The sequence below is a fragment of the Xiphophorus maculatus genome, chromosome 4, assembly GCF_002775205.1.
Source record: "Xiphophorus maculatus strain JP 163 A chromosome 4, X_maculatus-5.0-male, whole genome shotgun sequence".
Classification (NCBI taxonomy): Eukaryota; Metazoa; Chordata; class Actinopteri; order Cyprinodontiformes; family Poeciliidae; genus Xiphophorus; species Xiphophorus maculatus.
The window spans coordinates 884,333-937,277 of NC_036446.1; the positions used below are offsets into that span (position 1 = coordinate 884,333).

Consider the following 52,945-nt stretch of genomic DNA (forward strand, 5'->3'; position numbering starts at 1 on the left):
AATCCCATGTGTAACAGTGCTTTGGATGAAAACGTCAAATAAAGCCAAAAACAGCAATTACCTGATGTAAAAATATTCAAGGCTTTTATTTTGAAATTATTATTATGCTCCATTTTAAAGTTCCGAACTAATCCCATGTGTAACATTGCTTTGGATGAAAAAGTCATATACGGCCAAAAAGAGCAATTACTTCATGTAAAATATTCAAGGCTTTTATTTTGAAATTTTCAGTATGCTTCATTTTAAAGTTCTGAACTAATACCACGTGTAAGAGTGCTTTGGATGAAAAAGTCAAATAAAGCCAAAAAGAGCAATTACGTCATGTAAAAATATTCAAGGCTTTTATTTTGAAACTTTTGTTAAGCTTCATTTCAAAGGGCCAAACTAATACCACGTGTAACAGTGCTTTGGATGAAAAAGTCATACAAAGCCAAAAACAGCAATTGCATGATGTAAAAATATTCAAGGCTTTTATTTTGAAATTTTCAGTATGCTCCATTTTAAAGTTCCGAACGAATCCCATGTGTAACAGTGCTTTGGATAAAAAAGTCACATAAAGCCAAAAAGCGCAATTACCTGATGTAAAAATATGCAAGGCTTTTATTTTGAAATTATTATTATGCTCCATTTTAAAGTTCCGAACTAATCCCATGTGTAACAGTGCTTTGGATGAAAAAGTCACATAAAGCCAAAAAGCGCAATTACCTGATGTAAAAATATTCAAGGCTTTTATTTTGAAATTATTATTATGCTCCATTTTAAAGTTCCGAACAAATCCCATGTGTAACAGTGCTTTGGATGAAAAAGTCATATACGGCCAAAAAGAGCAATTACATGACGTAAAAATATTCAAGGCTTTTATTTTGAAATTTTCAGTATGCTTCATTTCAGAGGGCCAAACTATTCCATTGTGTAACAGTGCTTTGGATAAAAAAGTCACATAAAGCCAAAAAGCGCAATTACCTGATGTAAAAATATTCAAGGCTTTTATTTTGAAATTATTATTATGCTCCATTTTAAAGTTCCGAACTAATCCCATGTGTAACATTGCTTTGGATGAAAAAGTCATATACGGCCAATAAGAGCAATTACGTCATGTAAAATATTCAAGGCTTTTATTTTGAAATTATTATTATGCTCCATTTTAAAGTTCCAAACTAATCCCATGTGTAACATTGCTTTGGATGAAAAAGTCATATACGGCCAAAAAGAGCAATTACGTCATGTAAAATATTCAAGGCTTTTATTTTGAAATTTTCAGTATGCTTAATTTTAAAGTTCCAAACTAATCCCATGTGTAACAGTTACTGAGTTCAATCAGTTATATACAGCCCATAGCAGCAGGTAGTTCTAAAGGCCAGTTCTCAGTCCTGATCTGTTTCAACTGAGGATAGATAGAACTACAGCGATGCGTATCTGTAGTCCAAATCAGCAGCCAATAGCCTCTTGAGTTCCGTTGCTATGGTAAATAATGGTCTCAGCAGGTGTGAGCTCTGAGCGCTGAGCTCTCAAACACACAAGTGTGTTTGAGCAAACACATTTTACTGACAAAAAAGCATTGGAAACAAATCCTTCTTGTTCGGGAACCGTAATACATATTCGAAAAGCGTTTGCAGCGTATGACAGTTCAATGTGTCTTCTGCGATAGTCCCGAGATTCATATCTGTACCTCACTCAGAGCATTTACAGCGATGAGAGAAAGAAATGTTGTGCCCAGATCTTAAATTCTATTCAAATACATGGGAGAGAGCCTCAGACAGCCTCAGAAAATCCTGTCGCATGACTTTGCTCTGAAGCACCGTGACAGAAAACCGTACGGTCTAGATAAATTTCGAAAACATTTTACCGGAGCAGACAGGCGTATCAATGTCAGGACCGATTTTGATACTAATCGTGCGATATTTGTGGGCGTGATGGCGATTTCAAAAATGATTTGGGTTGAAAAAGTTGTCTTCATCTCTCACTCTAAGCAGCCAGAAACGCACTCTAACTTGAGCAAAAATGAGAAACTTTGGGTCGCTTAGAGGCAAATTGTGGACAAACCGTAACTGGTATCGACGAGCCGTCTTCACTTTCGAAGAGATCACAGACGTATCTACAAAATGAAATTTGAATGGCATTTCTAGGTGAATTTGTGACGACACAGCAAATCCTCAAAAATAGGGTATTTCTAGGATTTTTCCCATTGAGTTATAATGGGGTTTTTTTCGCAGTTTTTTGCGAATTATGTCGCCACGTTAAGCCCAAATCCCACCAAAAATAATAGCTCCAATGGCGTGAATTTTCTGCACGTTTTGATACCTCATTTGTAGGTGTGCACCCAGCGGTACGAGCCGCATTAACGGTTACGGAAGAAAAATAAAGAATTATAATAATATTAAAGAGACGCTTGTTGGGTGTAGAGTAATAGGTTCCTGCCATTGCTTTGCATGGCAGGCCCCAATAAAGAAACACTTTCTCCGACAATAACAATAGGTTCCTGCCATTGCTTTGCATGGCAGGCCCCAATAAATCTAAGAACTGATGTAACTCCTCCCGTCTGCAGATTCCAATCAATATTGTGATATTATTGATCCGTGGTGAGTGGCGGCCTTACATTGATGTGTTTTTGGCATTTCCTGAGAGTCGACGTCGGTGTGGGATCCCACAGAGTGGCTGTCCGAGCTCCTGTTCCCTTCTCCGAGTTTCTTCAGCCGGTTGAGCCGCTTGTCCGTCTCCCGCAGCCCGTACTTGCTGTTGATGACCGGAACCTCCGCCGGCAGCCCGGCTTTGGATTTGAAAGCACCGGTTCCCCGTCTGAACAGAACCCGGAACAGAAAGACGGTCAGCTCAAACTGTGACTGAAAATCATGAAGTTTAGGATTTAACCAGAATGTGTTTCTGTTCTGACTGCAGCCAGAACTTCAGAGGAGTTTTTAATCCAGGCCGTGTTTTAAGGTCCAGAAGGTGCTGCTCACCTTTCACACGTATAACATTCACAAAACTCATTGCTTTCCCCAAAGAAGCCGTCTCCATAGTAACAGGAGATCTCCTCCCCGGGCTCGATGTCCCTCAGGACCTTGACGCAGGCCGTGTCTCGGCCCGTCGACACAAACTGCAAACACAGAACCCATCAGGACCGCTTCCAACGGCCCGGCAGCCAATCAGGAGCGGCCAGCAGCCTACCTTACAGTTCGGCCGGCAGTCTGAGGAAGAGGAGCAGAGGAGGAAGAGGAGCAGAAGTTAGAGGGAGCAGCAGCAGCGAGGAGTTCGGGGGAGGAGGCTGGGCTTACCATGGTTGATGAAGGCGGCCGGGCCGAGCCACAGCTGGGCGCAGTTCTTCCTGGTGGAGTACATGACGCTGAAGTCGTTCTCTCCGTGGCGCAGCAGCATGTTCTCCTCGCTCTCCGACAGCTCGGCGATGCAGCCCACCAGGAACTCGATCTTATCGTTCCTCTTCCTACGAGACAGCAACAGAGGAGAGGCTCATCAACCAGGCCTCCGTTAGCGCCTCACGGAGACGGGCCGGCCTCACGGAGACGGGCCGGCCGCACGGAGACGGGCCGGCCTCACGGAGACGGGCCGGCCTCACGGAGACGGGCCGGCCTCACGGAGACGGGCCGGCCGCACGGAGACGGGCCGGCCGCACGGAGACGGGCCGGCCTCACGGCAACAGAACAATTTTTCCTTACAGCGCTGCAACAATTTACTGACCAAGGCCGCAATGACCCATCCATACAGCAACAGAGCGATTCATCAAAGCAGCAGCGTCATGGAAACGGCTGCAGTTTGACAAACCAAAAATAACCTTCAGAAGAACCAGTGGATCCCGTCCAGATCCAGTCCGGGTCCCCAGAAGAAGTAGCAGCAGGATGAGCTCACCATTCCTTCGTAGCCACGATTTTGGCTCCGTTCTGCTCCGATGAATAGCGATTACAGGGCAGAATCTCGAAGCCGCTGTCTGCCGTGAATATCCGCAGGTAGACGAACACCTGGAGGGAGCAGAGAGTTAGAGCCGGGAGGAAGAGGCCACGCGTGGAGCGAGAGGCGGAGCGAGAGGCGGAGCGCTGCGGCGGCGTTTACGTGCTGCTTGAAGAGCTTCTCCTGAGCCTTGGACTTGTGCAGGAACAGGTTCCGGCACCAGTCTCCCGTCGTCAGCGCCTTGTAGGCCCTCTCCATGTTGTCGTGTTTCTTAAAGCGCTCGATGATTTCCTTCAGCTCCTCCTGCCGTCCTTTGATTGGTCGGAATCTGGTAGGAAGAGTTTCAAAAGAGAGACGGAGATTTTAAAAAAACTTATAGTTTCATCTGAAATATTATGGTAATAAAAATAATAAATATATTAAAAATTCAAACCAATAAAAATCTAACAATAACGAGATAAAGATATTAAAATATGTAGAATATAAAAAATAGCAAATTACATAAAATATATGAACAAAAAATTACATTAAAAATTTTAATATAAAAATAGGAATATTAGAAAGAAAAAAAATTACAAATAAGAAATATTGATAAATTAAATTTTTTGAAATATAAGGATATTAAAACACATACTAAAGAATGTTAAATATCAAAAGTAAAAGAATTTAAAATGACAACCAATCTAAAATATATATATATAATAATTACAAATAAACAAAAAAAATACAAAAATAAATGAGGCACAAAATGATATATAAAATATTTTATAAATATAGAATAAAAATAGGAAGCAGAAAATACAAGTAATAAAAAGGATTGAAAAAATAAGATTCAAGCAGTTATGAAGAAAAAATTAAATATATCGTAAAAGTTAAAGACGATAAAATGGGTAAATGGACCTGGTGTTCATCTTGTGTGTCTGGAAGCCCAGGTAGGGGTCCAGGATGAGGCTGGTGGTCAGGTCATCGTTCTCACACAGCTCCTTGGCGGTCATCCCTGACGACGGCACGTAGCGCCGCTCCGCCTCCAGGCTGGCGCCATTACACCCTGCAGGAACCACAGAGCTGCGTTAGCCTCCGGATCGTACAGCCGGCGGCGCGCCCGGCTGCGCTCTGAACTCACTGCGGCTGCATCTGCGGCTGCGTGGGTGGCTCCTGCTGTGGCGCAGCGATGTCCGCTGCGGTTGCTGGGAGCGAGTCTGGCTCACCGGTTGATCGCTGCTGGTCAACTTGTTCCCGTGGCGTCTGCCATTTAATACCATGTTCTTGGATTCGCCCAGCCACTTCATGCCCACAAGCCCCCTGCTCCAGTTTCATTTAGTCGCTCAGATGAAGGTGCTCGAGTGGGGAAGACCGGCCTGGTTAGAAACCTACAAACAGAGCAGAAAACAGGTGAAAAACCAACAATCTGATTGGATGAGCAGTGAACAAACCTTCCCCAGGGAGAAAAACATATCAACCTTCTGCAACATTATTTACTCTTTACTGAATTATAATTTGAAAAAGATTTTTTTTCCATTTCTTGTAAATGAACATTTCCAAATATGTAAAAAAGTTACATTTGCTGACAAATTTATCAAGTGAAATATTCCAGGCTTCATGTTGGTTTGAAATGGCCCCACTGCGCCTCCTAGCGGTAACTCCAAATACTGCAGCCTCCCAGCAGAACTCAGTCCTCTGAAGTTGCTCCTTCAAATGAGCCCTGAGGGACTCCACCTGGAGGTCTCCGGCTCCAAGCCATCAGCAGCAGCAGAAGAACTGGTCAGAATGGTGAATGACTTACTGCTACTGCCCAAACTCCCCCCTGGACGAGGAATACGGACCCGATCGTACATGATCCATCACACTGCCTGCCAGTGTGATGGATCATAACACTGACATAACACTGACATGGGGCAGCAAACTGGGACCGGGTCCTGAATTGTTCCATCAGAACCAGCGGGAAGTTCTGCAGCAGAAACTTGGCTGGATCAGAGCAACATGGCCCAGCCTGGTCACCGGTTCTCCATGCATTTCAGTTAACAACAAACAAAGCAGCTTAATCAGAACAATAACTACACAAACAAAACAGCAGCTAATAGTCTGCCCTCATTTCATTTATTTTTATAGCTCTTTCACCTTGATATGCTTCAGAAATATCCTTAGACATGATTTGTCAGATTTCTGATTCTACACATGCTCAGCTTTGGGAAAAATTGCTCTATGATTTCATCCATTGGGTTATTTGAACGTTCAAACAAACCTGGAATTATGTATTCATGTTCATACAGTCATGTTCAATGACAATGAAAACTATTTTAGTGTATATTGATGCCAGGTGAAAATGTTGACATTTTCCATGGTCACAATGTTATGATAATTTTACGTGGTCTCGCAGCGCCCCTCAGTGGTAACCTCAAGCACTGCAGCAGCTGTCAGGTGAACGGTCCTTTTTACTGTACTTTACCATTTGAATCCCGATTTTCAAGATTTCAATGGCCGAATACTCAAAATTTTAGTATTTCAATCACGTATAAGGTAGAATTGTTGTTTAATCGGTCATCTAACCATTGAGTGCTTCGTGTTATTAGCTGTCAGGGCTAACGTTAGCACCAAACAAACAGCATTCCGATCAGGATAATGAGGCTGTGGGAACCCGGAAGGCCACGCCGACGGCTGAGGCCGACTATGTTGACATGCTGCGCTGGTTTCGAACCAGCAACCGTCAGAATCACAACCAAAAATGTAACCCTGGGGCAGGCTAAGCCGGGCCGGCGTGACAGCACAACACAGTCGCTACAATCCCATAAACAGCCCCATAATTCCCCGCTGAGCATCCCGGCTGCTCACCAAACCCACCCCGGTCCAGTCTGGGGACACCGGTTTAAAGAACCGTGGTAACCGCACTCTGCTAGCTACAACCTCAGCAGGATGCTAAGCGAGCTTAACCGAAGAAGATCTCGGTTAAGTTTTATTGTTTATTTCCAAACAATAAAGGGATACATATTTGATCCAGACTGGAAGCTGGGCTCTTCTGGGTGTTCGGAACCGAACAAAAACTGAGCTATGTCCCGGCGGAGCTCGACTGTTTCCGGACACCGACACTCACTGCTTTAGCTCCGGCTGCTCCGTTAGCGTTAGCTCTGCTGGCTAATTTTCTCCCTGCCAGGAAGGTTAACGGCAGCCTGAAGCCGAGAGGATCGAGCCTCCAGCGGTCGCAAGAGGCTGCGAGAGTCCCGGAACGATTATCCCTCACGAGAGCTTTCCACACGTTTAAATGCCCACGACACGAACAATACTCACAATATTACGGATTGAGAAACAAAACAGCGGTCCTGATCCAGATCCGTTACGAGACCCAGGAGGAAATATCACAGCAAACACATTATTGTTGTTTTTCTCTGGAAATTAACATTAAAATTCAAGATGGCGGCCTGGCACAGGCGAGAGGGAGCCGCATCACAGCCATCCGACAGAAAATAGATCCCTGAAATACGCCAGCAGTTCCGTCGGATCCACGCCGAAACGAGACACTGCGCGTGAATAGGCCCGAGTAAAACACGGGGAGTGGACACCGTGGAACACTTTTTCTCTTATCTGTCATATTGAAGGAAATTTAAATATGTTTAATTATGTTTCTATGTCCTGTCGGATGCACACACAAAAGTAGTGCTGCATAAACAAACATCTTTACGCACCAGAGTTCAGAGATGGTGAGTGTTCGGTTCCGACAGGAGAACCGCAGGCGAACCAGACCAGAACAAACGAAGTTCGGTCCAAAAACATTTATAGAGTTTCATATCTGCTTCGCGCTCACTTCCGCTGATAAGGGGACGCTTCGGGTCGGTACAGGAGCATTTCCTCCAGCAAGCCGCTAATCTGTTAATATTATTTGATTTCTAAAAAGTCATTATTTGATTTGGATCATTTTAATGCAATCTTATTAGTTGCCCGCACTTCAGTGTATTTCTTGCAACTTAATTTATTTCATATTGCTACTACTTTATCTTATTTTGTTGAACTATTTCTATTTGATTGATTATTACGTTCATATATATATATAGCTAACTTTAACCGCATTTTGTACTGGTATTTAATTTCATCACAGCAACTTCAGCAACATGTTTATTTCCTATTTGAAATACATTTTTATTTTATTTTTAAATTGTTAAGATTTTTTTTATTTCAACTACTTTACTATTGTGTCCTTCTTTTAGTTTATCAGCTTAAATTTAATTATTCATAGCGTATTTTAAATTTAGTTATTGTGATACTATACTGTATATATGATACTGGATTGGAAATACACTAACACTCAGGACAAACTGAAAATGTTGTTAATAATTTAGATTTATTTACACTTCGTTTAAAATTTAATAATGTCAAACTTCATAACAATCTTAGGAGAGCCTGCTAACACTGTAATTTTAAATGTGGGCAGAGTTGAGAAGGAAAAAATATCCTAATAGAATGATTTATTATGAAGTTAAGTCAGAGCCAGACTGAGGTTATACAGGAAACTGGGCAGAATTTGATTTGAAAGCCCCCTCTCAGTTAATTAGTAATATTATTATAACTCTTAGAGTTTTTATTCTGTGAAGAGATAGGATTTTCCAGGAGGCTGAAGTGAGCAGCTGATCAGACCGATCCGCTTTAGATATAAGCTAACTTCAGCAACATTGTGGATAACCAGAAACATGAGAGGAATCACTCTCTGTTAACAAGAAGAAATCTTCAACAGAACCAGAACGACTGTCTGCTGGGATCAGGAGAAGAACTGAGTTTCTTCAATGAAAAGAAAAACAGAGACAACTCAAAGTTGATAGTAACACTGCTTTCAACCAAAGGTAGCTCTTTAAAATCCTTCACTGCTAGGGTAATTGCCTGAGACTATTATGTTATTTTAAGGTTATTTTGCTATAAAAGAACCTGAATAAAATTCCTGAAAGTCATTTATGGCAGGAGTGTCCCAAGTGTGGCCCGTGGGCCTTTTGCGTTCCTCTGAAGTATTTTGGGCGGCCCAAATGAAGCAAGTCTGGCCTGCAAGTTTAGGTTGTAGATGCAGACAGAAATTTTTCAGCATATTTTACAGATGAACAACATATTGTTAAGAAAATGTTAGGCACAGAAATATAGATTCCCATTTATAACAAAGTTTTTGCATTTATCTAGAAACATAAGTACTTACCTACTTTTTATCAGTAGCAAATATTATTTAATATGTAAGAAAATAACCCAAAAAATGAAGAAACTGTGGGCTTTCTTCATGTTTTGTGTCTACAATCATTTACATGTCTGCGTTCTCCAAAAATCCAAATATAACATTTAAATTGCTCAGTTTATTATCAAGCAGTTAAAATACAAATAGGCACCAAAAGTTTGTTTAAAAAATGTTATTAATATTTTAACAACTTTTAACAACTCATGACAAAAAGTTTGGACAGCTCTGAGTTATGCCCTTTGTTTGTCAACTCAAGATTATCATCAGGCTTTCTCCCATCCCTACAACAAAGCTATAAAGATAAAGTTTTAATATTCTACTTGTTTAGTGAAGCATCTGAAAGTCGCTGCAGTGATATTTTCTGACATGTTCCAGCTGCAGATCAGAGGAACATAGAGGAGTCCAGGAACCTTGACGTTTATCCTGGAGCGATGCCCAGAATCGGCCCCAGGAACCTGAACTGTGTGGGCGCTAAGACTCCACAGCGGGATTTCAGTGATTTCACCGTGTTTTCAGGCATGTGGGCTGCATCATGTGTGAAGAAGCAGCTGCCATGGAAACCACCTAAATACCTTCTCCCCTGACAGACCTTTGACCTTCTCCTGTCTGATGAAGATGATGCTGGAAGCTGATCTCCAAAAAACATCATTGAACATTATGTTTAATATGAATTTAATCTGGGTTCAAGAAAAGCATTAAAAAGGAATAAATACTACAGTTAATAATCTTCACTCTATTTATAATAGCTTTAATCAGATTTACTACAGTTTAATTAAATGTTGACATATTTATTTAATATAACAAGTATTTTTGTGTTTTATTTAATCCAATCATTTTTATTTTAACATGTTTATTTTGTTGCAAATCTATTAAACTCAGTTTACTTTTAGTTATTTGATCGATGCTTTAATTTCTTTATCTTAACTTAATGTATTTAATTTTGTTTTAGTACATTATGATATAATTTTCTGTATTTTGATGGTGACTTCTTGTATCATAATATTTGTTATTCAATATAACATGGTGTAAAAAAATGTCTTTATGATTAACTGAATTTACAGAAAATATTTGAACTTTTTTAGTCTAACAAATTTTTATTATTTCTGTAACTTTTCAATCTTAGAATATTTTTAATTATGTGGGCAATACAGTTTCATTTATTTTTATGAAATTGTATTTTCAAATATTTATCAGGTTGATAAATATATTTAGGATTTGTTATTTACGTACATATTTTACTTTTGTATGTCATATTTATAAAAATGAATTTAAATTAATTTCATTACTGCAGTTCAACTTGAACATACTCTAAGTTATTGTTGTCAAATTAATTACATTTCATTCAATGTTATTTTAATGCATTTTTGTTTTCTAATTAGATAAAGTTTTCAGCAAGATCACTGAATAAAATTTTACTTTAGTGTATTTAATTTGATTTAAGTATAAATTAATTTAGTTTTATCTTATTGCCTGTTATATTTTACTTAAAATAATTTGCTTACTCAATTACTGTTTTATTTTAACAGGGAGTATGTAATTTTTTCCCCACCAACTTTAGTCATTTTTCTATTTTATGTAAAGTTTTTTTGCACCTGCGGAAATACGTCACGCTTACGTCAGCGGTCGAAGTTGAATCGTTGACGCAGGCGGGCTCGTGGTGGCTGGAGGATTCGCGGGAAACGTCTAAAATCAAACCTGCGGAGCGTGAAGGAGCGCGGCGGGGCTTTTCCTTGAACCGCACGCGGCTCCCGGTCAGAGAGCGGCGGCTACCGTGCGCGCGCTGGTACGTAGGGGCCTCGCGGCGGCGGCGAAGGGAGAAGGAGGGGGGACGGAGCGGAAGAAATGGCGGAGCGGCCAGAGGACCTGAACCTTCCCAACGCGGTGATCACCCGCATCATCAAGGAGGCGGTGAGTGGGAGCCGAGCACCGGGACCAGGAGGGGAGGTTTCCAGCAGGTCAGGCTGGCCTGACGGGAGAGCGGGTTTATTTCCAGAGCGGTCCCGGTTCTGGTCAGTTTTGGTTCGGGATGTTTCCTAACATGACCAGAACCAAAACTGTCTTCTCTACCAGAGAACCGAGAAGCTCCGCTGCTTGATTTCATCTCATGAAAATAAAAAACGGCCAACTTCTGTATAACCCAACAGGTTTTACCTGGGGTCAGAGGTCACAGATTCTGAGATAATTTCTCCAACAGTAAAAAGTAATGGATTTGAGTAGAAGTTAAAAAACTGTATTTATCTCAGAGACATATTAAATGCTGTCATAACTCATATCATTCAGTTATCTTCAGAGAGTCGTGATGTAAGGATCTCCAGTAGCAGTCAGCCACGAGTGTTTTAGGCTTCTGACTGAAGACTGCTGCCGACTAGCAGATCAATATCCACGTTGCTTGAACATTTGAGATGCTAACTAGCTGCTCCCAGTTGAAAAACACCTTGTTGCCATGATTACACCTCATAACTACAGTCTGAAAGGTAATAGAAATACTCAAAAAGGAGCTAAAGTAAATTCACAGCAAAAAGAAAGGATTCAACAAAAACAAAACAATCAGAACCAGTGGAGCAGTTTCAACAGGCTGCCACCAGTAGGCGCTGTTCTAGAAAGCTCGATTTAAGTGATTCGGGTTTAATTTGAACTCTGTTCTGACATCAGCCAAACTTCTGATCCGACCAGCGTCTATAAACAGCTGCTGACTGATACCAGACCCGGTGACGTGTAAACAGAACCAGTAAAAAATGGCGACTGTAACCAGGGCTAGCAGTGATTCTATCCACGGTGAATCTCTGTTTTTATTGTTTTGGACCCCAAACCAGTTCAGGTTTACGTGGTTCTGGACCGAAGACCAAAATAATGCCTGCTTTAAACTCATTTCCCAGTCTGGTGACAAAGTTTTTTTTCTGTTTCATTTGAATAATTAATTGATGGTAACTGGACGGGGACCAGTTAAAGCTCAGTGAGGATTTTCACGCTGACACATCAACGTGCGAATGTTTTTCCTGCTGATGGGAGTGAAAAGAGCAGTTGTGAGCCAGCTTGTGTTTCCTGACCAGACGTGTGTTTAGAGATAACTCCTCCGCACCGTTTGTTCCTCGCAGCTCCCAGATGGGGTGAACGTGTCCAAAGAGGCCCGGCGCGCCATCTCCCAGGCGGCCAGCGTCTTCGTGCTGTATGCAACCTCCTGGTGGGTTTTTAACACGCTGCAGGGACCGGCGCGGCGCTCGTCAAGCTAAGCGTTTCTCTCCTGGTTTCAGCGCCAATAACTTTGCCATGAAGGCCAAGAGGAAGACGCTTAACGCAGGAGACGTGCTGGCGGCCATGGAGGAGATGGAGTTCGAGCGATTCCTGGAGCCGCTGCGGGACGCTCTGGAAGGTAAGGACACGTCCACGCTGCGTCCACCTGCGTCCCGACGCGTCCTCTCTGCTCTGATTCAGACAGTGCCGACAAGAATGATGCACCAAAACACAGAAATACAAATACAACAAAAAAATGATTCAAACACAGGAAACAGAAGCAAAATGGAGATCACTGCAAACTTGACAAACAAAACAAAGTCCTCCAGGTCACTGAGTGGAGTCTGGGTCCGTAATAGCACCTACATAAATATGCTACACAAAAATTATGGAAGCACAGGAATGAAAACAAAAGGGAAAACACTGCAAATATAAAACACTGCAAACTAATTTCTCAAAATAGAATTCCTCCAGGCCACTAGAGGGAGTCTGGGTCAGTAATATTACCTTTGTAATTATGCTGCTACTCTATCATATTGCCAAATATATGAAGTAACGCATCTTTTCTGTGTTCCTCCAACTGTCTGGTCTCTTGCTGTTCGGCTCCCCCTACTGGTCTGGAGAACTTTGTTTTCAGTTTGCATCATTTTCCTCTTTTTTCCTGCAGTTGCTGCATTTAAATGTTTTGCATCACCCATGTGTTTGCTGCGCTTGTACATCCGTCCGCAACGGAAGTTGTTCCTTCCCCTCTACTGTCCATCCTGCTTTGCTTTCTTGTCCTTCCTTCACTGTCTCCGTCCTTTCCTAGTCTTTTCTTCTTTGTCCTTCAGCCGTCCACTTCCCTGCATGTCCCTCTGTCCTTCCTGTCTTCCATCCTTACCGTTTCCTCCTTTCCTCCTTGTTTTGTGTCCAATGTTTCTCTTCCTGTCCTGAGGTTTAGACATGAAGCGATGATGGACCTACTAACTAAGACTATGGTAGTGGCAGCAGCATGCTGTGGGAATGAGGTCTGACCCATCTGGTTTGTTTTCAGTGTACAAGAAAGACCAGAGGGGGAGGAAGGAGGTGAGCGAACAGAAACGCAGAGACAAGGAGAGGAAGGCCGACTCCGAGAACGAGAAGAGCAGAGAGGAAGAGGAGGAGGAAGAGGAGGAGCAGCAGCACATGGAGGAGGAGCCTGAGGAGGAAGCTGAGGAAGAGGAGGAGGACAACTGACCGTCCAACAGACCCGCTCGGTTCTGATCCGGTTCAGCCTCTTCAAGCATTTTAACAGGAAAGCTTCAGCTGGACAACTCCAGACCCTGGACTGGAATTACCCAGATCCCGGACTGGAGTCATTCTCCATTTTTTCCATATTGGTCAGGAATACAACGTTAAAGGATCCGGGCCGCCAAGCTGGAGCGGTTCTGATGTTCTCCATGCGGGTCGGAATCGTAGTTTTCATGTTTGTATTTTTGTAAACTTGTTTGAAATATTTCAATAAATGTTTTGTATAAAACTGAAACCAGGATGTTTTATTCCACTGCAGGCTTAAAATGCAGCAACCACAGAACCAGTTCTCCATAGAATAGTCAGGATTTTATTTTGAAAATTCATTTCAGATGTAAAATATCTCACCTAAATTTGGCTTTTATTTTGTGGAGAACGTTAACATTAATTTGAACATGTAGTTTTAAACTTTTAAGTGAAAAAAGTTAAGCTTTTATTCTGAAATTTTAAAAGGTCAAAGTAATCCTGTGTGTAACTGAACTGCTGTGCAACATGAAGGCTTTTATTTTAGAGTACATTTAGGTATTCATTTAACTTCAGTCCCAGTGTATGGAGGACTGATGCTGCCAAAATTGACGAGAAAATAAAAATAGCATAATTCACCTTCTTCCCCTCGTGATTAAATGTTAATATTTTATTTCCTTAATTCGTCTGTTTTGACAGCATCAGTCCTCCATATAAAGAGTCTACATTTAGGCATTCCTTATTGCTAGATATAAAAGCAGCTGCAGAGTTCAGACAGTTAACTGGCTCTTCCCAGAACACTGAGCAGCATCAAACTAGAAAGTTCAGTGGAAGGAGAAAGTACTGTAGAAACAGGGATGACAGAACCCTTGAATGTTGAACACCAAAGTGATTTATGTACCTCACTCTGATGCCTCAGTTTTTCCTTCCACTCAACTACAGTCACTCTGAACTCCCTGGTTTAGTAAGAGTCGTTCTCTTTTTTAAAACTTTAGCTAAGCACCAACAGGTTTTTACGAGTTTGATTTCTGCGTTTAGTCACTGAAATTGAAGTTCAATCTATGTTCAATTTATACTTCAGTCTTGGAGGCCCGGTTCAGAACCAGAACCAGGTTAACGGACCTTCTGAACATCACCGACAGAACCCAGCAGCTCGGTTTCAACACATTTTATTCCAGAACCGCCATCTTTACTCTGACGGACATTCCATTTTCCCACTGTTGATGTCATCGATGACATCATGAGGGGCGTGGCCATCGATGGTGCAGCCGACTGATTGAGCCGTGCCCAGGATCTCCTTGATGGTTCCTGAAGAAAAACAGAACCACGAGTCCCATCAGAGCCCGAACCATCCAGAACCGAACCAATCAGAACAGATTTCTGGTTTGTTCCGGGCTTTTCGGCACAGAGCGGTCCACGGCACGGGCCGCCCTGTTTCCTAAAGCCGGGTCGCTCTGAGCCTCCACTGGACTGAACTCGGCCACCGGGTCAGACTGGTCCAGTGGCGGGAGGCTGTGGGGGCGGGGCTAGAGCATGGGGGCGGGCCTCACCTGAGAGCTCTCTGGCGATGGAGCGCGGCCTCATGACCCGGGCGATGCCAACAATCTCATCGAACGTGACGCTGCCGCTGTGTTTGACTGGAAGAAGCAGAAACAGATTCAACATGGCGGCCCAACAGGAAGTCCCTTCCTCCCCAACAGGAAGTCACTTACTGTTCTTGACCTTCTTCCTGTCGCGAGGCGGCTCCTTCAGCGCTTTGATGATCAGAGCGGAAGCCGAGGGAACCACCTCGATCTGAAGAGAGACAGAACCCGATCAGAACCAGCAGGTTTAATAACTGGATCAGCACCAGATCAGAACAGTTTCAGATAAACGGGTCGTCCAGAACCTTCTCTGACTCTCAAGACCAATCAGAAAGTCCCAGTTGGACCAAGACGATTCTGAGACAAGAAAAACCCGACAGACTTTCTAAACAAAGAGTCGGATTACACAGAATGCCACCTAATCCCCCAAACCAGAACCGCTTCAGAACCTGGAGAGGTTCTGGACTCGGATTCATGCTCTCTGGAACTTTAGGATCTCGGCTCAAACCAATTCATTTAATGTTCTGGTATTGGCAGAGAAAAGGTTCTGGAGGGAAACCAGGCCGAGTTCTGTTGTGTTGGACGCACAGCGGCCTGCCGGTTCTGGATGGTCAGCTTCACGGTGATCCTCAGGCCCTTCCAGTCTCCGGTTGCCTTGGCGATGTCGTCACCAACTTTCTTTGGAGACTGAAGAGGAGAAGAAAAATGGACCGGGTTAAAACCCAATGGGTCAGGATGCGGTTCCAACAAAACCCGGTCCGGTTGGTGTTCCGGGCTTTTCGGCACAGAGCGGTCCACGACGCGGGCCGCCCTGTTTCCTAAAGCCGGGTTGCTCTCAGCCTCCACTGGACTGAACTCGGCCACCGGGTCGGACCGGTCCAGTGGCGGGAGGCTGGGTCGGGCTCAACGGTTCTGAGTTCTGATACTCACCAGACCCAAAGGTCCGATTTTAGGAGCCAGAGCAGAGGTGGCGCCGACTTCCCCTCCTGTGCACCTCATGTAGACTAAAAGACAGGAAACAGAATCGGGTTGAAACAAACGGTCCAGTACCGGGTCCAGCTGGTAGAGAACAGAGGCAGTTGCTATGGCAACCAGCTTAACTCAGACTAGGATGAGTAAACAATGCGCTTGGCATTAAAATGAAGGTTCTGAAGGACGGGAATCTGTTCAGCGATGATCCGTTTATTTTTACCCAGATTAATGCATCATATTCACTAGACCTCATATTGGAGACATCTTCTCTACAGACGGCCATGTTTGTTGATGGGTCACCGAGGGAAACATCTTGATAAATAAATTTAACCCCTCAGACCGAAACCTTCACTGATTAAACTGTTTCCTATTTTTGTTTCCATGGCAGAAACTTTAAATGTTGCATTTATTTTAAAATATGATTGAACAAAGTAATTTATCCCAACACCAGAACCTCTGGAGATTTGTAGTGAGGCAAAAATAGATATTAAAAATTAAACACCAATAGCCAAGTGAATTTTGGGTTTTTACATGATAAAGGATTCAAAGTCAGGTAAAAAAAAATTATTACTAAGTTTCAACCTTCTGAATGTTTCACATCCAAGAAACCTTAAAAACATTAAAGTCAACAACAAAGAGAGGAAGTTTTCAACCATTTTATCTCAGTTTGGTTTAGGCAAATAAACGATGTGGATAGTAGTTGGTTACATTTACTTGAGTCTCTTTTTGGTTAGAGAAAAAAGGAAAACGTAGTTCTACTTCACAGTACTTTTTACTTGAGTTACATTGTAAAGCATTGCTACTTCTTGCTTCAGTACAATTTCTAGATCCTTTACCCACTGCAGGTAACTTCCATGACTTATTGTTTTTTTCAGAAAAATGAACCTGAAAAAAACAAACCTACAGATTATGCAGAAGTGAGCGCTCTCGTTTCTAAACCAGCTTTGTTGTTCTGTTATTTTCTATTGAGACATTTGGAGACAAACTAAAACTGTAAACACTACATACAGTCACTGAGGTACCTTACCCTGTTCTAACATTTATTAAACATTACCTACTGTAATCATTAGTTTTACACAGAAAACATTTTATTGTGCTCGTTTCTGTCTGGAATTGATGTTTTTTATATGGCAGTGGATGATTATTTTATTTTTAATGGTTTCGTTCTATATAAAACTTTTATATAGAACTTTTTCTGTCAAATAAAACGCTTACAAACTTAATTAAAAAAACTATTAAATACCCCTTAAGAAAGTAAGTCAGCGCTCAAGCTAGCTGACAGCAATTAGCCTAGAGGCTAACATTAGCATTAGCTAGATGGTTACCCTGCACGTGGAGCGGTAGCTCGTCCTATAATTTTACATGACTACTGCCTCACATCCACCCAACACACTCTTTACTTCATCGCATGAAAACACACACACACACACTCACTCATCCTCCAGGCGTTCCAGCCCGGATCTGGTGTTCAGTCTTTACCGTTTTCAGCGCTCGGCCCGCGGGCCACCGGGCGCGCGGGTAGCCGGCTAACAGCGGCTCCATCTCTGCTGTGAGAACCACGTCAGCGTTTATTACCCAGAAAACATACCGATTTTGATTTCGTTGGGGTCGAATTTGGGCGGCATGTTGCAGTAGTGGAGGTTGAGCTCAGTTCAGCTTCGTTGGTGAGGGTGTCGGATGAACCCGGCTTCGGGACGACCGATAACTGTTGCACCTTCACCGCTAAAGGGGTAAAGAAAGGCCGAGAGGAGGCTGCGATGGAGTTTATAGCTCTACCAAATCCCGCGAGACTTCCAGCTACAGTGACGAGATTATGATCCTCCCTTGAGTTCTTCATGTTTTCCTTATTTTTTAACATTGCTCGTACACACATTTTAAAAGTATGAAAACTGTTTTTTGGCCTGGATGAAAAATGTAAAGATCTTTTGTTTAATTTCACACAATAGAAGGGCAACATTAGGTACATTGTTAATCACCACGTTTGTAAACATTTCAAAATTCAATCTTGTCAGTTGTGTAAGAAGTATAGAATAGAATAGGATAGAATAGAATAGAATAAAATTACTTTATTCATCCCAGCAGGGAAATTATTTCGCAGTTACAGCAGCATAGAGACAAAGACAAGACACACAACAACCACCACTGAGTAGCAATGTAGACAAAATAAAATAAGAATAAAATATGACATGCTTTCAATATAAAAAGCAGCTTAGAGCAGTCCTTGCAAAGATTCAAAAAGTGCAGATACAGTATTTATATGTAAATATATGTACAGCAGTGTGCCACAGTGCATTGCGCAAAATCGGACTGATTAGTGCAGAACAATGATTTAGCTTTTATTGTACAGTGAGATGGCATGTGGCAGGAAGGATTTCCTGTATCTGTCCCTACGACAGCGGAGCTGGAGCAGCCTATGTGAGAAGGTGCTCCGCTGTCTGTCCACTATGTGGTGGAGAGGCTGCTGTTTATTGTCCATCATAGACAGAACCTTCTTCAGTGTCCTCCTCTCCACCACAGTTTCCAGGGACTCCAGCCTTAGTCCCAGTACAGAGCCAGCTTTCCTGATGATTTTGTCCAGTCTATTAGAGTCGCTGGCTCTGATGCTGCTTCCCCAACACACAGCAGCAAAGAAGATGGCGCCGGCAACAACACTGTGATAAAAGGTCTCCAGCATCTTGCTGCACACATTGAAGGATCTCAGCTTCCTTAAAAAATAGAGTCTGCTCATCCCCTTCCTGCACACAGCGTCAGTGTTAGATGCCCAGTCCAGTCTGTTGCCGATTACAACTCCCAGGTATTTGTAATCCTCCACCTCCTCCACCACTTCCCCTTTGACCTTTAGTGGCCGTGAAGGTATCTTCTTCCTTCTGAAGTCAATCACCATCTCTCTGGTCTTACTAATGTTGAGCCTCAGGTGATTCTGCTCAGACCACTCCACAAAGCCGTCCACCAGTGTCCTGTACTCCCCCTCCCCTCCATCCCCTATACACCTTTGTTAGGAGGTATTCACCTCCTAACAAATTTCTTGTTTTTACTTTTTGTTCCACTTGTTCTAGATCATCAAACTAGTTAAATATCAGACAAAGAAAAATAGAAAATACAGTTTTCAAGTAATGATTTTATTAATCATGGGAAAAAATTTTACCCAAACCAATCTGAGTCTATCATGGATGATGGATGGATGATGGATGGATGGATGGATGGATGGATGGATGGATGATGGATGGATGGATGGATGGATGGATGGATGATGGATGGATGGATGGATGGATGGATGGATGGATGATGGATGGATGGATGGATGGATGATGGATGGTGGATGGATGGATGATGATGGATGGATGGATGGATGATGGATGGTGGATGGATGGATGGTGGATGGATGGATGGATGGATGATGGATGGCTGGATGGATGATGGATGGATGGATGATGATGGATGATGGATGGATGATGGATGGATGGATGAATGGATGGATGGATGGATGGATGATGGATGTTGGATGGATGGATGGATGGATGGATGATGGATGGATGGATGGATGGATGGATGGATGATGGATGGTGGATGGATGATGGATGGATGGTGGATGGATGATGGATGGATGGATGATGAATGGATGGATGGATGGATGGATGATGGATGGTGGATGGATGGATGGATGGATGATGGATGGCTGGATGGATGATGGATGGATGGATGGATGATGATGGATGATGGATGAATGGATGGATGGATGATGGATGGTGGATAGATGATGGATGGATGGTGGATGGATGATGGATGAATGGATGGATGGATGAATGGATGGATGGATGGATGGATGGATGGATGGATGATGGATAGATGGATGGATGATGAATGGATGATGGATGGATGGTGGATGATGGATGGATGATGAATGGATGATGGATGGATGGTGGATGATGGATGGATGATGGATGGATGATGAATGGATGATGGATGGATGAGTGTCCTGCTATCCAATAGGATTTAAACCAGTCGTCGTCAGAACCAGCCAGTCAGCAGCTCTTCCAGCCTGTTCATGTAGGCTGAGTTTCCTGGATGCTGATTGGTCGGTTTGTCTGGTTTCCAGCTGTTTCCTGCGCTGTGTGGGCCGCCTGCCTCCCCTGCAGCAGGTAGCGACCCGCCGGGTCGGTTCCGTCCCGCTCCGGGCCTCCCGTCCTCCCGTCCTGTTTGAGTCAGAGCCGCTACAGGAATAGCTCCAGAACAGGAGAGGGAGTAAGTGGGTGAGAAGCAGAGATCAGCGCTGTTTAATATGCATGATGAAAATGTGTGAGGACGGTCAGAATCTCACAACTCCTACTCTGTGTTTTCAGAAAGCCTCAGCTTTCAAATATCACAGCTGAATAATCTGTTTGGTGCAGATCTGTAAGCTGATTTCAGGGTTATGTGACCTTTGGTGAGGAAAGAGCTCAGCGCTAAGATTGGTAGGATTGGTTTCAGAAAGAAATGCTGATAAAAACCATAACGCAACAGCAAACAGGATGAACTGCTGTTTCATCTCTGCAGACAGAGAGAGAGAGAGACAGACAGATAGAGAGAGACAGACAGAGAGAGGGAGCTGCATGTTGGAGCAGACAGGAACTGGGCCGAACATTTTTAGCGTCTGACCTGCAGGGAGGATCCAAACTGGTTCAGCTCAGAAAACACGAGGAAATCTGATGATGGAGATGGAGAACCTGGAATGTGGTGGTTCATCATTGTTCCCAGTTCCCGGAGCAAACTGGATTTTCAGAGGAAAAATTTCAATAATCCAACAGCAAAGATTAAAAAGGGAACATGGGCCTGAAAAAAATCATAATACAAACCGTTAATCTGAAGATTTAGGAGAGTTTAAACGAGGCTTGTTAGGAAGAAAAGCCCGCAGCATCACAGATCCACCACCATACGTTATAGTTTCCACCCTGAGTCTCCACAGGTCTAGTCAAAGTCCCTGGAGAGCTCTGCATCTTTGATGGTATCAACCTGTTTCCCAAACAGCAGGTTGGCGTGTTGATGAAACCTCCTGGTTGTCATGGAAACGTCAAGACGTCGCTACAAAAGCTTCCAATAACACAAAAAAGTTTCTATTCTTAGTCACGTTTTTGTAAAAATAATTGCTAAAGAATCTGAAAAGATGCTAAAAGTCGCAACATTAGCAATGGAGGTTCCTTCATCCTTCAACCCAGAATGGGTTCAGAGGTCATCTGACCTCCCACCACCCGTAAGCCACGCCCCCAGCGTCTGCTGGCTCCGCCCACTTTAGTGGGCGTGTCATCCGACCCCCACCCCTCGTAAGCCACGCCCCCAGCGCCTGCTGGCTCCGCCCACTTTAGTGGGCATGTCAGAAAGAGATCAAGTGATCCAACTTAAATAGATTTCATTAACCAAATAAAGTTCATCCAAGTTAATTTATACATTTTTAAGTTGCTAACTAAATAAAAACTTCACTTAATTCCTTTGTGGCAAATTAAAATAACCTTTTTAAGTTGGTGCTCCATTCTTTTTTTTTTTAGTGTAGAAAGCATTTTTTCTACTTAAACCTTTTCAGGGCTTTATGATGAACTGATTAGGTAAAAACTGGAATCTGTACAGTAATAATATTTAACGTAAAATATTGAGGTGTGAGGAGAAGAACAGCGTGAACATCAGGATGTTTTCTGGTCTGAATCAGACAGAGCAGCAGGAGGATTTATAGATTTCATTTTGATCTGGATTATTTCAGATGAAGCCAGGTATCAGAATCCTGACATCATGTCTGGATTTAAACTGAGTTTTGCTTTATTCACTTATAAAGTTTTAGTTTTTTACAGTGCATTGAGTGAGTTTGACTGAACATAAAGCTGTTAGATAAAGAGCAGTATTCATCTGCAGATATGAATGTTTTTAAGATCATTATAAAAATAGACTAAAACGTTAAACAAGATCGTTTGCTGTGAGGATGAATGAAGTGAAGAATGAGCGATGAACACATGAATTAATCCAGTTTTACACACACAGATGCTGAATGACTCCAATCAGGATTTTATTTTACAGGATGGAGCAAAGATTAAAAATGGCCGACAGGAATCTGATTCAAAGATGGTTTGTCCTCCTGGACTGGAAGCTGTTAGCGGAGACGGAGAGGGTTGTGTGTGTGTGTGTGTGTGTGTGTGTGTGTGTGTGTGTGTGTGTGTGTGTGTGTGTGTGTGTGTGTGTGGGTGGAGGGGGATTGTTTCTCCTGATTGGAGAATCTGAGGAAAAAGGTCAAGTAGCAACAGAGAGGAAATCCAATCAGTCCTACAGACCTGAACAGATGAGCCGTCAGGCTGAGCGAGCCGCCGATCTGTCTCTGTGGGGACATTGGGGGACAAAGGGGACATTGGGGGATGGTCTGACTTATTATTTAATTCACTGAAACTTGAATTTTTTTTTTCTCTGTTTAAAAGTTTTTATCAGCCAAATGTTCACAGAACCAAAAATATTCAGACCTTTAAAACATTCAACGTGTCATTCTGAACCACTTCTTGTTGATCCTCGAGGTTTGCAGAGGACAACATGATGAGTTTATGTAGGACAGACGTGTCCAGCTGTGAAGGACAGGTGTCCCACAGGTGTTCCTGCACATTGTAATCAGTGTTGGGTCATCAACGTTCCTCTGCTGAGGCAGACAGCGCACTGAGGAGCTGATTGGTCCGTTTAAAGCTGCAGCGTCTCTGTCGGGGTCTCTGATTGGCCGAGTGATGAAGCTGATTTAAAGTGAAGACTGCGAGAAAAAATAACGATGAACGGAGAGGAAGAAAGGTTCTGGGGTTTTATCAGAACACATCTTCAGGTAGGAAGAGACACAGGAAGACAACTGGAGACACAGGAAGACACCTGGAGACACAGGAAGACACCTGGAGACAGATAACCTTGGACTCTGTCATAGCAAATCGACCTAGCATGTTTCTGGACCCGGTTGTCCATCAGTACCTTGAGGATCTGGAGGCCAGGCAGCTCTGCCCTGAAGCCCCAGGCTGGGATTCAAACCCAGAACCTTCTTGCTCCGAGGCGGCTGGGTTCCAGTGGGTTCCACCGGGTTCCAGTGGGTTCCACCGGGTTCCAGCCTCCACATGTCTCCTTCTAGTTGGTAAATTGCAGTCACATCATCAGATTCTTTAAGACCAGCGCTGTTTGTGACACACTGGTTCTTTCATTTCTCTCCAGGTGTCATCACCTGCATGAGTCCTGTTACTATGGTAACCTCCATGTCAAAGAAACACAGGCACTGGATTGTTTCCTTCTGCTGAATCTCAGCTTTAAGCCACACCCAGCAGGCGGCGAGTATTTCATGCTAATGAACGTCTGAAAGACGCCTGCTGCTGGGGTAGGACTGTCCCTTTAAATGCAGCTTCTGGTGGGAAGTTTCAAAGTTTCACCTGCAAACATTCAGCATTTCACTAGATGTGTCCGTGTGGCTCAGGTCACGAGGTCAGCATCTTTCTCCTGATTGGTCCGTTCAGTGTGAGGTCAGCATGTGGCTCAGCCTGCCTTTCTCCTCCGGCTGAGTTTCTGAAAGCTGTTTCTGTTCTGCTCTCCTCCATCGATCCTCACGCCGATCCGATTGGAGCCGAACAGATGCATGATGGGAAAGCTGCTCTGGGGCTGACAGAGATAAATGAGTCAGAAACAACAAGGACAGAATGTTCTGGAGCTTTTAGAGTTTGTTTGCTCTGCAGCCTCCAGACCAGACCAGAACCGAGGTTCTGATGGTCCACTGGGTCCGGCCAAGAATGAATGAATGAATGAATGAATGAATCCATCCATCCATCCATCCATCCATCCATCCATCCATCCATCCATCCATCCATCCATCCATCCATCCATTATAAAACATCGTCAGTTTTTAAGTCTTATCACAGACTCTCTGCTAGACTTTGACTAGGCCATTCATAAACATAATATAAGTAAAAGCTGTTGGTCTTCTGGTTTCTTTTCCATAAAAACAGATTCAAAGAGAGAATGACTCAGACTCAGCCATATCTTCCTAATGATTCTGTTTAAAGATGGCGGCACCGATGATGTACCCGGGCCTCCATGGTTCCGCTGGATCCTTCTGGATCCACTCCGGCTCTGGTTCTGGATCAGACTCTTATTGAACTGAATTCCCCTCTGTTGCCTGCAGCAGTAACGGAACACCTGAGCTGTTTAATGGGATTGCTGGGAGCGTTTCCGTGCTCTTTTCTTCTTGGATGAGAAACGGGACACCGAGAGGAAGCTCAACAAAGGCTGACCGGCTAATGAGGCCCGGCTCCAGCAGCCGTAATGAAGCCGCTTTCTGCCGCAGAGGGCCTGATAAGGCCGACAGTTAATTAATGCGTGTTAGAGAGCTGTTTGTGTTGCGTTCAGGGCCGTCCGTTGCCCCGCTGCACGTCTCCCCAGGCGAGCCTCAGCTTCCCAGGGAGTTTGGTTTAATTTCTGCTGTCAGAGCCGGTGAACCGCGGAAACCTTGAGCAGCGCTGCTCTGATAGAAACCTGTTAGGTCTCATCTGTAATCAGCCCAGCCTGCAGGATGAAAAGGCAGGACGTGCTGCGGGTCTGGAGGGTCCCATAAATATTTATCTACCATCTCCCAAGAGGTTCAAGCGGCCGCCGCCTTTTCTCCTCCCAGGATTATCATGTAATCCCTCATATTCAATCAGCCTGCAAGGTCAAAGGTCGTTTCATCCCAAGAGTGGATGAAGCGCTTTGTGTTTTAATGTGGAGTTAATGAGACTGAGGATGAGGAGCTGCTCATCTTCCTCCTCCAGACTGAACAGAACCCGACAGGAGGACACGGGAAGGTTATGGTAAAAAATGAGCAGCAATAAGGAAGACAAATAAATAAAGGTTTATTAAAAAGCAAACAAACATGTTTTACCATGTTATTCATTCATTTACAAATGTCTCAAAATGTTTAGTTGAAGCTAATTATTTAGTTGTCAAGCTAAATATGTAGCTAGAGAACAAAATATTCAGATTGTAGTTAGCTTGATGCTAACTAGTTAGCAAGCTGAATATGTAGATGAAGCTAAATATTTAGATTGAAACTAGTTAAGCTTCAAACTACATATTCAGTTTGCTAACTAAGCATTTACATATTTAGCTTGCTAACTAGTTAGCCTCAAACATTAGCTTCAATGTACAGCTAATAGTAAGTTTTTGCCTAGCTAATTAGCAAGCTAAATAAGTAGTATATAAGCTAAATATTTAGTTGGCATACTAAGATAGCAACTTAGCTGCTAAGGTAAACATTTGGCCTACAAGCTAAACCCCAACAAATCAAACATTTAAAGAGTAGCAGGAAGAATCTGATTCCCTGATTTAATCCTGCTGCTTGAATCACCAGCAACAGGAAGGAGCTTTGACAGGTTCTGCTTCCTGCTGCTCCGCACACAACAGAACCGCTCCAACCAGACCCGGGTCAGAACCGCCGGCCCGGAGGTTCTGAACGGATCATCTGTTCATGACGGAGTTAACATGTGAAATAATCCGCACAAATAGGGAACAGGAGAAAATAAACTTAAATGTTTTATGAATCGTGGTTAAAAACTGGATGAAATGTTTCACAAAGATTTCCTGAAATCTGCTGGAAGTGTCATAAATGTCATTTGAAATTAAAATTTGATTGTGTCCAAAATTCTGGGCAACAAAATTAATGCATTCTAAGGAAATAAAAACTTCTGGAGTCTGTTTAGCAGAATCACTGTGTTGGAAACAGCGCTGGGCTTACAGAACCGGACCGCTTTGCTCTTTTACAAACTGGAGAAAATACTGAGCTGCGTCCTGAGCGGCTGGAATCCCGGCTGGTTGTGGGTTTGAATCCCAGTCTGGGGTTTTTCTGCATGTTCTCCCTGGGTACTCCTGCTTCCTCTGAAGCTCAGATCTCACCTTCAGTCCGTCTGATATTTAATTAAATCTGCAGCGAAGCCGCCGCCTGGTTCTTGTAACGCAGCGACGCAGATCCGCCGTGACATCATGGAGGATCTGCAGACGGACACACGCAGTGTCTGCTTTCCATCCTCTGGTCGCTGATCCTGTCTGCTGGACGCCGACCTGCACCAGGCACAAGTCTTTCTGTTACAGTTATACAGAACATAAAGAAGAAAACTGCACTGAGCTTCAGCTTGATTTCTAGAAAAATGCTGGAATCCTTCACAGTTTGGCTGAATGCTGCAGTGCCTTGTTTGCTGCTGATTTCGGGACATGTGGATATTTTTTAATGTTATTTATACATTTATACAGACAGGAATATCTATTTCTGTCTTCATATACGGTGACATTCTATCTTTCTGTGGAAGATTAATTAGGAGGAACTAAAACCAGAAAATCCTTAAAGTCTGCAGAAACTTTTCACATGAAGCTAAATAATTATTTCAGATGAACAGAATCAGTCCGACTGATCATTGGATCATTTCGTGTCTTGGGCTTTTATATTTATCATTTTTTATGTTTTAATTTATTCAAAGCAGTGTGTTGGATATAAAATGAGACTTTGCTTTTTTCTGTCTACAACAGTAAAAATAATGTTGGTCATCCTGCTTCTCTTCTGATGAGCTGTTAACAGTTTTCATTCTGGGCGGTCACTGGGATTCTGGACTGGGAGGAAGTGGGAGAACCCAGAGAAAACTCATCCATTCACAGGGAGAACATGGAAGCTCAGAGTCACAACATGAATCTGTCAGTGGACGGACTGACTGGGAATCTTCTCAGTTCGGTTCGTTCTGATGTTTGGGGCAAGAATAAACGATTCTCATGATTTATTCCAGTCTGCAAAACGACAGTTTGGTGTTTTCATGCATGAGTCCGTCCCGGAAGCAAGAAGTTGCAGAAAGACAGGCGGTGGATCTGTTTTTTTAATGATTGATTTTGGGAAATGTAGGCTAATATAAATTCGGAATCGTAGTAAATAAAAATAATTTCTTTTGCCACAGAGCAACTGGCTGCCTTTACAGGTGAGTCCACCTCACTCCTGCCCCCTGCTGGCCGCTCCAGACCTGACAGCTCTTCTAACCGGATCATTTTTCTGTTCGGTTCGGTCCGAGCAGCAGGTCGGATCTCAGTCGGACCAACCTGGGGAAGTCTGTGCGTCTCCGGATCCATGTCCTGCTTTTAACAAACTTCTCCCGACCTCTGAGAGCGGAACCGCCTGTTAGACAGGAGGAAGAGGAGGAAGAGGAGGAAGGTCCTGCTGTCGGAACAAGATGAAAACAAAGCAGCAGGTTTCAGGACACCGCTGTTAGATAACAGCATTATTATTTCTGCGGGGGACAGGTGGACGCCGCGGGGACAGGTGGACGCCGCGGGGACAGGTGGACATCCCGAGGGACAGGTGGACGCCGCGGGGACAGGTGGACATCCGGAGGGACAGGTGGACACCGCGGGGACAGGTGGACATCCCGAGGGACAGGTGGACGCCGCGGGGACAAGTGGACATCCGGAGGGACAGGCTGGACTGAGGGACTCTAACTTCCTGATGCTCCACCTGAACCGCAGCGGCTTCGCCCTGAAAGGTGATTCGGCTTCACGTCTCGTCTCATTAACTTCTTTATTTTTATTTAATCGAAACCTGAGCGAACCAGCAGCTGCAGCTTCACATCAGGTCTGAAGCTCTGCCGAGGATCCAGAAGTTCTCAGAAACGCCTTCTGGTAGAAACTAAAGCTGGAGGTTAAAGTTCATCTGTTGGTGATGCTGCAGCTTCCGGCCGGTCAGTTGGAAATAATTTAATCTATAATATTATGTAATTCCAGCTTGTTACGGCGGTTTGATGGAGTAAAGCGACAGATTGAGTTTAGATCCCCAGAAGTCTGAGAGGCGCCACCTGCTGGAGGAAAGAGGGAACACGGGGAATATGGCAGGCAGTTTTCTGTAATTACATTCCAGATATTTAAAAATGAGTTTTGACTACTAGATTTTTACTATCCTGAATGATAATTTAAGATTTCTGTTTTTACATTCTGACTTTATTACAAGAAGCCAGAACATCTCCACCTGCTAGCTACATCACATCTCCACCTGCTAGTTACATCACATCTCCACCTGCTAGCTACATCACATCTCCACCTGTTAGCTACATCACATCTCCACCTGCTAGCTACATCACATCTCCACCTGCTAGCTACATCACATCTCCACCTGCTAGTTACATCACATCTCCACCTGCTAGCTACATCCCCCTGTCATCTGCAAACAGCAGGACTCTGTATCTGAAGATTCTTGTCTCACCTCACCTGTCAGCCTGTAACCACTGTAACCCTGAAGAGGCTGAGGCCTGACCCCCAGGTGTCTTTCCTTACCTCACACCTCACTACTGTCTCACTACCATCACACAGGGACCTCTGACAGTTTAAAACTGGAAAAGCAGCAAAGTTGTCGAGCCAGAAACTGGTAGCTGAAGGTTTTTCAAAGTGGAGAACAAAGCTGCTGTATTTGAAAGATGGATCACTCTTAGTGATTTAGGAGAATGTCAGTGTGGCTAATGTTGGGTCTGTGGAGCTCTTTAAGTGGCTCAGACACCAGCTACGTTCCCATTGACAAGGAATTGAGTAAATTGAAAGTACCAAAATAAATTTGCTAAATGGAAACTCACCAATTTTGAAAAAAACTCAATAAAATGTTTTTGTGCAAGGATTATGTATAGAGACATGTATTTTGCAAAACTGCAATGGAAACACTTGCTTTGTTTCACGGAGTCACATGACCAACAGCTGTATGTTACTACTGGCAGAAACGACAAAGAAGATGGCAGGACGTGTGAGGAGGACGATGGTTTTCATCCATCGCTGCCTTGACTTTTAATGTCTTATCACTGGAACAAGCATCTTCATGTGTGATCGTGATTTTTCAGCATTAGCAGAAGATTGACAAACATTTGCGTACATGAGTGAAGGGAACGGAGCTGAGCAGCATCTCAGGCTAACTTCTAGTTTTTCTGTCTTTTCAGTATCTTGCTCGGAGTTGGTCTTCCTTGTTAGCTTGACCCACAGAAGGTTCTTCCATCCCGTCCCGGATCTGTTGCCAGCATGCCCATCATTAGCAATGCCAACCATGACTTCAGCACCTACTCCATCAGCAGCGACGATAGCAGTCTGGACCGCTTCTTCACTGAGATCCCAGAGACCGAGACCCTAAAGGGGGTATACTTCCAACGTGCCCAGCTGCTGCGGGAACCCCAGGCCTCCTTCACGGTGGACCACGCCGTACAGGTCCTCATCAACGTGGGGGGGAACCGCTACGCCTTCCCCTGGAGCACGCTGGAGCAGTTCCCCCAGAGCCGGCTGGCCCGTCTTCGCTCCTGCACCACGCCGGAAGAGATCGCTCGGCTCTGCGACGACTACGACGAGACGTGCCGGGAGTTCTTCTTCGACCGGAACCCCACGGCCTTCAGGGTCATCCTGAACTTCCTGGCGGCAGGGAAGCTGCGTCTTCTCCGGGAGCTGTGCGCCGTCTCTCTGCACGATGAGCTGGACTACTGGGGCGTGGACCCGGGCCACATGGAGCGCTGCTGCCGGCGGCGGATGATCACCCGGGTGGACGAGGTGGCAGAGCGCCGGCGGAAGGAGGAGGAGTGGAGGCAGAAGAGGATGAAGCTGAAGAAGAGACCTCCGCAGGCGGAGAAGGGCTACCGCAGGCTGGTGTCGGCGCTGCGGGAGGTGATGGAAAACCCACACTCGGGTTTGGCGGGGAAGATCTTCGCCTGCCTGTCCATCATCATGGTTCTGGTGACTGTGGTCAGCCTCTGCATCAGCACCATGCCGGACCTCAGAGACGAGGAGAACCGGGTGAGTCTGAGGCTTTCCAGTTTAGGGAACTGGACTGAACCCACCCAGTACTGAGCAAAAGTTCTGAACCAGTTCTACTTTCTGTCCTGACTGACTAATAATGTTTTAAATTTGATCTTTGTTACCAAAACACAGCCGTTTTATTTTTACTTTAATCCGTGATGATAAATCAGTTTTCCAGCGAGAACTGAACTCTGGACCTTCAGCTGAAGCTGAGACTTTTCTGGAAAAGTAACAGAACTTAAACGTTTCCTCATTTTGTTATATGATAAATGAAGACCAGAGATTTTAAGTGATAGGTCAGCATATCATGGACAGAAGTGTGCTTAGATTAGACCAAAATTTACTATTCGGTTTTACAGTCAGAACTTTGGATAGACGGCTCTGTTCCTGAAGCACGGTGGAGGAGTTGTAATGCTGTGGGATGAAGTTCTGTTGGAGACGGTAAACATGCAGAAGATGCTCTGATGTCTGAGACCTGAACTGAAGTTCATGCAAAATGTTGTGTGATGCTAAACAGTTAGCCGCAAACAAAAGGTTTAGCTTGAAGCTAACTTAACGTTTAGCTTCAAGCTAAATATTTTGTTAGCTAAATATTTAGCTTGCTAATTTAATATATAGCTCCAAACTAAACATTTAGCTTGCTAAACATTTATTATTTATTTATAATTTATTTACTTTTATTTATTACTTATCTACATCTCGTTGCTTGTATTTGTGACAGTGCAATGACAATAAAGTTGAATTCTATTCTATTCTAAATATGTAGCTTCAAGCAACATATTTAGATAAGTAACTATTTATGTTTAAATTATAGTTTCAAACTAAATATTGACTTTAAAGCTAAATATTTAGTTTATGAACTCTGTATTTGTGCAGAGCTGCTGATGGCCGGAGCAGAAGTTCAGCTTCCAGCACAGAGGCAGCCAGAGGCATTCAGAACGGCCTAGTCCAAGTTGTTCAGGTTGAGCTGGAGCTGTTTGGTAAGAGGCCTGTCCTGGTTTGATTCTGTCCTCTGGTTGGCAGCCTGAGGCATCAGAGAGCTTTGGGTTGGTGGCTGAAGGCTGCGTCTGGACCGGCCTCATGCAGGGAATCGTGTTTAGTTGAACAGCTGCTGCTCTAATCGCTGCTTTCTGTCGATTTCTAGTTATTGATCTGCCAGATGGATGATCCAGTCTGAGCTCTGATTTAACCTGCTCAGATCTGACATGATGACGGTTCGCTCTCCTCAGGCTGGAAGGTGTTTGGAGAAACATCTCTGATAACTTCCTGTCTCCTGGAGCAGAGCTTCCTGTGGATCAGACTACAAATATCGACTTTATTATTTCCTAAAAGCTGCGTCTGTCGCGCTGACAGGCTCGTTAATCATCTCGGTATTTTTATGCGCCGGCCTTCGCTGTTCTGTTGTTGAATCTCACAGGAAAAGAAAAATGAGTTTTTTCCGTTCCAGCAGGAAGGAAATCGATGCTCTGCAGGTTTTCATGCTGAAAAAAACTTTACAGCTTAACAATTCAGAATATTTAATACTTTCTTAATTTGTTGTTACAATCTGCTGAATTATAAATGTTATTTTCAATTTTATACAAGTGATAAGATAAAACAATGTACTAAGTAATTCATATGTGGATTTCTGTCACTGTCAGCCTTCAATCTTCCTGTAAAGATGAAAACTAAAAATTCAAATTAGCAGAAGGAAAGCAGAGGAAGCAGAACGCTGCGTCCATCATGTCTTTAAACAATAAATGTGAATTAATTTTCTACAGAAACCTGAGGGTATGAGTGAATTTCCCCTGTACTTCCTGACCAACAAGCAGCAGATTTCCTCCCAGCCGGGAATCCTCCGGTCATTTTCCCACCGCTGTTCATCTTCTTCTGGTCTTCCTGCAAAGTTCATCCCAGATCCTCACGCCGCCTTCATCAGCCTGGAGATAATCTGTCACAAAGCTTTTCAGAGCTGATTGTTTTTCATGCAGCAGAGACAGAAACTTTCTTTCATCACAGCAGCTGCTGCTCCTCTGGTTGGTCTCCCGCTCCGGACAGAAACTAAAGTCATGTTTTTATTTGAAACGACCCGTTTGTGACTCCGGTGGTTTGTCCAGGTGTGACCCGGCCTGCTGCTAGCTGGAGGTATAGATCCTGTAACTTCAGGAGGAAATAATCCAGATCTGTGAAACTAGAATGAACCACATCCTCAACAGAAGTTACGGTTAAAGTCATAAGAGGGAAACATTAGGGTTCAATTTTCGGTCAGGTTTTCACCGCGTTGTTCATTCATTCATAACCGTCACAGTTACAAACTAAATATTTAGCTCAGAACAACATATATAGCTTCAAACTAAATACCTTCAAAGTATTTCAGTGAGTTAAATCTTTAGCTTGATAACTACATTTTTAGTTAGCAAAAACATTAGTTAGCAAGCTGATTAGTAGCTCAGACTTACAAACCAAATATGGAGTTTAAAGCTATTTAACCTCAAGCTACACATTTAACACTCAACTGGATAATTAGTTGGCTAATTAAGTATTTAGTTTATGCCAGGCTAACTAGTCCAACTTGTTGCTTCTCTAACTGTGTAGCTTTACAAACGGCTCATCAGTTTCCTGCTGGTACCGTCGTTGACTCTTCGCGTTTCCTCCCGGATGCCGTAGTTTGTTGTAACGTCTCCATGTTTCCTCCTCCGCAGGGCGAATGCTCCCAGAAGTGTCGCAACATGTTTGTGGTGGAGTCGGTGTGCGTGGCCTGGTTCACCCTGGAGTTCCTGCTGCGCTTCGTCAACGCTCCCTCCAAGCTGGCCTTCGCTCGCGGGCCGCTCAACGTCATCGACGCCGTCGCCATCCTGCCGTACTATGTGTCGCTGGTGTTCGACGTCGGGGAGGAGGCGCAGGACGAGGCGGCGATGGGGGCGGGCCGCGGCTACCTGGACAAGCTGAGCCTGATCCTGCGGCTGCTGCGGGCGCTGCGGATCCTGTACGTCATGCGGCTGGCGCGCCACTCCCTGGGCCTGCAGACGCTGGGCGTCACCATGCAGCGCAGCATGCGGGAGTTCGGCCTGCTGTTGCTCTTCGTCTGCGTGGCCGTCGCCCTCTTCTCGCCGCTGGTCCACCTGGCCGAGAGCGAGCTGGCGCCGTTCGCCGCCGCGCACCCCCAGCACAGCTTCAGCAGCATCCCGGCCTCCTACTGGTGGGCCATCATCTCCATGACCACGGTGGGCTACGGCGACATGGTGCCGCGCAGCGTCCCCGGCCAGATGGTGGCGCTCATCAGCATCCTGAGCGGCATCCTCATCATGGCCTTCCCGGCCACCTCCATCTTCCACACCTTCTCTCGCTCTTACCAGGAGCTGAAGCAGGAGTACGAGCGCGTGTGGAAGCAGGAGCGCCACGAGGAGATGAGCGACTTCTCGCAGGAAGACTTCTCATCTGCGTCCAAAAAGAAAAGCGACGGACTGACGTCCAACGCGACGCATCGGTCCACACTGCCACCCTCTGCTTTCTGATGGACATTTCCCTTTAAATCTTTAATCTGACTCCCAGATGGACGTCCAGCTGCGGCCCCTAAGGGCCCGGGTCTGCAGGTCTGGGATGTATCCGGGTAACCAACCTGCAGGAACCGCTGATGTTGGGTCTCCAGCTGAGGAGTCTTCCTTTAATATCTAGTTTAGTTTTGTTCAGTGCTGCAGCTTCAACCCTTTAATGAGTCCAGATTTAGAGAATCTGTTGCATGTGATCCAGAAGGTCCATTAGTATAAATCCCAGCCAACATTTAGTCTGATTTCCCCCTGATAGTCCAGTAAACTCGGTTCTATTGGTACCAAAACATTTAACATCTCCAGCTGCTGTGGTTCTCTCTCTCTCTACTCTGAGTCAAACCAACCTGTTCCCCTCCTGGCCTGTGGGGGCGCTGCACCAAGAACCACTGAAGGAAGCAACACAAAAACCTCTGAAGACACTGAGAGCAACTAGATGGAAACAAGATGGAGGCGTCAGATTTTAGCGGTTGGAGGATTTCTCTTTAGTCATTTCTCCTGCTAGCGCTAGGCTAGCATGTTAGCATTGGTTGTATTTACCCAGAATGCCTTGTGCTGTAATCCACTTCCTGTTTGTGGTGCGGTCTCCGGTCCGCTTGGCGTTCACATTCAAACCGAACCAGAGTTCACTTCAACCAAACCCAGACCAGTTAAGGTCAGAGGTCAATTAGCATTCACACCTCACCAACCAAACCGGACTTTGACTAGACAGACGGACTGCAGTCAGAGTAAAGCGGACTGAACCGAGCTGGGGAAGAATCCTTAAACATAAAGGTTTGACTCGCGTTGTGTTTGTTCTGTTGAGTCTTTCCACTAAACTCACTGGATCAGAGGAAAGAGCCGCTTTGAAAAACACAAACATCTGAACGAAAGGTTCATTTACGATGATAAAATGTCAGATTAGCTTCAGAAAAACGGCAGCGGCGTCTCAGTGATCCGCTCACAGATGATGACTTTCGGGTTGAGTTTTCCAGCCGACTTCAGGATCTGACCGTTAATAAACTGCTGTTCACACAGAGCAGAGACTGGATGCTTAAATCAAACTTAACTACGATCATAAAACCCCAATAAAACATGGACTGGATGAGGAGTTCATAACGACGGGGTTCTGACTCGGTTCCCAGGAGGTGGAAATGGAACCGGGTCTTTTACAGAACCAGATCAGGACTGGAACTGTACTGGTGGGAAAACCATTATGATGGATGGACTTAAAATAAAAATACAGAAATAATTTAAAATGTAATGTCTTCTATAGGCAGGGAAGATATTGATTTATAAAAGCAATAAAAAGAGTCAAACATCCAAGAGGCTGAACAGTTTTTAGCCTCAGGGTTGGGATACGAGTCGTTTCCTCGTGTTGTAATGTGAAGTCATGATTATCATCATTAAACCATCAGTTCCTGTCTAAACCAGACTTTAGCAGAAGTTTTTCTCCTCTGTGGTTCAGGAAACTTTCCAGCTCAACTTGGATTCCAGTTCATGTTCTGGAAAAAAGTCTCGTTTAAAATCCAGACCAAATAATAAAGGTTAAAACTAAGTTAGCAAGACAGCAATGCATTTAAACTCTTTAACCACACGCTCATGTTGAGAAGAGGTTGTCTGACTGCCTTTTATTATTTAAAATAATGTTTTTTTCCATAGTAAAGTGCTAAGAATCAACGTATTTTCCAGCCATTGGGCTGTTGCTGCCATCTAGTGATAAAGTTTGAAATCGCAACAATCAAACCAGAACCTCTGATTTCACTTTCCTCCATTTCTCCGTTCCTCCTCTTTTCTTTTGCTCTGTTGGTTTTCTGTTTTTGCATTAATTCATGTAGACCTGATCTATAAAATGTTTTCTATAGAAAAGACACAGGGAATCCTGGGAGTTTGAGTGCTTCTGTCGCTGGCCCTTTAAGGCATAAGATGGAATAAATGAATAAATCAACATGTTGATCAAACTTTTGGGGATATTTGCATTTTTATTGTTTCCATCTGTTTCTGTCTGCATTCATTTCCCGTCTGAAGGTCTACACTTAAAAATGCATTTTTTCTATTAATAATGTAAATGTAAGACGTGAAGGTTGAAAATGTGCAAAGTGTTTGTTCAGGCTCTGAACCGCCTTTGGTGTTGATCACAATCCTCCGTCTGACGCAGTGACTGAGTGAAGCCGCAGAAATCATCCAGCTGCTGCATTCAGGGCCGACCGGCTGCACACTAATGGAGATTTTAAAACCCAAAACTCATTTCACGCAGAGGACTGAAGAAGGTTCGCTCCTTTACTCGTTTCACCTCAAAGTTTGGTTGAATCAATAAAAACACGAGATTAACGGGCAGAAAACCAGGAGGAGCCATTTAAAGTTACAGTCAAATATTAACAGCATTTGGGGTGTTTTAAAAAAAGTGGTTTATTTTCTAAAGATATTTTTTCACCATTCAAATAAGATATTTGATTAGCGAGCTAAATATTTAGTTTGTAAGCTACATTTTGCTCCAAACTAAATATTTACCTGTAGCAGGTCCAGATGGTGACCAGCATGAGGCGGAAACCCACACAAACCTCCCCACGGCAGCAGAGAAATTAATAATACTGAGGATATATGGAACAAAATCAAACACAGACATTATCAGAGCAGCTATTATAATCTTAATCTTATATTTCTGCACATTTTTAGCAACTAAATGTCATTTTATAACTGCTAGCCCAACTCACCAGCACAGACAGCTCAGCTCAACTGAGACAGAGACGCAGCTGCGCAGAAGAGATGTGTCACATCAATTACCGTCCCCCCCGCAACAAGTAACAACAGGAACTATAAACTTGGCAACGAAAATAAAAGGAAATTAGTATAAAAGTAGAAATAGTAAAAATAATATGTTCCACTGAAAGTTAATTTATAATAATAATAATAATAAAATCAACTTTCTACACTGACATATTTCAGAAAACATTCATGATCACCAAGATAAAGAACATGAAGCAGCAGATAGGAAAATACGGCTTTTATTACGAAATGAGTAACTTTGAGCTGAACGTGATCAACTTTTCCAGCAACATGTTTTCAGCTGACAAACAAAAAGCAAAAACAAACCAAAGTTTCATTAAAACCCTTAAATTCAAGTTGAGAACAATCAGTAAAAAAACTAAATGTTACTAAATGTTACTAATTGTTACTAAATGTTACTAATTGTTACTAAATGTTACTAATTGTTACTAATTGTTACTAAATGTTACTAATTGTTACTAATTGTTACTAAATGTTACTAATTGTTACTAAATGTTACTAATTGTTACTAATTATTACTAAATGTTACCAATTGTTACATTCTCCATCAGACAAACTGAAAATCAACTCAGAGTTTATAAAATCATAAATTAGCAGCAAAAACGGAGAACTATCAGCGACACGTCCAGTGTGTCGTTAAAACATCAGAACGGTTCTTCCCGCTCCAGCAGACTCGGTTCCGACCCAGATCCAGATCTCAGCGGAGCCGTTTTTCTTTCCCAAACTCTTTCTTCAGTGTCTGGGTCCAGCTCCAGGTGGGATCCAGGCAGAACTTCTTGTTGCTCTCAGTGGTGACTCTGCAGGAGAACAACATGCAGGAGGTTCAGAACCGGACCGGCTGGCAGAACACACAGCTTCTGGGTCAGAACCGGACCAGCTGACCGCCCAACACCAGAACAAAGTTCAAACTTTGGTATTTATGCATCTTTAAAAGCCACTTCACAGTCTGGTCTGTGAGCCCAGAATGTCGTTTTGATGCTAATTTATTATATTGATTCTGTTTTCAGGGATTGTTTCAGCCATTTATTAAAGTTGTGGTGAACTCACATGACAGATCTGACTTTGCAGTGAATCGGAGAGTTCTTCATCTCCTTCACTTTCCCTATGGGAATCGGCGTGTTGCCGTTGCCTTGGCAACAGGCACCACGTATCACGCCCGGACCGACTGGAGCTGCGAACAAAACCAGAACTTCAGCACCAACAACAGATTGACAGCTGAAGCAGAGAGACAGAGGAGAGGAGGAGGAGATTCTCCATCAGCGGAGAGTAGTAGGAGAAAGTTTCTGACCTGCAGAGCTGGACCGCAGGGAGCAGAGGAGAGCCAGGAGGCAGAGGCTCAGCTGGATCTTCATGGTTCCGGAGGTTCTGGAAGGGTGCCGGACCGGTCCGGCCGGCTCCGTTTATATGTTCAGCAGCAGCTGTTCTCAGAAAGCAGCGACTGCTCTTCCTCCTCTTTCTCCTCTTCCTCTTTCTCTGAAAAGGATCTTCATCCTGACGGAAAGCAGGAAACTGGTTTTATGGATCAACTTTCAGTTCAGTTTTTTATGGCTCTAATTCACAGCAAATCTCAAAAATCATTTTAATTCAGTCATTCAAATCGATCTGAGTTATAAATCAATGCATTATGATCAGTTTATTAATCAATAGCTCTTTTCCTAAACAACACATTTCCCATTAAACTCCTTTTCTAAGATGGTTTATATCTAAACTTTGTTTGAGTTCATCATTTAATCCCATGAATCTTCACATTGACATGCAAACAAACTAATAAAAAACACAAATGATGATAATAAAGTTATAAAATAACAATAATGATCTACTAAAGGAGGTAATAATAACAGAAGGAAGGACTGACGGACCAATCAGATCTCTGATTATTAATAGGTTCATATGTGAGAATCTGAGATTATAATCTGGATTTAACAGAGAAGCTAAACCAGGAGAAATATAATCTCAGTTTTAGTTTTCATCAGAACTCATCGCTTCTTCACTTCATTATCAGACGTGGATTTAATGCCGTCCAGATCAGCAGAACTTCACCTCAACCCGACCTCCTGCTGACCTCAGGTTGAAGCAGAAAACCAGCAGCTTCACCTCAGGTTTCCATGGAAACCGAGTCCTGCGAAGTTCACAGATGGGCGGCAGAGACACGAGGAACTGAAACTGGAAGTGCTGAGACGTTTCACCGCCGTTCGCCAAACACTCAGAAAGCAGAAATGAAACGCTTCGTAGAAGAACGATCCCTGAAACTCTTCCAGAACCGTTCCAGAAAGTTCGGCTCAAAGAAAAACTTTTCCTCTGAGTCTGGGAGTTCAGCTGGGGCACCGCCAGGCGACCTCTGACCTCAGGCCACACTGAGGTCTGCTAACGAACCAGCCAGGCTCCCTGTGGATCATGGCTTCCATCTGGAGAGGAACGCGCTCACCTCCATACTGCACATAAAAGCAGTTTTATGAAGGAAGTTCATCATTTTCCATGGAAGTGTTTGAAGCTGTAGAGACGATGTTTGGACCGAATCATTGACCTCGTTGTCAGGAAGACATTTTGCAGCTGATGTTTATGGTGAGGGACATGTGTCCTCTGTCTTTAACTTCCTGGATCATGTCTTGATTAAATAGCTTTCTCTCCTTTAGTACACCAGTTCCTCCTGCAGAAAACAGCCCCACAGCATGATGCTGCCTCTCCCATGCTTCCCAGTTGGTGTGGTGGTTTTACCATACCAACTGGGACAACTGGGACAACTGGGACAGGTCCACTTCAGGCCACATCCTGAGTCAGTCTGCATATTCTGGATTTAAGCTAAACTATGTTGTGTTTAACTAGTTCAGAGCTACATATTTAGCTTGGAGCTAAATAGTTAACTGGTTAACTAACTTAACTTGCTAGCTAAGTATTTAGCTTTAAACTAAATACTTATTTCGAAACTGTGACATTTATGAAAGTGAAACTTGGTGAAAATATGACTAAATCTAAAGTTTGAGGCTAAATATTTAGCTTGCTAACTCATTTTGGTGAGACTGAATAGCTTCGAAGCTGATGCTGCCACTTGCTGCATCTACAATCACCATTAACAAATATTATAAAACCCTGCTTTTATGTTGATAATTCACTTCTGCTTATCGGCAAGTAAATTTGGATATTAGCTAAATATTCTTTGAGCTAGTTTAATATTTATCTGCAGCTAAAATAAGTATTTAGCGCGTTCGAAGCTAAACATGCAGTTTGGAGCTAAATAGTTAGCTTGTTCATGTAACATTTGTCTTACTAGCTAAATTTTTTGTTTCAATCAATCTTTATTTCAGACACAAAAGAGGTCCATAGTAAAAACAAAAAGAAAAGAAAAAGAAAACAAAAAGGAATATGACAGTCACTGAGCCACAAATAAATGATGACGCCAATGTTTCCACAATCTATTTGTGGAAACATTTTCAATTTGAAACGGTGATATTTATAAATGAATGACAGGCTAAATAACCCAAATTATTGCTGTTCATTTTTAACTGGTAATTTTATAAACGGTATCCCATACATCCAAAAGTATTACTACCTAATAAATATGTTAAATAAATGCAGCTTCTTCTCAGCCATAGATGATATAATCCAGCTGCAGTACTCCCAGTGTGCCGCCAGGTGTCGCTGTTTCTCCTCTGAGATGATCTGTGACTGCTGACGATTTAAAGGAGACAATAAAACACGTTCAGTTTTCAACTTTTATTGGTTAGGTCATCCAGCTACCTCACCCTTACGCATTTAACTTAAAATTCATTTTGATTTTATTAAATTAAAAGAAAAACAAAAGCATTAAAACAAACTTCATTCAAACTCGTCACTTAAAAAATGCAAGAAAAGAAAATCAAACAGGATCTAAAAAACAACAGCATCAAACCCAAAGTGATTGAAACTGCGCCACAATGAAGGTGAATCTGTAGAAAGGTGGACAACAGATGCTCAGGCAGGTTCGCTCCATCACCGGGCCGGCGGTACCGAAACCGGGTCGCGGCAGGCGGAGTCGGACTCCGGCCCGGTCCCTAGAAGCCGAAGGTGTTCTCTCCGCTGTACGCCACGTACAGGAAGCCGTCCTCGTCTTTCTCCTTATCGTACAGCTGCCCCATCGTGATGCTGCAACGGATCAGAGGCGCCATTATTTAACCACCCTAAAGTATTCACACCCACAAACGACCCACAGGTCTGAAGACTGAGTTCTGATCAGAGGAACTGAATGATGGAAAACCAAAACTACACGTCACCCTGAACACACCATGACTCCCAGTGAAACATGGAAGAGGCAGCATCATGCTGCGGGAAGCGGCGGAAGATGGACGGAGTTAAATAATCCTGGAAGAAAATCTTTTAAAGGTTCAGCTTCCAGCAGGTCGACCGCCTGAACATCCAGCCGGAGAAATTATGGGATGGTTTACATTAGAGGGGTCCAAAGTGTGGCGCAGGGGCCATCTGTGGTCCTGGAAATGATTTTGATCTGCCCTCTGACCACAAGACATGAATGGGAAAAATTTGGCCAACAAACAGAAAAACAACTGATGAGCCAAAAACCTCAGGAACTGTTTTTTTTTAAAAGCAGCAGTTGCTGCGTTTCTGTTACAAATGAGCCAAAACTTTGACAATTTTCCACTAATGTCAAAAAACAACAAAAAAACTATTTCAGAAGTGCTGCGTTTCCATGAAATAAGAAATGAAATGAAATTTCTCATGGTTTGCTCCAGTAGCAACATCATGTGATGCAAAACAATGTTTTTATTAAATAAACTAATTTCAAAGGGACCAAAAATCCCACCTCATCCTGGTGCAAAAACTTTTTATTGAAAAACAAGATTTTTAAAAATTCTTGTGTTTCCATTAAGAGAATTTATTTTCTAAATGTCAAACTGCGTAATTACAGTCACTGGAAACGCAGTTGGACTTTAAAATAATAGATTTATTTATTTATTTTCCTCCGAAGAGTTTTTGCGGCGCTAGTGGCTCGTATTTTTTCTACAGTAGGTAGACAGGAAGGAGGGACGACATGCGGTAAAGGTCGTCAGGACCGGGAGTCGAACCCGCGACGTCCGCGTCGAGGACTGGGGCCTCCAGGCGTGGGGCGTGCTAACCCGCTGCGCCACCACAGCACGCCCCACAGTAATAGATTTTATTAAAATTTGGTTTACCAAACAGCAGGTAGAACATTAAAAAAAAGAAAATTCACAATAAACTCATTTTTCATTTTTGATTTAATGAATTTTGTGGATTTGCTTTAATTTGCCATTTTTAACCACAAAGGAAAAAAGTTGAGATGAAAGCAGATTCATGGGTTAGAGTGGCCTACTCAAAGTCTAGACCTGAAAAAGCTGATGTTCTCCATCCAACCTGACTGAGCTGGAGACGTTTTCAGTCAGAAGACCTACTCTCCACACTTTTCAGATTCTATCTATTATTCATTTTAGAGATTTAAAATGTCTTCCAGTTCCAGTGTTAAATCTTCATTAGAACCTAAAGTTTATTGATCTCAGAATATGATCTTGCATTATTATGCCTTTATTAAAATTATAATACTTTAAATGGTCTCAAAATAACAATATTATCGTTTATCGTGATAACTTCAGGGATGATTTATCGTCCAGGAACCGTTGTTATGGTGACAGGTCAACGTAAACATGAGAAATAATGAGATGTGATGATTTACAGGTCAGATTTCTGCACACGGTCGGATTCTGGTGGGAAACTGGGTGAAAAAGAGGTCAAAGTTCAAAATAAAACCAGGAGAGCCAGAGTTTGGGATCAGGTCTGGATCCCCGGCGGGAAAACCGACTCAGGGCGGAAACAGGAAGCTGACCTGGACTGAGGGACGGTTTTGTCCACAAACAGGAAGATGGCCTTCTCCGACGGCAGCTGGATGCGTTTCCTGATGATCCACATGAACTGGGCCACCGTGATGTCGGACGGCACCAGGTACTTCCTCTTATCGATGTCCACGATCTGGGAGCCCGACACCTTCTCCACGATGACCTGCCAGGGACAGAGACGTTAGAGGCGGGGACACGTCCCGCCGTGGGGACACGTCCCGCCGCGGGGACACGTCCCGCAGGGAGGACACGTCCCGCCGCGGGGACACGTCCCGCCGCGGGGACACTCACCGGGACCCGGTCCGGATACTTGCTGCGGATCTTGGTCGACTCTAAGCAGCGATGTTCTGCAGAGTAAACACACACAGAGATCAGCAGGATGCTAACTGGACCTGGAGGAGATCGGAAGCTGCGGAGACGGATCTCTGACAGCGGATCTATGAGATCCCAGGAATCTGCCGTCCATCAGGCAGGAAACCCCCAGCACAGGAGGAATCCTCTGCCCTCCAAACACAATTCATGACATTTATTTGCAAAACAAAATCCTGCAGATTTACAGACGAAATTAGATTTTGGTCGAGTGGCAGCTCCAGAAAGCCTGGAGGTCCATTAGCGGAGATGAGTTCAAAGATTGGAGGAAATTCTGGTTTCATGGAGGAGAGCAAGTGGCTTTCTGAGGAAATGAGGCCCGCATCAGGAGGAGAGGATGCTTTCAGTTTCAGCTGGAATCATGAAGCCTGGTGGATCCGGCCCGGTACAGAACCCGGTTCGGTTCGGCTTCCAGCGGATGTTCTCCGGGTTCCTGGCAGCAGTTCTGGTTGGAGCTTCAGCACCAACAGCCATCTTTAAACCCGACTTACTTCCAGCAGCTCCCCCTCACAACAACCAGGCCAGAACCCGAACAGAACCGTTTCTAAGCAGCATCTTCACCCAATTCCAGCTGAAATCGTCCAATCAGAGCCACAAACCCGGATTGGACTCAAACCGGTCCTGTGTCAGAACCGTTTCTCCGGTTTTTAACGCTTCTTACCCAGGGAGTGATCCTCTTTGAACATCCACTTCATGTTGGCCGTGTCCGGGCGGGTTCCGCTCGACGCTGCGGGTTTCAGAGGAGAGTCCCGGTTCCGGTTCCTCAGCGGGTCTGGCGGTGATGGTTCCCCGGAGTTAGCGCTCGTTCAGAGGCGGCAGCGGCAGTAAAACCTTCGCTAAACCAGATAAACAACAACAACAACAAACTCCTCCGTCTCCTTCTTCACAGCCAGGCCTCTAAGCTCCGCCCACCGTGACGTCACCGTGGGCTGTACCACTCCGCGGCTCAGAGAAGGTTTGGAGTAAAGAGAAAACTGCTGGTTTATTCTCGGTATTGATTCCGAAAATACGAAGCATTGTTCAATAACTTCTATTATTTATTATCAGCCTTTATAAACCACAGAACTTTATGCTTTAGTTGACAATATATCCCGTCTGCCGGTGTTACACCCGCAATAAGACGCTTCTTCGCTCATAGTTTCGCCCGTTAACAACGCCGCCATATTGGTAAGGTAAACTACTGCTGTGATGCCACAGGAGGAACACAACACTGGACATAACACTGTTGTTTTATTTAGAAATTAAAATAATTTGATGCGCATGTATGCAGGAATAACAGATTTCGGTCATACAGCTTTTATTTATTGATAGTCCACTTCCACTTATTGACACGTGAATTAGCATGTTAGCTAAATATATTTATTGTAAACTAATTATTTTGCTAGCTCAAAGATAAACATTTTTGTATGGAGCTAAATATTTAGTTTTAAACTGACATTTATAAATGAATAAATGAGTGAAAATATGACACAGAAAAATTAATCCCCATTTTTCTTTCTCATCACAGGCTAAATAACTCAGATTATTGCTAATCATTTTTGTCTGTGTAAATGTAAAAACATGACATCATATCCTCTTGGAAACACATTATAGATTACAGTCAACTCATTAAAGGACGAATTTCTCAATAAAAATTTTGCAAAAAGAAGAAAATATATATATGTATATATACTGTATATAAAAGAAGATGTGGTGTAGCATGTCACTAGATGTCACTACATCCTTCACGCTGCACCTTTAAAGTGTTTGAATTGATTAAGTTTCAATACATTGTTTGGGTAAATGTCTTGGTTAAATCATCTCATAAAAATAAAAAATAAAACATGAAATCTGCAGGAAGCGATGGAGTTAAAGATGAGCTGCTATTTCCTGTTTCCACCTGCAGATGGCGCTCTGGTCTGGTCGCCTGGCGGCAGCGGCTTTCCGAGGTGATGTCCGGTGGAGAGGCCGAACGGCTGCGCCTCCTGCTCCTCCTTCACTTCGGGCCGCAGCCTGAACCCCCCCTGGAAACTGAGGTCAAAGAGCTCACAGGGGGCAAAGGTCAAAGGTTTCTCCATCAGCAGGCCTCCCAGGCGAGCGCGCCATCCCTCCAGCATCTGGGCGCGGACAGCGGCGGGACAGTGAACCGGATCCCAGAAGATCTGAGGAGCCAGAACCTGAAACCCGCAGAAGTTCAGAATCCCGTTCTGAAGAAAAACAAACCAACATGAAGGACTTTTAGATTTCCAAACGTTTTTACCAAATAAACCCTGAAAACACTGGGGTCAGAGGTCAGCTTTTAACACTACAGGTCAAACAGACACAAATCAAATAGTTAGAATATCAAGAAAAACATAAGAATTTATTGTATGGAGCTAAATTGGAGCCACAACATGTGTTCAAAATAAGACATTTAGAAACAGAATAAATAAATAATTTTAAGTTGTAGAATATATTTTTTATTGAACGATAAAATTCTGTGAGGAAATGGAAATGTCCTTAGAACATCATTGGTATTTAACGTTTATTGGTTTTGAAAAATAATGCAGATTCAAGCTGCTTATGTCAACATCACAACACAAAAATATGTGATTTCAACAAATTGGTGCAACATTTTCAGGTCATGTTATTTTTCAAAACCAGTCATGTAAACATTGAATTTTATTTTTCCAGTTAAACTTTTTTTGTTGTTTTAAATAACTTTTTTTTTTCACTTTAAATATTTTAAAATTATTTGATTTGAACAAACTTTATGGCTTCAATGTAGCTCCATATTTCTTTCCGCTTTACTTTCTGATTCTGGTTCTTAAATGGATTTTTCTTCACAATCCTGTCAACGCTGCGGTTCTCCCTGGTGGACCTTCACACTTTTTTCTTCCACTCAACTTTCCATGAACATGTTTGGATACAGAACTCCTCTTTGGCCGTGACCTGGGTGTGTCTCACCTGCAGCGGCCACAGCGTGACGTTTATGTCTCCGTCGATGCCGTCGGGCTGAAACATGGACTCTGGGGCTCCGGTGGTGAACGACAGCAGAGCCTTCTTGTCCTGAAGGAAACACGGATCAGCAGCGTTCAACATTTATTGTGTCAGGTTTGGAGATCTTCCCTGGGTGACTGTGACCTTGAAAACGCCCTTGCTGTAGATTTTCTGCAGGCTGAAGGCGAACCCCTGAGTGAGGACGCGGTCGAACCAACCCTTCAGGACGGCCGGGACGCTGAACCAGTAGAGAGGAAACTGGAGACGGCAGGAGAAAAAACTTAACATTTCATCAAAAGAAATCTCCTCTGGCAGATTGTGACTCTTTAAAAAGGCGTAAAGCGTTACTGTTCCACCGATACCGCCTCTCTTTTGTAAAGGAGTAAATATTTTTAATTTAATAAGATATAAACCTCATTATAACGACATTAAGATGAGACATTTTTCTCATTTTAACAAGATTTGAAGCAAATTGTGGATTTATTTTATAAACAGAGCAGCCAGTCCAGCTAACATGTAGAAAAATAATAAAATAATAAAAATGTTTTGATTTTTGGTTTGTTTTATTGTGACTTTTATTGTGAAACTCAGGAGTGCTAAGCAAACCGGTTGAAATTAGCAATAAATCAATTAATCAAAACTCAGGAATTTCCATTTGCATGATTTATTGTTTTTCTCTTCCTAATAAAAGCTGGATGCTAAAAGTCTTCAGATCCTGTTTTTGAAGGATCATTTTCTTTATGGAGACGGAATAATTCATTATATTTGTTGATTCGGTTGTTATTTTTATTTATTTGGGATTTTTAAAATGTCTCCCATTTAAATTTAAAGGTTATTGATCTTTGAGAATGTGTAGTTATGCCAGTATCATTGAACTTGAAAATGGTCTCAAAACAATAATATTATTGATTATCATAATAACTACTCCAGAAAACCTGCCGGTTTGCATAAACCTGAGGAACAAATGAAACGTGACGATTTGTGGGTCAGACGTCAGTAACTTTAGCAGCTGATACACATTTCCAGGTTGCTAAGCTTTTTCTGATTTTATTAAATCAAACAAATTGGTGTCAAATAATCAATTCAGTTTTTCACGTTTTTTGTTTGAACATTTTGATGATGACCTCTGCTGACCTCTGGGAACTGTTTTATTTTAGTAAATCCTAGGGCCACAAACGTTGGACATTAATTTAGTTACATTTGACAGAAGCTGATTTCGCTCAGGTCCACAGAAGTGACCTCTGACCTGGAAGATGATCAGCTGCGCCTCCTCTAGCTTGCGCTGCTCGGCGGTGATGTCATCGCTCAGGCGGCCCTCGGTCCAGGCCCGCATCGTCTCATCGCCGTACTGGAAGTGATCCGGGTTCTTCAGGTCGCCTAGGCAACAGAAACGGCATCAAGAGGAGAAACTCTGCAGACAAACGGATCATCACAGCAGCGAAGTGGAAACTGACCCCAAAAATATGAAAGAAGGAAGGAAATGAACCACAAAATAACCTCAAAAATGAAAAGAAAATGGCTGTAAAATATGGAAAACATCTGCAGAGACACAGAGATGCTGGAAAAACAAGAGAAAAAGAAACAGAACAAAAAATGAACTAAAATCTGCTGGGAAATGAGCAGCTGCTCACATTCCACAGGAAAAATCATTTTTCACAGTTAAAACCATGTTGTTCATAAAACAGACTGAGCAGAAAGCATGACGTCACAGCCTTCATCACGGAGGAGGAGGGGGGTCACCGATGATGTCATCCTGCGTGGCGCTGGCTCTGAAGTTCATGGCGTAAAGGTCAGACACGGTGACCCGGAAGCCCTGACCCGACAGCTCCTGGACCGCCGCGTCCCGCAGCGCCGCGTTGAACGAAGCCGGGCTCTGATGGGCGAAGACGATCAGAGCCGCTTTCTGAGCTGGAAACACCGGAACCGGACCGGAACCGGACCAAACAGGTCAGAACAGATTTTACATAGGAGGAGGCTTTATTATTACTGTTATAACTAGTAGTAATAACAATTCATTAATGTTTATGATTATAATATTAGTAGTAATTATATGGTTTATTTTCTGACAAATCATTATTAATAAAATAATAAATCATCATTTTAATTATTTTTAATAATAAACTTGTTTTGTATGATTATACAAAAGTAAAATGCATTTCTTGCGTCAAATATCAAATTAATTTAATAATTTCTTTTCTTTGTGCTCCAGTAATAATTTTTCATTTTCTGTCAGAATATGCAGATTTTCTTTCAATTTAAAATAAAAACACGTGTGACACTAACTGCTTCGGAAACATGAAATAAATTTTAATTTAACGTCTAAATATGTTGCAATAAAAATAAACAAAGTTTTTTAAATTAACCGATTTCTAGATTATAAACATTTACATTCTCACAATATTGTAATTTTAAGTCGATTAATTCTGCTGGGCAGGAAAAAAAAACACAAATGCTTAATTTTAGACTAAAATAACAAAGTTAATCAACTAAAGATATTTTTATCTTTAGCGGGTCGTTCAGGTGAACCTACCCATGCTGAGCGTTCAGGTCCGCAGGCTGCAGCCGCCGCGGCTTCAAATCCGGGTTTTTATCCGCGCTGAGGCCGCAGGAGCGTGAGAACCGACCGGATCTGAATCCGGACGGAGTGGATGCGTGAGGACGTGCAGGAGATCAAGAGACTGCAGGAGCGAGCGTGTGTGTGTGTGTGTGTGTGTGTGTGTGTGTGTGTGTGTGTGTGTGTGTGTGTGTGTGTGTGTGTGTGTGTGTGTGTGTGTGTGTGTGTGTGTGTGTGTTTGGATCGCTTTCAGAGGATTATCTGCCGGGATCATGTGGTTTCTGAAACGCTTTAATCTGATTTAATTTCTTCTTGTTGGGAGCGAAGCGCGGGAACGTCACATCAATCGTCGCGGCTCATTCACCGCCTCGGTGGACGTCACGAGGACCGGCTGCAGCTTCCGGTTCCCTCTGGGAGGAAAACACCGGAATGAGGTCTGCAGCTGCACTTAGTGGAGGCAATGGAGATATGGAGAGAAAATAGTCTCAAAATACCTGTGTGTGTGTGTGTGTGTGTGGTGTGTGTGTGTGGGTGTGTGGTGTGTGTGTGTGTGGGTGTGTGTGCGTGTGTGTGTGTGTGTGTGGTGTGTGTGTGTGGGTGTGTGTGTGTGCGTGTGTGTGTGTGTGTGGTGTGTGGGTGTGTGGGTGTGTGGTGTGTGTGTGTGTGGGTGTGTGGGTGTGTGTGTGTGGGTGTGTGTGTGTGTGGTGTGTGTGTGTGGGTGTGTGGTGTGTGTGTGTGTGGGTGTGTGTGTGTGTGTGTGTGTGGTGTGTGTGTGTGGGTGTGTGGTGTGTGTGTGTGCGTGTGTGTGTGTGTGTGGTGTGTGGGTGTGTGGTGTGTGTGTGTGTGGGTGTCTGTGGGTGTGACAGTGGATTCGTAATCCGTGTAACTTTGGAGAGTTGTATCTGTGAAACATGATTTGTAAAAAGAAGATTTGTGTGTAACTCTGAGTTCTTGCAAATGTTTGGTCATATAGATACACAAATATTAAATATATTGTTCAGAAACTGATCAAATTGGGTCTTTCTGGATTTCAGACACAAATGCAGTTGAATCTGAAGATTCTGTGAACGTTAGTCCAAATCATTATTTATGTTGAGTTTGTAAAGTCTTCAGTTTGTTTGGTGAATAAATGCAGCAGCAGGTTCAGATCTTTATTACTGCTGAAGCAACAAAATACGGTTTCAGACCAACATCAGCTAAATGACTGATCAAAGGTCGGTACATTTGGAAATATGTATGAATGATTAACTGGTAGATGAACTCTAGCTGTTTTCTAGTCTGATCTATTTAACCAAACTCTAAGTAAATTAGCTGTGTGTCGATGGAGGTTTTTACAGGACAGAACAATAAATAACAGTAAACATGAAAACATAAACACAAAAGTTTTGTGTTTGCCAGCATTAAGACGTGAACTGGTGCAGGTCAAAGCTTTTCCACCCATATGAATGCACTGCTGACTGCCTCCAGCTGACAATCAATAAAAACCAGATGATCCACAACACTGCAGAAGAACAGCATGACTCATGACGGGTTCATGACCTAAAGATACTTAACGAGGTTCTGGTTGAAGAAAGACCCTTAAACTGCTGAGGTGACACTAAACATAAGGACTGAAGCAGCATAGCTAACGCTGACATTAGCTTCTGCTAACAGAGAAACATGAGGAGAGAATCAAACTGCCAGACTAAAAACAGCAGTTGTCTAGAGTTCATCTACCAGTTAATCATTCATACATATTTCCAAATGTACCGACCTTTGATCAGTCATTTAGCTGGATGTTGGTCTGAAACCGTATTTTGTTGCTTCGCAGTTATAAAGATCTGAACCTGCTGCTGCATTTATTCACCGAACAAACTGGAAGGTGTTTTCCTTCATACTGATTTAACATTGCCTCCAGCAGAACCCTCAGAAAACTGATTTGTGTCTGGATCAGTGATCTCCCAGCGGCCCTGGCCCTGGGACCCGGGCCCCAAACTGGCCCCAAAACGGCTGTTCCTGCCCGTCTTCATTGCTCCTTCATTAATGTAGATGCTAAAATATATTCAGATGATTTAGATTTTCACAGGACAGCAAATTTATTTTTGAATTGATATTTTGACACAAATAACAGCTAATAAACTGTTAATTGTTTATTAGCTGTTATTTAAGTATGTAATAAACACAGACTTAAAAAATACATATTTCATGGATTTATTTAAAGCACCACTCATACACAGCCTTCACAGCCAAACACTGGATGCATAAACATTAAATCAACACAAAAACAAACATTTCTACATGTTCATTCTGATGACACCAGTAACGTTCAGGTTCGGTCCTGTTGATCATCACGTCCAGGAAAATCTACATGAATCTTCTAACACTAACCGTCTGTTTGAACTTTTCCTAAAAATACACGGATTTAGCCGCGAACAGCTAAAGTAGCAAAGCTAACAGAAACATATGAGGAGGGCAGAATATAAAAAATACCAGACATATAAAACGTAATCTGAAATTATTTATAATTACTCAATGTCTCATTATAATCGGAGAGCAAAGCGATCAGGTTTAACTTCTACTTACTTCCAGGGCAGAACCAGAACCACCGGAAGGCTCCGACTTGCTTCTCGGTTTTCCTGCCTATTTTTCCGGCCAGCGAACCATTGCGCCACCCAGTGGCCGTTTTTCAGACCACGTTGTCTCCTGTACCGCTCAAAAATGCAGAATATGCAGAATATGTCAACTTCGGCACAAGCACAGTGAGAAACGTTTAGAGAATTAAAACACTAGACTCAGAGCAAAACTCAGATGACCCAGCTTTCTACTAGCATGTAAACGCACCATCTACACACAAATCTGGGAATGAAATGACAGTTTTCTCTCTGTGTGTGTGTGTGTGTGTGTGTGTGTATGTGTGTGTGTGTGTGTGTGTGTGTGTGCGTGCGTGTGTGTGTGTGTGTGTGTGTGTGTGTGTGTGTGCGTGCGTGTGTGTGTGTGTGTGTGTGTGCGTGCGTGTGTGTGTGTGTGTGTGTGTGTGTGTGTGTGTGTGCGTGCGTGTGTGTGTGTGTGTGTGTGTGTGTGTGTGCGTGCGTGTGTGTGTGTGTGTGTGTGCGTGCGTGTGTGTGTGTGTGTGTGTGTGTGTGTGTGTGTGTGTGTGTGTGCGTGCGTGCGTGCGTGTGTGTGTGTGTGTGTGTGTGCGTGCGTGCGTGCGTGTGTGTGTGTGTGTGTGTGTGTGTGTGTGTGCGTGCGTGTGTGTGTGTGTGTGTGTGTGTGTGTGTGTGTGTGCCAGGTGACTTGTGCGTAGGAGAAGGTTTATTTTATTTTTAAGGCAAGGCAAGGCAAGTTTATTTATATAGCACTTTAAAACAGTACCACTGACCAAAGTGCTGTACAATCACAAGATTAAACAAATAAAGATCAAGATTAAAACACATAAAAACCAACATTTAAAGTTTACAAATTCAGTATTACACACACACACAATATTTTTACACACACACACGGATATTTTGAGACTATTTTCACTCCATATCCTGAAGTCTGAAATGAGTCTCAAAAATCCTGGTGCATCGAAACCGGATCTGTGTGTAAATGCAGTTTTGTGTGTATCTGGCGACTCGTGTTAGTTATTTAACATTTGTAGGCAGGAGGTGGTTTGGATTCGTAATTATCAGATTTGTGAGGTTGTAGTTAAAAAAATTGTGTGTAGAAATTTAACGTGTGTAGAAATTGTACTTGTGTGTGTGTACTTTTATTTTGTATTCATAATTTCTTCATATTTGTGTATGCATTTGACCTCATATATTGTCTGCCTCTCCATCTATACCCTCCTGTCATTAGACCAAAACGTAAATAAATCAAAACGTGCCCAGCTCAATCATTTTCTGCCTGTTGTGGCGCCCCTCTAGCACAGCGCCCCCTCTGGTCGCAGACAGTGCATACTGACTTTGCTCCGTGGTCTGGGCCGAGTTAAGATGATGATCTTCAGCAGAACTGAAGCGTTTCTGTAATCAGATCATCGGGACGTTTTCCAGGACAGGACAGGAATGTGTCCCGTTGCCTCGGGGATCGGATCTCCTGGTTCTGGTCGGGCTGCAGGTCCGATTCCAGCAGATGAGATCCCGATCAGTCCCAGATTATCATCCGCTCAGCGTCACTGGGTGGCGAGAGAGAAAACCCGGCACGGATCCGTCCAAAACCTTGATGTTTGGTCAGATGAAGAGTTTGGACTTTGTGCCCGTCGGTCGGCAGCGGCAGCATCATGCTGCGGGCGCTGAATGCAACGGAACATTATGAGGAGAGAATATTATGCAAAAATACTGAAGTTATTTCAAGACGTTACCAAGGAAACTAAAGAGCAAATGTGTCTTCTTAAAGTGACTTTTATAAAAATATATGTTTTTTTACATATTTATTAAATCTGTCATGACAGTAGAACCCGAAACATTTAATCTGGAAAAAAATCAATTCCACTGTGCCCTTTAATCTGCAGAATGGATCACTTCTGGTCGCAAACAACCAATCAGAGCCAGGAGGTGGGTCTTAGTGCTGTCAATCAGTCTCCTGTATGGGCTGCTCACACTCTTCCCCACACAGTCAGTACAGACTAGGGGTTGAACGACTACATATTTTTTAAGGTCGACTACATCATGATAATAGTCGAGTCGATGTCGACTAGTCGCGGTGACGTCATAGTGACGTAAGCGCAAAAACCCTTCACAACTACTTGGAGGCTTTATTAGCTATTTTCACGGCAAATATTGACCCCCCCCCCCCCCCACACACACACACACACACACTCTCCCCTTATCCTGCTTTTACTAAGTCTATTATGGAGATTCTTCGTGAGCAGCGGGGAAAAGTTTGTTGCACAAAGTCGGGTCTGACTTTTTTTTTCTAAACACCGGCTGATGCTGATGATCTCTGGATAGTTACTATAGGAGTTAAATTATCACACTGACTACATGGAGCTTTTGGAACATCACAAGCCAAACTTGTTATGAACGGATCCCGTTTGGTTACAGCTGAATTCAACGAAACCACCTGCTTCT

At 43.3% G+C, this 52,945-nt stretch overlaps 7 protein-coding genes and 2 non-coding genes across 13 annotated transcripts in view; 2 read left to right on the forward strand and 7 right to left on the reverse strand.

Annotated features, from left to right (window-relative positions):
- The window catches only part of kmt5b (lysine methyltransferase 5B), a 16,127-nt gene extending 8,153 nt beyond the window's left edge, over window positions 1–7,974 (reverse strand). The window contains exons 1-9 of one of the 3 annotated variants that reach the window (XM_023332750.1): window positions 7,578–7,974; window positions 5,024–5,270; window positions 4,801–4,948; window positions 4,063–4,228; window positions 3,862–3,971; window positions 3,273–3,439; window positions 3,166–3,185; window positions 2,958–3,094; window positions 2,597–2,796 (exon numbers count right to left, since the gene is read on the reverse strand). In XM_023332750.1, coding sequence (XP_023188518.1) covers window positions 2,597–2,796; window positions 2,958–3,094; window positions 3,166–3,185; window positions 3,273–3,439; window positions 3,862–3,971; window positions 4,063–4,228; window positions 4,801–4,948; window positions 5,024–5,189 — 1,114 coding nt within the window. In that variant the 5' untranslated portion in view covers window positions 5,190–5,270; window positions 7,578–7,974. Of the gene's footprint in view, window positions 1–2,596; window positions 2,797–2,957; window positions 3,095–3,165; window positions 3,186–3,272; window positions 3,440–3,861; window positions 3,972–4,062; window positions 4,229–4,800; window positions 4,949–5,023; window positions 5,271–6,988; window positions 7,140–7,182; window positions 7,364–7,577 lie in introns of those variants that run through there. The other 2 variants (XM_023332749.1, XM_023332751.1) reach the window with 2 other exon arrangements.
- A 2,740-nt stretch (window positions 7,975–10,714) lies between these two features.
- Window positions 10,715–13,831, forward strand: pole3 (DNA polymerase epsilon 3, accessory subunit). Its single transcript, XM_005809486.3, has 4 exons — window positions 10,715–11,008; window positions 12,196–12,281; window positions 12,352–12,470; window positions 13,365–13,831. The coding sequence occupies exons 1-4, from the start codon at window positions 10,943–10,945 to the stop codon at window positions 13,544–13,546; spliced, it is 453 nt and encodes a 150-aa protein (XP_005809543.1). The 5' UTR covers window positions 10,715–10,942; the 3' UTR covers window positions 13,547–13,831.
- An 886-nt stretch (window positions 13,832–14,717) lies between these two features.
- rpl12 (ribosomal protein L12) lies at window positions 14,718–17,869 on the reverse strand. Of its 2 annotated transcripts, none has more exons than XM_005809487.2 (6): window positions 17,708–17,869; window positions 16,078–16,151; window positions 15,736–15,834; window positions 15,277–15,358; window positions 15,115–15,201; window positions 14,718–14,872 (listed from the first exon to the last, which is right to left on the reverse strand). In XM_005809487.2, exons 1-6 carry the CDS (start codon window positions 17,742–17,744, stop codon window positions 14,754–14,756), a joined length of 498 nt encoding a protein of 165 aa, XP_005809544.1. In that variant the 5' UTR covers window positions 17,745–17,869; the 3' UTR covers window positions 14,718–14,753. The 2 variants fall into 2 exon arrangements, with proteins under 2 accessions (XP_005809544.1, XP_005809545.1); XM_005809488.2 differs by having other exon boundaries at window positions 17,599–17,868.
- LOC111608481 lies at window positions 14,948–15,073 on the reverse strand. Its single transcript, XR_002752692.1, has one exon. It is a non-coding gene; the product is annotated as a small nucleolar RNA SNORA65 (small nucleolar RNA).
- Window positions 15,911–16,036, reverse strand: LOC111608482. Its single transcript, XR_002752693.1, has one exon. It is a non-coding gene; the product is annotated as a small nucleolar RNA SNORA65 (small nucleolar RNA).
- Window positions 17,870–27,127: 9,258 nt separating the features above from the next.
- LOC102220970 (potassium voltage-gated channel subfamily G member 4-like) lies at window positions 27,128–33,791 on the forward strand. Of its 2 annotated transcripts, none has more exons than XM_005809500.2 (3): window positions 27,128–27,635; window positions 29,067–29,904; window positions 32,589–33,791. In XM_005809500.2, exons 2-3 carry the CDS (start codon window positions 29,146–29,148, stop codon window positions 33,399–33,401), a joined length of 1,572 nt encoding a protein of 523 aa, XP_005809557.1. In that variant the 5' UTR covers window positions 27,128–27,635; window positions 29,067–29,145; the 3' UTR covers window positions 33,402–33,791. The 2 variants fall into 2 exon arrangements, with proteins under 2 accessions (XP_005809557.1, XP_023188791.1); XM_023333023.1 differs by lacking the exon at window positions 27,128–27,635 and adding an exon at window positions 27,651–27,830.
- Window positions 33,792–36,701: 2,910 nt separating this feature from the next.
- Window positions 36,702–37,639, reverse strand: LOC111608461 (eotaxin-like). The gene is made up of 3 exons (XM_023332953.1): window positions 37,486–37,639; window positions 37,245–37,368; window positions 36,702–36,994 (listed from the first exon to the last, which is right to left on the reverse strand). The coding sequence occupies exons 1-3, from the start codon at window positions 37,547–37,549 to the stop codon at window positions 36,895–36,897; spliced, it is 288 nt and encodes a 95-aa protein (XP_023188721.1). The 5' UTR covers window positions 37,550–37,639; the 3' UTR covers window positions 36,702–36,894.
- A 2,254-nt stretch (window positions 37,640–39,893) lies between these two features.
- Window positions 39,894–43,322, reverse strand: LOC102217957 (gamma-aminobutyric acid receptor-associated protein-like 2). The gene is made up of 4 exons (XM_005809489.3): window positions 43,065–43,322; window positions 42,326–42,381; window positions 42,025–42,197; window positions 39,894–40,316 (listed from the first exon to the last, which is right to left on the reverse strand). The coding sequence occupies exons 1-4, from the start codon at window positions 43,096–43,098 to the stop codon at window positions 40,226–40,228; spliced, it is 354 nt and encodes a 117-aa protein (XP_005809546.1). The 5' UTR covers window positions 43,099–43,322; the 3' UTR covers window positions 39,894–40,225.
- A 292-nt stretch (window positions 43,323–43,614) lies between these two features.
- On the reverse strand, window positions 43,615–48,056 carry LOC102221236 (NAD(P)H dehydrogenase [quinone] 1-like). The gene is made up of 6 exons (XM_014472679.2): window positions 47,892–48,056; window positions 47,102–47,269; window positions 46,608–46,738; window positions 45,506–45,619; window positions 45,329–45,430; window positions 43,615–44,589 (listed from the first exon to the last, which is right to left on the reverse strand). The coding sequence occupies exons 1-6, from the start codon at window positions 47,893–47,895 to the stop codon at window positions 44,266–44,268; spliced, it is 843 nt and encodes a 280-aa protein (XP_014328165.1). The 5' UTR covers window positions 47,896–48,056; the 3' UTR covers window positions 43,615–44,265.
- Between the last annotated feature and the right edge of the window lie 4,889 nt (window positions 48,057–52,945).

Bases quoted from the DNA above. Each gene is read 5' to 3' on its own strand.
- pole3 (XM_005809486.3), top strand. From the start codon at position 10,943: ATGGCGGAGCGGCCAGAGGACCTGAACCTTCCCAACGCGGTGATCACC. The intron at 12,282-12,351 runs GTGGGTTTTTAA...TCCTGGTTTCAG, and splicing joins GTGCTGTATGCAACCTCCTG to CGCCAATAACTTTGCCATGA. The intron at 12,471-13,364 runs GTAAGGACACGT...GTTTGTTTTCAG, and splicing joins GCTGCGGGACGCTCTGGAAG to TGTACAAGAAAGACCAGAGG.
- LOC111608461 (XM_023332953.1), bottom strand. From the start codon at position 37,549: ATGAAGATCCAGCTGAGCCTCTGCCTCCTGGCTCTCCTCTGCTCCCTG. The intron at 37,369-37,485 runs GTCAGAAACTTT...TTTTGTTCGCAG, and splicing joins CCTGCGGTCCAGCTCTGCAG to CTCCAGTCGGTCCGGGCGTG. The intron at 36,995-37,244 runs GTGAGTTCACCA...GTTCTCCTGCAG, and splicing joins TGCAAAGTCAGATCTGTCAT to AGTCACCACTGAGAGCAACA.
- LOC102220970 (XM_005809500.2), top strand. From the start codon at position 29,146: ATGCCCATCATTAGCAATGCCAACCATGACTTCAGCACCTACTCCATC. The intron at 29,905-32,588 runs GTGAGTCTGAGG...CCTCCTCCGCAG, and splicing joins TCAGAGACGAGGAGAACCGG to GGCGAATGCTCCCAGAAGTG.
- LOC102217957 (XM_005809489.3), bottom strand. From the start codon at position 43,098: ATGAAGTGGATGTTCAAAGAGGATCACTCCCTGG. The intron at 42,382-43,064 runs GTAAGAAGCGTT...TTTACTCTGCAG, and splicing joins CAAAGAGGATCACTCCCTGG to AACATCGCTGCTTAGAGTCG. The intron at 40,317-42,024 runs GTCAGCTTCCTG...GATCCGTTGCAG, and splicing joins AAAACCGTCCCTCAGTCCAG to CATCACGATGGGGCAGCTGT.
- rpl12 (XM_005809487.2), bottom strand. From the start codon at position 17,744: ATGCCGCCCAAATTCGACCCCAACGAAATCAAAATCG. The intron at 16,152-17,707 runs GTATGTTTTCTG...CCTGTCTTTTAG, and splicing joins CCCCAACGAAATCAAAATCG to TCTACATGAGGTGCACAGGA. The intron at 14,873-15,114 runs GTGAGGCCCGCC...GTTTTTCTTCAG, and splicing joins CATCGCCAGAGAGCTCTCAG to GAACCATCAAGGAGATCCTG.
- LOC102221236 (XM_014472679.2), bottom strand. The intron at 45,431-45,505 runs GTCACAGTCACC...TGTTTCCTTCAG, and splicing joins ACAGCAAGGGCGTTTTCAAG to GACAAGAAGGCTCTGCTGTC. The intron at 44,590-45,328 runs GTGAGACACACC...GTTTTTCTTCAG, and splicing joins TCACGCTGTGGCCGCTGCAG to AACGGGATTCTGAACTTCTG.